This window comes from Mustela nivalis, assembly GCF_964662115.1.
Source record: "Mustela nivalis genome assembly, chromosome: 5".
Taxonomy (NCBI): domain Eukaryota; kingdom Metazoa; phylum Chordata; class Mammalia; order Carnivora; family Mustelidae; genus Mustela; species Mustela nivalis.
This window is the reverse complement of record NC_139024.1, coordinates 142,893,884-142,946,197: the sequence shown is the minus strand read 5'-3', so window position 1 is coordinate 142,946,197 and position 52,314 is coordinate 142,893,884. Positions and strand designations below refer to the sequence as shown.

The 52,314-nt window shown below is 40.3% G+C and overlaps 1 long non-coding RNA gene across 3 annotated transcripts; it reads right to left on the bottom strand.

Annotated features, from left to right (window-relative positions):
* Positions 1-385: 385 nt before the first annotated feature.
* LOC309864686 lies at positions 386-17,013 on the bottom strand. 3 transcript variants are annotated; one of them, XR_014311689.1, is made up of 4 exons: positions 16,458-17,013; positions 16,099-16,160; positions 14,014-14,052; positions 386-3,878 (listed from the first exon to the last, which is right to left on the bottom strand). It is a non-coding gene; the product is annotated as an uncharacterized lncRNA (long non-coding RNA). The 3 variants fall into 3 exon arrangements; XR_014311690.1 differs by lacking the exon at positions 16,458-17,013 and adding an exon at positions 16,364-16,442 and having other exon boundaries at positions 14,014-14,149; positions 16,099-16,192; XR_014311691.1 differs by lacking the exons at positions 386-3,878; positions 16,458-17,013 and adding an exon at positions 16,364-16,442 and having other exon boundaries at positions 13,837-14,052; positions 16,099-16,192.
* Between the last annotated feature and the right edge of the window lie 35,301 nt (positions 17,014-52,314).

The following is a 52,314-nucleotide window of genomic DNA, read 5'->3' as shown; positions in this document are numbered from 1 at the left end:
AAACAATGTTGCAAAATGACACTGTGGAAATTCACACCCTAAATATAGCCTAGCTACCACAATTAGAATCATTCCACTTTGCCTACCTTGGGAATTTAAAAAGTTGAAATTTCTGTGACCGGGAAATACAAAGCTGTGTCCTATTGTATCTCCCCAGTATGGCACACTTAGCATGCCAAGCTACCATTATGGAGCTGCCCAGAAAAGGAATAGTTTCTTCACATTGGCAGTGGGACGTCCATCCATAGTCATCAAGTGTCAAGGCCATGTTTGAGATGGGAGGACAGAGAGATAACCGCCAGGGCCTCCAGCTCCATTTTCCATCTCATTTTTGTGCCTTATCTCTGCCTGTGTATTCAAACCACCTTATTTATCATCCCAAGTCTTTTTTTTTTAAGATTTTATTTATTTATTTGACAGACAGAGATCACAAGTAGGCAGAGAGGCAGGCAGAGAGAGAGAGGAGGAAGCAGGCTCCCCGCTGAGCAGAGAGCCCGATGTGGGTCTTGATCCCAGGACCCTGGGATCATGACCTGAGCCAAAGGTAAGGCTTTAACCCACTGAGCCACCCAGGTGCCCTGATACATCCCAAGTCTTAAGAAGAGAGAATACATAATGATATTTGGACTCTAAAATTTCATATATTGAAGGCTAAATGCGAGCAGAAGAAGAAAAATACTGCTAAAATCACATGCACACAAAATCCTGCATTGGCAACATACAAGACTTAGTTTTCACCCATAACCAATGTTTACAAATTACCCTGCATCCACCCTGCTCATATTATAGGTAGAAGGCCAAATATAAAACATAAAATAGTCTGTTGACTGAACAGCACCTTTAGATTTGTAATACCTAATTCTCACTGCATTCAGTTCTTAAATTATTTCACTGTTGAGCTAAACATCAGCAAACATTATATGCCAAGAACAAAATCGTGAAAGTCATATTTCACTGTATCTTAATTAATGTTTTTCTGATCTTGAGTGAAGTTACACGTTTTTTCATGTGTATAGGAACATTTGGATTACCTTTTCTAGGAAATTTTACCATTTTTCCTTGGGATATTTTATCTTTTAAAAATAACATGTAGGACCTTTTAGATATTTAATAACACACCATTTGTGACATGCATTGCATTTATCATTTCCAAAACCTTTGTCCATTGCCTTTTAATTTTAATAAAATTCTTTTGTCATACAGAATGTCTGATATTTACATTATCAGGCTTTCCTTTTATGGTATCTGAGTCTTCAGCTGTGCTTTAGAAAGTCCTCCTTTCTCTCAGATTTGATTTTTAAAGTCTCTTCTATGTTTCCTGAATATTTTATGAGTGTTTTGGTTTATAACTTTGGTCTACTTGTAATTTTTTTAATGTAAGGAGTTTGGCAGAGATCCAATTTTTTTTAAGATGGCCACTCAGTTGTCTTAAAACATTTATTGAATAATCCATCATTTTCTCACCTAAATGCTTAAAATATCTAACCACCTAAAATACCAGCTACTTCATGTACAAAATTTTTTATATACTTGGATCTATTTTCAGGCTTTCATTTCTGTTCTATCTATCTATTCATATATCAGTATTACACTGTTTTAATTTTAACTGTAAAATATGCTTTAATATCTAAATTCTGTCTTGCTTATTCTTCATTTTCAATTTTTAAAAAATTAATTTTGAATGCATATTATTCCAGAGGAACTTTAAAATCAGCTTCTTAATTCTAAAAATACTACTGGTTATATTTTTAGTGGAGTCATGTTAAATTTATAAATAAGTTTAGGGGAAATGGAGAACTTTCCCCTTATTTTAAGAATTTTAATTTTGAAAAGTTATTAAAAATGTCTGTTTAATATCTGTAGATAAGACCATGTGATTCTTCCTTTGGTTCTCCACATACAGTGAATTGTATTAATACATTTCCTAATGCATTCTCTTTGAATTCTTATGATTAATGCTACTGGGTCATGATCTCTCATTCTTTTAATATGATAATTCTGCATCTTAATTTTTTATTAAATTTTTGCCATCGAGGGTGCCTGGGTGGCTCAATCAGTAGACCATGTGACTCTGGATTATGGCATGGTTAAGTTGAAGTCCCACACTGGGTGTAGCGATTACTTAAAATTAAAATCTTCTAAAAAAGAGGGGGTGACAGCCCCTATGTAGCTCGGTTGGATAAGCATCCGACCCTTGATTTTGACCCAGGTCATGATCTTAGGGTCATGATCTGGGCCCACATCTGGCTCTGCGCTGGGTGTGGAGCCAAGATTCTTTCCCTCTCCCTCTGCTCCTCAACACCCACTCCTGTGCTCTTTCTCTCCCCGTCTCTAAAAAATTAAAAAATAAAACACTTTAAAAATTGAACAAAAGGAATTGTGCCATTAATATTACAGGTGAGATTGATCTGCAGTTCTCTGTTTAAAAACATGTTTAATTTAGGGTTTTTTTTCTAATTTATTTCTATTGGCTTTATATAAAATAATTAGAAACTGTTCTTATTTGGGTTTCCTCGCTTCCTTAAAGGTTTGGAGGAATTCAACTGTTAAACTGCTGTTGATGCTTTGGGGAAGCGGTTCTTCATCAGCTTTTTCTATTTAATATTTTCCCCCCGGGGCAGTCAATCCATGTGGATATGTTTTTCTCTTTTTGAATCCTTTTTATAATTTTGTCCACCATTTTAAAAAATATTTTTTTTAAGGTTTTATTTATTTATTTGACAGAGAAAGGGAGATGCAGAGAGAGAGGGAACACAAGTAAGGGGAGTGAGAAAGGGAGAAGCAGGCTTCCCACTGAACAGAGAGCCTGATGTGGGGCTGGATCCCAGGACCCTGGGATCATGACCTGAGCTGAAGGCAGTTGCTTAACTGACTAAGCCCCCCTGGCACCCCTAAAAAATAATTTTCACTGTTAACCAATGCCTCTTTAAACTTTTCCAACACATTGCTTAGTTTGTGAATTTGCATATTCCCTCATTTTATCCTAATTATATTTGCTGATGATTTTATATTTCTCCCCATTAACTAGGTCTTAAGAGATACTTATCAGTTCTCCATATGTCTATATATCCATTCACTTATTCACTTTTATCATGATCAGTTTTCTTCTGCTTTCCTTTGTATCATTTTGATATTTTCTATTAGTTTTACTTTAGCTATTTGATTCATTTACTTTTGTTCTTCTTTCTGAATAAGTACATAAGTTTGAGTGTTCACTGAGTGGTACTTCTGTTCCAGAGCTTTTGAAGCATACTGTTCCATTAACATTTTCTATTATTACCTTCCAGAAATTCTGCCATTGTAGTTTTGGTTTCTACTTTTAAATTATTTCAAAGAGATAATTTAATTTTTGACTTTTGGGAGAGGAGGTTTTCTATGGATTAGCCACTCATCATGCAATTACATTCTAGCCAAAGAGTGTTATCTATACAATTTCTACTTGGGGAGATTTATTAACATTTCCTTTGTGGCCCAGTATATGGTTAACTTTGGTAAGTGAGAATACACGAAGAAAAAAATGTGTATTCTGTTTTTAGTAAATTGCCATATCCATGAAGATCTACCATTTTTACTTTGTTACCAACAATCTTCCAAATCTTACTTATTTTTACCTGATATATCTCCATAGGCTGTAAGTAAGGTTTCATCAGCCCAAGGTACACAACGCAGAAACTCAAAATTTCATTGGCTTAAACAACACATCTCATTTCTTACTTGTGGAGCATGAGGACTTTAGATCGGTTTTTGTTTTCCTGGTATCCGCTTGCTTGGGCTCAGTCCAGGTGTAGGTCTATTCACATCAGATACTGTCTGAAGGTTCATGCTGTCCTCATGGTCTAGGACTGGAAGTAGGGTCACAGCAAAGGCTTTGGCCTTGCCTGCAAATTTCAAGAGGACTCCAAAAACTCAGCAGTCGATATAAATAATGTTCTCATGCAATAGTTTCAAAATCAATATTAATACAAAAATCCACGATAATCACAATATCAAAAGTTTTAAATAAAAGCAGAATTTGATCCTGCACTTGCATAATCCTACCTTGCCCACCTCAACCCCAGTCCCAGTGCTGGCAGGAGCAAGGGAGGAGCGCCAAACTAAACTGGTGCATTTAAAGTTTACAAAAAGATATGATCCATGTCACATAGACTCACATTCTTTTGGCCAAAGCAGGTTACATGATTAGGACCAAAAGGGGGGGTACCTGGGTGGCTCAGTGGGTTCAGGTCATGATCCCAGGGTCCTGGATAGAGCCCCCCATCCAGCTCTCTGCTCAGCAGGGAGCCTGCTTCCTCCTCTCTCTGCCTGCCTCTCTGCCTACTTGTGATCTCTGTCTGTCAAATAATAAATAAAATCTTAAAAAAAAATAAAAGACCAAAGGGATAGGAAAAAGAAAGAAAAGAAGGAAGGAAGGGAAGCATGGGTGCATGGAGGCAACAAATAATTTGAATAAATAATACAGTCCAAAATAGGCTGAGTGAGGTCAGTCTCCTACAAATCATATATGTGTTAGGGTGGCGAGTGACGTGGGCAACAAAGACTGGCACCAAGAATAGAGCAACAAGCCTAGGAGAGCTTACTCATTCTCCAAGGGAAGAGAGGGGCCAGACATTAAGAGAGATGACAACCCCAAGTTTCTGTTAGGGAATTTAAGGATGTGAGAGGGTTGCAGTTGGTTGTAGCTGTGCCCATGGGGGAGGGTGTGTGGGGAAGAGGTCAACCCTTGGCCTGGTAGAGCAGGAGGTGAACAGGTTTCACAAAGGGCTCTGCCCAGGGCTTGTCCAGGGTTGTGGTCCAGCTTGAGAAGAATATGTTTGGTAGTTGTGGTCTGTTTTCTGAGAATGTGGAGCACCATGACCTAGAAAAACAAAAAGTTGACGCCAACTACAGACACCTGTGAGATTTGTCTGTAAGCTTGCCTGGGGAGAGGACTTTGAGTAGAACCCTTTCAATATGTCTGTCTATTTCTCCTATTTCTGTAGTTTGGGTTTTATGGATTTTGATATTTTTCAGTGAGTAGATTTTCTAGTATATTAGAGTTTAGTTATGACTGTTACTTTTGTGAAAACTAATAAAGGGAAACATTAAAAATGGAGTCCAGAGGTTGGGCGACAGGAGCTCTCGGGCCCTACCACCTGTTACCATTGCAAATCTGACAGGAAGAGACAGACCTAATTCATGGATACAACTTTACTGCCCCAGCAGGAGGAAGAAAAGGTTTTCCTTCTCTCCTAGCAACAGCCCAGCCAATGAGAGGTGGTCACACCTCAGCCAATGAAGGGCCACTATGCTTCTAACTCCCAGTTTACTCCAGTGGACTTTTGTTTGAATCAGCCTCCCAATTTCCCCCTCTCTTCTGTACAGAGCACTCCTCTGCTTTGTTCAGTGGACTTGCCTTTGGTTTTTGACTTAGTTTCTTTGTCCAGGATTGCAGTTCTCTGCTATTCCCAAATAAACACATTTTTGCCTGGTAAAATAACTGGTTTTATTTTTTAAGGTTAACGCCTTGCTATTTAAAATGTCTTCATTTGAGGCACCTGGGTGGCTCAGTTGGTTAAGTGTCTGCCTTCAGCTCAGGTCATGGTCCCAGGTCCTGGGATTGAGCCCCACATTGGACTCTCTGCTCAGCAGGGACTCTGCTTCTCCCTTCCTCTCTGTTTGCTGCTCTGCCTGCTTGTGCTCTCCTCTGTCAAATAAATAAAATCTTAAATAGTAATAATAATAATAATAAAATGTCTTCATTTGTATTATAGAGGCTTTCAAAATTTAATTTAATCTCATCTAATGTTAAGATCATGAATTTAAAGGAAATATTCTTTTTTGTATTTGCTAAGTATAATTTTGTCCATTCTTTTTCAACCTTTCTAAATAACTTTGTTCTAGCAGTTCTGTTGTTGAGATTGACTTTGTGACGCACCATTAGACTATTTTACAGAAAATTTGAAACCATTTCCATTTGCTGATATACTAGGTATGTGGTATTAGTTGTATCATAGTTATATTATTCTGTTTGTGTTTTTAAAAGAAGTATTTAATTAATGTGGTTTGTACATCCTTTATGCATTTCTTATCATTTAAAAGAGTAGATTCTGTTTTTATTTCTTATTATAATCTCTATCACCATCACTAATAGACATATCATCCTCTGTTTAGAGTGTGACTCCTGACCCACTCTAAGCAATCCTAAAATTACTTACTTCCACTATAAACATTTAATTAAAGCTAGCTTTTATTATTGTTTTATTTAAATATTATTATATTTTTATAAAAGTATATGGAAATGTCAACTTTCTGAACAATAGTTCTTCTAAAGAATATACAAAAAGGACTTGCAAGGAATAGTCTTGATGAGAAAGCATCTACTTCTATTTCTCCTCATTTCCTCTTTTTTTTTTTTTTTTTAAGATTTCATTTGTTTATTTGAGAAAGACTGCACACAATCTGGTCGAGGGGCAGAGGGACACGGGGAAGCAGACTCCCTGCGAAGCAGGGAGCCTAACATGGGGTTCGATCCCAGGACTTGAGGATCATGACCTGAGCTGAAAGCAGATCCTTAAGTGACTGACCCACCTGGGTGCCTCAACCCCTTTTTTAGACATAAAATATCCCCTTGGTTGAAAACTCTCACCAGGCAAATATGCTCAGTGAAAATCTTCTTCTACCCCTGGTCCCCAACCACTTGGTAGTCCTCAGGTATCCACTGGTGTTAACTTTTCTGCTGATTCGTTCTAAAGCTTAGCCACTTTAAATATCATTTCAATCCCAGCTAGAAAAGATTAGGAAATCCAGATGTTTAAACCTTCCCTTTACCCACTTCCCTCTCAACTTCTATAAGCTACACAATATTACTTCATCCTCGACACTAAGAAGTCTATGGAAAATACAATAAATTCCTTAAAATCTTTTGTTGTTGCTTTTGTTTCATGCTTAAATGAAAATTTGATTAAGCAAAAAATTATTAAGTCACAGTCTAGTTCAAGGTAAGATAGAATAAATGCTTCACTTGGCATCCTCTGTGGAGTGCAGCTATTACACTTAGACAGAAGACAGGAAGAACTTGAAAAGTAAAGAGTAGCAGATGGCTTGGAGAAGAAGATGAGAAGGACCACCAGACAGACCTTTAGTTTCCCATGTTTTGTTCCTCTGGTGTTCCCTGGCCCAGGCTCAGGACAACACAGAACCTAGACAGGGATGTAGGTACTCACAGAGAGAGCCCCAAGAGAAGTTTTCTTGTGGCTTGAAGAACAGGATAAGGGTCCCCTAACTGCCTCACCTGATTGGATGAGACCCACTCACATTAAAGAAGGCAGCCTATTTTACTTCGTCTACGAATTCAAACCTTAATCTCATCTAGAATACCGAGGACATTTGATCAAACATTCGGACACCTCATAGCCCAGTCAAGTTGACACATAAAATGAATCATCACAAGGGTAACCTAAGAAATCCAGGAGACTTGAAGACATTTGGGTTGGGGTACACGTAAAATGAATCATCACAAGGTTAACCTAAGAAATTCAGGAGATTTGAAGACATTTGGGTTGGGGTACCTGGATGGTTCAGTTGGTTAAGCTTCTGCCTTTGGCTCAGGTCATGATCCCAGGGTCCTGGGATGGAGTCACAAATTGGGGAGAGGGGTCCCTGTGCAGCTGGGAGTCTGCTCCTCCCTCTGCCCCTCCCCCACCCTTTCCCCTGCTTGTGCTTCCTCCTCTTGTTTCTAAAATAAATAAACTTGAAGACATCTAGGTTATACAATATATTCAACAGAAGGGATAGCCCTTATATTATTGAAAGAAACTCTGAAATGAAAGGTGGAACTCTTACAAACAGCTTAAAAGCTATCACTTGACTTTTCTATCTTCCACATGCTGAACTATGACCCTCAATGCTCTTTTAAGGTTCGGGTGTTATTCTACTTTTCCAATGAGTAAAGTGTAGCTCTGAGTCTCCAGTTACCTGCCAAAGTCACCAAGCATAGTACCATTTAACTTCAGACCCCCCAAACCTGTTACTCCCCCAAACTACCCCCTTCTTTTAGTAAGATTTCTGAGACTTGAAATTTATAGAAACTATAGAAGAAGACCTTCTTGTATGATATTTGTGGCAGAGATGTTAGCCGGTCACCAAATTCTCTTCTTCCCTTCCTCCCGGGCACACAGCGGGATATGTTCTCCAGCCTTCCTTGGAGTTAAAGACTAGCCAGGGAATGTGCCCAGATGCGCTGTGTGCCTTTTTCAGGCTGGTATGTAAAAACCTCTCATAACTGTTCCTTTACAGTCTCTCACTTTTCTGACCCACTGGGATGGCGATACCCAAGGAGCCTTGAAAGTCAGAACTTGAAGACGTCAAAGCAATCATCAGCTCAGGTTCTTAGGAGGGTGCATGGAACAGGGCATAGAGCACCCCTACTGACCTAGATAGAGCTAATTTGAACCCTCTCAGCACTGAGCTATTGTATTTTGGAGCTTTTGTTTCAGCAGTTTAGCTAACCTAATTAATGTTCCAATACTTTTCTGATAGGAATGAATTCTGTTGTACCTGATGGCTCACTAATTCTATTTCCTGGAATCTACTGATGAATTCAGTGTAATAATCCAATCTAGGTGATACAAATTTTCTATCAGACTCAAATAATTTGAGCAGATCTTGTTTATCACAAAATCTTTCTACCCAAGCAATACTTCTGTAGCTAGCTAGTGAAAGCATCTCCTGGATAACTCACCCAGACCAGCTTCCTTCCCCCATTCCAACAGCTTAATTTGTCATATCACATGCACAATGAACATTACCCCACCATTCCAGCCCATGTTAAATTTCTGTCCAATCATAGATTGAAGTCAACTAGAAATACATTGTCACCTATATAACCAATCATATGTTGATTGTATAACCAATCATAGATTTAAATCAACTAGAAATATATTGTAACATTAAAGTAAAACCCTGAACATAAATTTTTCAGTAGCCATTTTTTATGCCATCTTAGATAATATAACGTTTTCAAGCTCATATAGTAAACATCTGGGCCCATTGTTAGAGTACAACCTTGAACCCAAGTTAATAATTTCCATCATTTTTCCTTCCTTTTCCTAATCATATACGGTTTTTAAAAAGAAGTTGTTATTCCTACCCTTGAAGACCTCAGTATCGATTTAAGGGAGAACAGAACATACATTAGAAACGATAAAGAGGGGCGCCTGGGTGGCTCAGTGGGTTAAACCACTGCCTTCGGCTCAGGTCATGATCTCAGGGTCCTGGGATCGAGGCCCGCATCAGGCTCTCTGCTCAGCAGGGAGCCTGCTTCCCTTCCTCTCTCTGCCTGCCTCTCTGCCTACTTGTAATCTCTGTCTGTCAAATAAAAAAAAAAAAAAAAAAAAAAAAAACAATAAAGAAACAGGTAAAAAACAACTTGAGACCAAACATACACTAACATTATACATGAAAAATACATGTGTGACATGCATTATACATGTATATAACACACAATTAGATGATTTATGTATATATGTACATTATTAGATATGCATTGTATGTAATATGTATATTTAAAATATATATGTATTACTAATTATATAAATAATATACATTATATACTTTCCTATATTATATAGTGTGTACTCAGTAAATATGTTACATATATATATATATATATATATATATATATATATATATTACACAAAATCACGTGACACAATTCCAAATTTAAGGAAAGGTTGTATCAACTAGAGCACTCAGCTACCTTTCTTAATTTATCATTCCCAAAGACCAAAGGAATAGAAGACAATGTCTTAAAATCAAATTAACAGATACTGATTGAGCAAGGCACTGAGTTTGGACAATGGTTGAAGTGGCATCTCTCAGAATTAGGCCAACGGTGCTGTGTAACCAACAAGTTGCACAACAAAATGCAACTTCCTCTCTGCAACCAGGGAGCATTTCTTGCTTCTCAGAGTCTGGCTTCCAAGGGAACCTCCCCTTTAATTCAACCTTCTCGTATTTTGCCCTGGATTTCTAAACAAAGTGCAGTTTAGTGTTTTACTGTGAAATATGATACATAAAACACAGAAGGATGAATAAACATATTAATTTACTCCAGGGTGAGGATCAGCAATGAAAAATTTGTGGTCCATGTATCCTAAGGGGCCCGTTTAAAAAACATCACATTTTAAACAGAGTGACTATTTTGTAATATTTTTTTTTTAGGGAGGGGAATCTGGAAGCTCTGGGGAAGTTACTTGCAGTGGGCACAAATTAAAGACCATTTTTCCTTTCGTTTGTCCTTCTTCCTTTCTGAAAGTCTGAACATGATGTGAATAGATTATTAAGCATTTTGAAATCACTATTTATTCCTTACTAGTCTTTGTGAGCCTTGGAAAACAAGGCCATTTCCTTCTTATGCATACTGAGGCCCAAGAGATGAGAAAGAAAAAAATGCATGTATTTAAATTGGTCACTTACTTTGAAATTGCCGACTTGACCTCAATTGGAAATGCATCCTTGAAAATGTCATCATTGCTTCGGTAAGAGTAAGCAGTCAGGGCTAACTAAGTATCTGGAAACAGATTGTTCTATAATATATGCTTTTAAAAAGTTCTGTTAAACAGTTTTCCTGGTTTGAAGTCAAGCATTTATGCCAACAAAGTTGCTTTTCTATTTGAAATCCGAGTCTTTTCCTTGGACATGTGGACGTTTTAGGCTACGTTCAATAACTAGTTAGTACACTTTTTTTAAATGCCCTCAATGCTACTAATGCTTATCACTTGAGTGTGGATTTGTCATTTGGAAATAGTCAGAAGTTGCTTGGTATAATATGAGTTGAATTATCAGCCTGGGAAAATATTTCTTTTGATCAAAAATGAGGTGTAACCTTTTTCATGTGTCTGTTGGCCATCTCTATGTCTTCTTTGGAGAAATGTCTGTTCATGTCTTCTGCCCATTTCTTGATTGGCTTATTTTTCCTTGGCTGTTGATTTTGAGAAGTTCTTTATAGATTTTGGAGACTAGCCCTCACTCAGCCTTAGGGAAATATGAATCAAAACCACCATGAGACACCACCTCATACCAGTCAGAATGGCTGAAATTAACAAGTCAGAAAATGACAGAAGCTGGAGAGGACATGGAGAAAGTGGAACCTTCTTACACTCTTGGTGGAAATGCAAGCTAGTGTGGCAACTCTCAAAAACGGTATGGAGGTTCCTCAAAAAGTTAAAAATAGAGCTATTCTAGGACCCAGAAATTGCACTACTAAGTATTTATCTGGAGGATACAAATATAGTTATTCAAAGGGGCACATGACCCCAAAGTTTATAGCAGCAATGTCCACAATAGCCAAACTATGGAAAATGCCCAGATGTCCACTGGCAGATGAATGGATAAAGAAGATGTGGTGTATATAGTATACAATGGAATATTACTCAGCCATCAAAAAAACCTTTGCCACTTGCAATGATTTGGTAGAACTGAAGGGTATTATGTTAAGTGAAATAAGTCAGTTGGAAAAGACAATTATCATATGACTTCACTCATATGTGGAATTTAAGAAACAAAACAGATGATCATAGGGGAAGTGAGGGAAAAATAAAATAAGACAAAATCAGAGAGGGAGACAAACTATAAGAGACTCTTAACTATAGGAAACAAACTGAGGGTTGCTGGAGGGGAGTTGGGTGGGGGGATGGGTAACTGGGTGATGGGCATTAAGGAGGCATGGGATGTACTGAGCACTGCGTGTTATATAAGACTGGTGCATCACTGACTCTACCTCTGACATTAATAATACATTACATGTTAATTAATTGAATTGAGATTTTAAAAATGAGGTGTAACATAAGTGGTGAAACAGTTGTTTCCATAGTTCATAAATTGGTTTGAAAAAGAATTAAAAAGTGTTCAAAGTAATGGCAACATCATTAGAATAAGACTCTAACCTTCCAGAGTGTCTTCTCTGAAGGATAATATAATTAGTAAATCTCTAAAGCATGTAGCTTATAAGACATTACTGAAAGAAATTGAAGACACACATAAATGGGAAGATATTCCATGCTTATGGATTAAAGATTATTGTTGAACTATCCATACAACCCAAAGCAATACAAAGATACAAGGCAGTCCCTATCAAAATTTCAATGGCATTTTTCACAGGAATAGAACAAACCACCCTAAAATGTGCATGGAACCACAAAGGACTCTGAATAGCTGAAACAATCTTAAGAAAGAACCGAGCTCGAGAAAAAACAAAGCATCACTCTCCCTGATTTCAAACTATATTGCAAAGCTGTAATAATCCTACAGTATGGTACTGGCATACAGACCAACACATAGATCAGTGGAACAGAATACAGAGCCCAGAAATAAATCCACCCATCTCTGGTCGATTAATATATGACAAAAAAGCCAAGAGCATACAATGCAGAAAGGATAATCTCTTTAATAAATGGTGCTGGGAGAACTGGACAGCCTCATGCAAAGGAATGAAACCGAACCACTACATTTGCAACGACACTGCCCAGCCCACGTCTTCATTGCCTCATGGAAGAACGACTCCAGCAATGTCCTAGTTAGCTTGCCAGACTCCAGTCTCCAGCCTTCCGATGCATCTTTCATGACCTTTGCCAACTAATCTTCCCAACCCCAATTTTTATCCTGTTCTCTCTCTGCTCAGAAATTCCTAATTCTCCTTTGATTAAAGTCTTCTAACTTCTCTTTATCCACCATGTTCGCCCAGTATTGCTTCCCGTGGCTTCCAACATGCCCTTACGCTCTGGTAAGATTAACTGTTTCTCTGCAAAACTGAGGGTACACACGGCTCCACACTTTGGGTTATGTTGTCCGTGTAGCAACTTATCCTTTCAAATCCTGTCTCCTCCTTCTAGCCCCAAATCGAATCCCACGTCTCTCAGAAGTTCTCTCTGACCATTTTAGCTTCAGTTCATTTTAGGTAAGCCCCAGGAAAGGAAGGATGGGAAAATGATCAGAAATACAGATTGTAACTTTCTCTGCGTGGCCTCTGTAACTTAGCTTCTGCATCTACTTTTTCCATTTCTCTCTTTCCTGACTCAAAACTAAAAATTAGCATATGTAGTGTATCCCATCTCTTCCTGTCTACTTTTTTTTGAGATTTAAAAAAAAATTATTCATTTGAGAGAGAGAGAGAGACAAGGAAAGCACAAGCAGGGGGAGATGGAGAGGGGAATCAGACTCCCTGCTGAGCAGAGAGCCCAATGTGGGGCTCCATCCCAGGACCCAGAGATCATGACCTGAGCTGAAGGCAGAACCTTAACCATCTGAGCCACCCAGGAGCCCCTCCTCCAATCTACTTTACAAGACAAAGGATGACAAAGTCTACATCTCATGGGGAGTGGGGGTTCTATAACACATAACACCTGGCATAAGGCTATTTATTGATAAATAATTTTTGCTTGATTAATGTCTTTAGTAAAGTTTCACAATAGTTGGAGAGCTCAGAGAAACCCAAGTTTTGAAAACCTAATGTGTTCTACAAAAGTTTTCTAGGCTGAAAGTTTTTCACCCAAGGTAGACCGAGTCTGCAGCATGAATTACAAAGATAGTTTTCTAAATCATGTGAGGAAAAATCACCAGGACATTTTAGAGTTGTGCAAAATCTCCACTCTCATTGACTTTCTACACTAGCCAGTAAAAATTATACTGGTAAGGTGAGCCCAGGCTGTAAGAGGACCTCTTGGAAGCCAGTCTTCATGTGAGAGGTCTAATATCCTGAGTCTACAGCTTTGTGAGGAAACAACAAAAAGAAAAAAAAAAAAAATATATATATATATATATATATAGGGAATACTGGAAACATTTTTATTTAGCAAGGTGAGTGAATGTCATTTTTATTTTCTTTGCCTTAGTCAACTCAAAATATTGACATGTAAATCTATGCTTCACCCAAGGCAAAATTTCTGAAAACAGAACTTACTGACATTCAGAAGCCAAAAAACGAAGGTGCTTCATTGTCAAAGTGTTCGAATCATTGACGACGTCGGAAATACTTACCAGTTGTACTTCCTAGGCAAATGAAACTTGATTTCCTTTCTAGGAACAACACAAAGGGATTCAAATTAAAAGCTCATCTGAAGGAGTCACCGAATGTCAAATGCTGTACATTTTCTGACCACCTCCTCTGTCACCTCTGGAAAAGAAGAGCAGAGGTGATCTGGTGACTATACTCAGCATCTGAGTGAGAGAGCAGAGGGCACAGAAGTAATGTGGAAGTGGGGGGCAGGGCATGTAAGTAGTGAGCAGCAGGGGTCATATTAGTGGGTGGGGAGGCATCTAAGTGGTCAGAGGGGTGTATACATAATGAGTGAGCGCAGGGCATATAAGTAGTGAGTGGGGAGGGGAGGCATATAAATGGGGGGCGTGTAAGTAGTGAGTAGCAGGGGGCATATATGTACTGAGTGGGGAGCACTACAGTGAGTAGTGAGTGAGCATCAGGCCATATAAAGCTAACCTGGACCCTTAGATTGAGGAAATAGGGAATAGCCCTCTCCCATATACTAATCATGAATAGGGTTTACAGGAAAAAAACCTCCCGTAAGCCATATTTATTTTTGCATTATTGGGATCTGTTTAAGAGAAACTCAGTTTGACCAAAAAACAGAGAAGTTGGGACTTTGGTGTTGCGATGATGAGGGGTTTCACAGAACCCAAAGGCAGGAATGCAACTGGCCTTCTGGAAGGAAGTGAAACCAGCAACTGACAGCTGACAGAATCCAGGAAGTGCTCCTGGTCTGTATCTGCTTCTCCTTTGTCCATTTCCTCCTGCTTCCTTCTCTCTAAAGCCTGCTTTGTCTGGTCCTTCATTCCACAAAGCGGGTTCTATTGCAGACCACATGAAGAGGCAAACTCTACCCTGGGCTTCATTTTGAAATTCCTGGGTGAGAGCATAATTGGCCCATTTTGTTTAGGTTGCCAGAATTTTACAATCAACTGTGGTCTTGAAACAGATTACCTACTGTAACTTTGTTACAGAGACTGCTTCCGTGGTTTTTCTTGTAACAGGATATAAAATTCGATTTTGAAATGCTCAGTTTGTGACATCCCCTAAATGTCGTCAGGGACAAGAGAAGAACTAGACATCCGAAATGATGTTTAAATTTAAAATAAAATTTACTATAAAACGGGTTCCATGATCACTTCTCTGGGCAGTGCTTGTTTAGCAACAAAGTTACATTGTAGAGAGGGGATTGTGAAATGGGCCATTCCCACGGAAAAAGAGTCATTATGGGTTTGGCCTGTAGTCCAGAAATAGATGTCTATTGGAAGAGTAGTTGGGATCCAAAGTGCAGTTCAAATTTATGTCTTTAGAAAATGCAATCATAAATGTCATGAAAATATGTTGAAATGGAAGTTAGTACTATTACATTCCATGCAAACAAAAATAACAAACTTTTAAAGAGTCTTGAAAAGGAGAAAATCACAAGCAAAGCAATGTTAGGTTAAAAATACATTATATAAATTTTATGACATCATATATAGAAGATTAGAAAGGAAGCAGGCTCCCCATAGGGCAGAAAGCCCGATGCATGGCTTGATCCCAGGACCCTGGGATCATGACCTGAGCCGAAGGCAGAAGCTTTAAACCACTGAGCCACCCAGGCGCCCCCAGATATTTTGCAGATAAAGTTATCTGCAAAACTTCTCTTAGGTATTTTTATTTTTTTTTTTTAAGTACTTGAAGCTCTGGTTTAAATGTGTAGCTTGATATGTGCCTACCATTAAATGAAGATCATATTTTTATTTCAAGATTTTCATTACGCGAAGTTATTTGACCTCTGTTAGGTTGAAGTATTTTTTTAGATATGCTTAAGATGTTTTCAGCTAATCTCATAGCTCTCATTCTCAAACTTCATCAAGGAAGAATATACACTACTTTTTTCTAAAGGTTTTATTTTTTTAAAAAGGATATTTTTATGAACAATGATGATGTTTAAAACAACATCTATTAATGCACTATAAAGAACAAAGTTTCAACCCGCTATGAAGTTATTCAATCTAACATTTATAGCATTGTTTATATCATCCAAACGTAAAACAAGTATTTGCCGGAGTACCCCCAAAATTTCAAAAGCCTCATACCTGCCTATCTGTTGAGAATGGTGAACTTCCTTCAGTTCATTTGCCTTTTTTCCTTTATCGTCCTGGAGAAGGACAGAAATCCCATCACTTAGTTCTAAAGCAATCGTGATCGATTTAAAAAAAAAAAAAAAGAACATATTTAATTGCTCCCAAAGCCACAGATATTCCCACCACAAACACTTCCTTTGATTATTTAGGTATTTAAGGGGAAGGAAGACTAAAGCGCGTGGATATGCTGGGGTTATTTCTCTAAGGATCAAGTTACCATGATGTGCACTGGGGGAGAGAGTCCACCAGATGGAATCTAAGCCAACGCACACCAGCGCTCCAGGTTAGTTCCCCACTTCTCAGTTACCAACCATAGCGTGAAGTTTCGCAGTCAAAATGTCTACATCAGCTCCCGAAAGTAGAACACCCGTGTTCCTCTCTGTGGTGTTGAGATTCATGCATGAACTTTACCAGTACTGGTTGATTACTCCTTCCTGCTATGTCTACCATGTCCATGACAGTGCAAAAGACGTGTTTCGTCTTTCCTTGTGGGGCTCTTGTTCATCTCCAGCACCTGCTTCTACTGCCTTTTCCAGGGGATCAACTGTTGTCTGCTACTGTCTCAAAGCGCTTTCCCAGAGCTGCTTCTCCAGGATAGCCTCCCCTCCAGCAGCGCTAGCCGTCATCAGAAGAGATCTTGGAGATTTTGTCAGCTTCCTGTGAATCCACACATGTGTTTTATAAGAATCCAAACTCCAAATACAGATTTTCAATAATCTTTGTTTTCATTTTCTGCCAGATTTAGGGATAAAAGGTCTTCATCCTGCTCCTTGCCTTCTTCCCCTGCTTCGGAGCTCTGAGTTTCACTGTCGTCTCCTTTTATGATGTGTTTGCTCCTGTTCAGAAGTTTCCTTTTTTAAATTTTTCTTTTTTTTTTCCTGCTTCTGTTCTGAATCCATCGTTATTTATTGAGATGGTTATAATAGTTCCAGGACTTCCCCTTCATTTTGCAGCTGTGTCGTCTCCCCAAACTCCGTACTCTGGCTCACCTTAGCCAGTAAGCCTGTGGATTTCTATTAGAATTTACCGCATGGCAAGCTGTAGCCAGGGCCTAACCTCAAACAAAAAGCTATTTAAAAATAAGAAAATTACCCTGTGCCATTTACTTCTTTCAAGTGTAGATGTCCTTCCAGTTTCTTTTAGTTCTTCTGGAATGCCTTTAGAATATTGTATGTTATATTTCAAATAGAGTTGATGGTTGTTATTTGAGAGCAGGTTGACTTGATAGAAGCAATTTCTCCATTACTGGAAGCCTATTTGCATTAGCTTTTCATTTGTAAAGAAATCGCAGTTGATTAATGTTTCCCCAGTACTTATATGTAGCAGTTGCCTGGTATTTGTGGTAAGTATATTTTCCCCTACTCTGCCACTGTAAAATATTTTATTTATTCATTGACTGATTGATTGATTTCCTACAGATGAAGTGAGGATCTCCCATGTTCTAGATAGTGGACATATAAAAATGAATGAAGATATAGTCTACCCTTACAGACCTTAGAATCTAGTGCTACAGAGTCCATCACAGTAGTTACTAGAACATATGTAGAACAATTCCATTGTCTAAAAACTTCTAGCAAACTGTGTTTGGGCAATGGGGAAAAAATATCTACTTATCGCTAAAATATAAAATCATAAAATATAAGAATAAAGTTATATACAAAGTATGAAAGTTGACTAGAAGTGATGCTACTTAATTGATATTACAAAGATCCAAAAGGGAACAGATTTTTCAAGTTGAATTTTTAGTGAGCAGAAAAATTTGACCAGTCATTTGATCTGGTCAAAAATTTGATCAGGTAGGGGGTATAAATAGTATATCAATAAGCTATGAAGATTTGAAAGTGATAAGGGAACTACAAGAAAACTGCTGACTGATACAGGGACCATGGATAGAATGAAATTAACATGGAAATAATGAGTTTGGTAAAGGCTCTATTGAATTTGAGATGCCTCTAGGACATTCAAGGAAGTTGGATGCATAGTTATTGAGTTTACAGAAAGGCAATTTGAGTTGGAAACACAGATTTGACACAGAATATGTTTGAGATGGTTGTTAAATTTGTTAGCGTGCTTTGTTGCCCCAGAGAGCAGAGAAGGAAAAGGGAAAGGAACTAGCACAATGGGATTATTTAATATTCATCAGAAATTGTGATATTCTTTCCATATATTTGGGATAAACAACAATTATCAATGTATTTGGCATTGGAGACATCTAGATTTGAAATGTCGCTCTACCATTTTATGAAGTGTATGACCTTGAGCAAGTTACCGAGTTTCTCTAAACTCTGGTTTTCTCAACTTCCAAAAGTGTAATACTAACCTTGATGGGGTTTTGTGAGGATTAAATGAAAAATGGACAGGAGTGCCTAGTGCATGATAAGCTCCCCCCAAATGTAATCTACTAACATCAGCATTGTGATCATTGTCTGTAGCCTTCATAGTAACCTTATGAAGTGGCTTTATTGTCACATATCTGAAAGTATTATGACTTAAATAAGATTTCAAGTTGATAAATGGATGATTCATAGCCGGAATCCAACTGTTCTGACATCTTCCAGGTTTCCCATCACAAAACTATTCTGCCATAATTTCTTATGGGAATTAGAAATATGTACTTAGATAATTATATTCAAGAGTATATATTTTGTCTGTTTGGTTTTGTTTTTGTTTTGTTTTTTTAAGAAAAAGAGCAGCTCCAGACATGATTCTGAAGCAACTGCATAATCAAATTTCAACTCGTGTAGCCTCTCCCTTTGCCAAGACAGTGGTATTATAGTAATATCTGTCTGTCAACAAATTTGATTACCCACTGCTTTTAGACAACTGAAAATGATAAATCTTGGGTGTCAGAATATCAACCAGGAACTACAAAAATGTTCTTCTCCATTAAGTTTTGGACAGGTAACCTGTATTTACCTTTAAATATCTTGCTAAAACTGAAGGTCTTAATAATATAAATAGAGTGGCAGTGATTTCATACCACCCACCAATTTCAAAGACTAGATGAACGCTTAAAAGAATATTATGGTTTTGTAAAGAGTTATAAGAACCTAACGAATTGTTAGCATTCCAACTGTTGCCTTTTTCCTCCCACTCTTATGTCTTGACAATTCTTATCATAACCTCCTTAGCTGGTGATTTAATAGAAATAGTAAGCAGACCTTAACTTGAAAATTATACAACCCCCTTACTGAAAGCTGCAGGCTCTTTGTTGCAATGACATTTTACATATTCACTTGTATGCTAGACATTGTTTGAGACTAGGTACTCAAAAATGACGAGGCATGGTCTCTTTCTTTAATGAACTCATAGTCTACTGAAAATAATCTACAGAGAAATAATTGCAGTAAGTTCTGTAATAGAAGAATGTTTGAGTGGTATGTGGAGGCTAACCTAGGTGGTCTTCAAAGAAAAGGTTAAATTTTAGGGTGATATTAGAAGTAGGTACATTTTTGAAGCTCACTAAATTGAACAATTAAGGTTTATGTATTTTAACATGTGTAAATTTTACCTAAAAGTCTGTAAAGAGATGCTGAGCTCCCATAAGTAAGACTGCTTTCTACAGAGGTAGGGGTTGGCAATTCTGAGAAGGCTTTCTGTGTGTTCTAGGCTTAATAAAAATATCTATATATCTATCTTATGATATCTATATATAAAGATAGGTGGAAATATAACTATGTTAATTATATAATGAGAGCCATGTTTCTCATCATTGAGAAGTAGTTCCATATGGAAATGGGTAAAATGGCAGTGTACATTGTGGTGTTTGATTGCAGTTGAAAATACCAGTATAAAGGGGTAGATATAAAAATAACTATTGTGGTGCCTGGGTGGTCCAGTGAGTTAAGTCTCTGTCTTTAGCTTAGGTCATGATCTCAGGGTCCTGGGGTCGAGCCCTGCATCGGGGGTCTCTGCTCAGCAGGGAGCCTGCTCCCCCCCCCTCTGCCTGCCTCTCTGCCTGCTTGTGATCTCTCTCAATAAATCTCTCCCAAATAAATAAATAAAATCTTTTAAAAAAATTAAAAAATAAAATAAAAATTTGGCTTTAGTCTTCAAATATGTCAAGCTCAAGAAAGATGGAGAAACTCTTCCAGATTAAAAGAAACTGAAGTAGTGTGTGACAACGAAGTGTGTGATTAGATCCTGGACCAAACAATAAATAACTAAATAAGAAGGTTATTGGGAAGACGGAAATATGGGGCACCTGGGTGGCTCAGTTGGTTGTGTGACTGCCTTTGGCTCGGGTCATGGTCCTGGAGTCCCCAGATCAAGTCCCAAATTGGGCTCCCCACTAAGCAGGGAGTCTGCTTCTCCCTTTGACCCTCCCCCATCTCATGCTCTCTCTCTCTCATTCTCTTTCAAATAAATAAGTAAAATCTTAAAAAAAAAATGACTAAAAAAATTTAGATATAGAATATGTTGACATACACTCTTTTTTTTTAAATTTCTTTTCAGCATAATAGTATTCATTGTTTTTGCACCACACCCAGTGCTCCATGCAATCTGTGCCCTCTCTAATACCCACCACCTGGTTCCCCCAACCTTCCACCCCCCTGTCCCTTCAAAACCCTCAGATTGTTTTTCAGAGTCCATAGTCTCTCATGGTTCACCTCCCCTTCCAATTTCCCTCAACTCCCTTCTCCTCTCCATCTCCCCTTGTCCTCCATGCTATTTGTTATGCTCCACAAATTAGTGAAACCATATGATAATTGACTCTCTCTGCTTGACTTATTTCACTCAGCATAATCTCTTCCAGTCCTGTCCATGTTGCTACAAAAGTTGGGTATTCATCCTTTCTTTTTTTTTTTTTTTTAAAGATTTTATTTATTTATTTGACAGAGATCTCAAGGAGGCAGAGAGGCAGGCAGAGAGAGAGGCGAGGAAGCAGGCTCCCTGCTGAGCAGAAAGCCTGATGCAGGGCTTGATCCCAGAACCCTGAGATCATGACCTGAGCCGAAGGCAGAGGCTTAACCCACTGAACCACCCAGGTGCCCCAGGTATTCGTCCTTTCTGATGGAGGCGTAATACTCCATAGTGTATATGGACCACATCTTTCTTATCCATTCATCTGTTGAAGGGCATCTTGGTTCTTTCCACAGTTTGGTGACCGTGGTCATTGCTGCTATAAACATTGGGGTACAGATGGCCCTTCTTTTCACTACATCTGTATCTTTGGGGTAAATACCCAGTAGTGCAATTGTAGGGTCATAGGGAGGCTCTATTTTTAATTTCTTGAGGAATCTCCACACTGTTCTCCAAAGTGGCTGCACCAACTTGCATTCCCACCAACAGTGTAAGAGGGTTCCCCTTTCTCCACATCCTCTCCAACACATGTTGTTTCCTGTCTTGTTAATTTTGGCCATTCTAACTGGTGTAAGGTGTTATCTCAATGTGGTTTTAATTTGAATCTCCCTGATGGCTAGTGATGATGAACATTTTTTCATGTTTCTGATAGCCATTTGTATGTCTTCATTGGAGAAGTGTCTGTTCATATTTTGACATACACTCTTAATATTAAGCTTCCTATTTTAATAAATATACTATTGTTACGTGGAAAAGTCCTCACAAAAACAATCACTAAAATATTTAAGGTAAAAGATAAAATGATCCCAACCAATTCTCAAATAATTCATAAGATATATAAATATTGATGTAGAGATATGTAGGTATAAAAGAGAGAAAGGCAGAAAGACAGAGAGGATTAGAAAGCAAATATAAACTTATGAATCTGGGTAAAGGTTATAAAAGGTCATTTTTTTCCAACTTTTATCTACATGTTAAATTATAGCAAAATAAAAAATGACTGTAAGTTCCATTGATCCTTAAGATTTAGAAAACTAGAAAGAAAACATAACTTCCACAGTAATGAAAGAAAATGCCAGATAATCCTTAAGATTACAACTCTTTTTGAATCCATCAGAGAAGCAAGGTTGCAGAACAGGCAAGAAGTCTGACATTTAAAGAAAGACAGACCTTCCTAAGAATACAAGCACTATGACCCCTGTGGCAAGGTATGAGGGGAAGAGTAATCAGATGCCATCCAAGGTAAAGAAGAGAGACAGCAGACAAAGTACTTGTAGAGATAACAAAAGTAATGAAAGACTCTAATATGCATATCCAAATTGTACAGGAAGGCCCATACAGCATGTGTGAGAAAAAAGAATCCACCTAGATAAATAATATTCAAGTACTGGAATCAGGCAGTCCAAACAATTACAGCATATTTCTCATTAGCATCTACTCAAGCCAGAAGACAATGAAGTACCAAAAGAAAAATAACCTATCCACCCAGAATTCTGTATCTTTCAAAAATGAAGTCAAATATTTTGAACAAACAAAAGCTCAGAGAATTCATTTCCAGCACATCTGTGCTAAAAGACAAGTGAAAGAAGTACTTTAGCAGAATGTCTATAATATAGGAAATGTAGTTGTACACAAAGAATGAAGATTACCAAAATACTGAAGAATGAGGAGTGATGGTTAATTTTATGAATTAAACTGACTGAGCCAAAGGGTGTCAGATTCAGCATTATTTCTCAGTGTATATATGGAGGGTGTTTCTGGATGAGATTAGCATTTGAACCAGAGGACTCAGCAGATTGCTCTCCCCAGGGTGAGTGGTCAGCATTCAATTGTTTGAGGGCCTAAACTGGACAAAAGTCTGAGGAAGAGGAAATGCTCCCCTTTTTTTATTCTGCTTTTATACTTAAGGTAGGACATCAGTCTTCTCCTGCCCTTGAACTGGGATGTGTACCACTGGCCCCCTGGTTCTCTGGCCTTCAGATTACACCAAGGGCTTTCTTGGGTACCCATCTTGCATACAGCAGATTATGGGACTTCTCACCAAGTGACCCAATTCCTCATAATAAATCCTCCAACCTCTCTCTCTTTCCCCCACCCCCAGATTCTCTGTGACTTACAATGGGATTATGTCCCAATAAATGCATCACAAATTGAAAGTATCATAAGTTGAAAATGTTATTTGATGTACCAAATGTTATTTGATCCCTAGCTCTGCCTAGCTGACCTTAAACACGCTCAGAACACTTACACGAGCCTAGAGGTGGGCGAAATCATCTAACACAAAGCCTACATGGTAATAAAGTGCTGAGAGTCACATGTAATTGATTGAACACTGTACTGAAAGTGAAAAATAGCCTGGTTGTTTGGGTAGAGAATGGTTGTCAGTGTATTGCTTGAGCTGTGGCCACTACCCACCATCATGGGAGAGGATGCTCCCAGGTAACCCAGGAAAAGATCAAACTTCAAAAGATGGCTTCCACTGAATGCATATCAATTTCACACCATTATAAAGTTGAAAAATCCTAAGTCAAACTCTCATAAGTTGAAGACTAAGATGTGCATATATATGCATATATGTATCTGCACATATATAGAATAGATGTAGCTATCCTAAAGGTTTTGTTTCCCAAGGGGGTAAAAAGAGAAAGTAAATATAAAGAACACTTTTAAATTGATAATTGTTCTAAAAGAGAATTCAATGACTAAAACAAAAAAAAGTAATCAGGTGTGTGCTTATAGAATATTTAAAATATACAAAAACAAGTGCACAAAGGATAGGAAAGGCAACTGGTGAATACATGTTGTAGGTTGTGAGACCCTTAAGCTGGTCTGGAAACACTGTCTTATTTGAAGGTAGAATGTGACTAACCACGTTGGAAACCCTGAGCCAACCTGAAAATGGTCTGGCCATGCTGGAGAATACTCCCAGAGGGGCTACACAGAGACAGGGAGACATGCAGGGCGTTCTCACCCCAGCTCTTCCAGTATAACTAGTTCAGCCACCAGACATGTGAGCAAACAAGGCTCTGCGATGCCACCGCCATCAGAATTACCCCGCTGAGCTGTTCCTGAATTCCTGGCTCACAGAAACCCACTGCAGGTAATAAACGATTCATGTTTTAAGCCACAGAAATCGACAACGAAGGCAACTATACACAGCCCTTAGCACAACGCCTGGCTTGTAGGAAGGGCATGACTGTAGTTTTGATATTTTTGCAGTTTCAATATTTTAATGAATGTCTCATTAGTAACCGGCATTTAATTAGTAGTGGTACTCCCATTTCTGTGCACTAGAGGGCACTCCCATCTGCAGGCAGCTGGTGTCATTTTCCAACCACAGCACCAGGCGGAGCCAGCCCCTAATTTTTCGCTGTCCTCTGCAGAAGGTGAATTTGGCGCAAAAAAAAAAAAAAAAAAAAGGAGGGTGGCAGAGAGAAGGCTTCAGAACCAGTAAACTAGCTAGCATGCATAAGGAAGCTGAGTTACAGGACAATCTGCAAACACATTCTAAAAAACAAGGAAGCTTCTTTGGCTGTGCAACCCTGTGCCTGGGGCTGCCTGTACAAACAAAAGACCAGAAAATCCCGCCCCCCCCCCCCCCCCCCGCCTCCACTTTAAATGTAGCAGAGCAGGTTATATTCGCTTTAATCTCCTAAAAAGAGAGGGGATCTGCAAATGTATGCTTTCTAAACAATGCTGTACCTAATCTCTACCATATCTAGAAACAGAAAAGCAGTCTCTACGCTGCAGTTAACTTCTGTTCACGCTGTCCCAAATCACATTTGTACCACCACTGTAACTTAAAATTGGTCAAGTTTCCCCTTTTTATAGTTCTTTATTTTGTAAACACAGGATTTGAGAGTCTAGTGACTGTGAAAATGGGCCATGATTATGATTGCAGGAAATTTGGCACCAAATCCCTTAGAACGAATTGTCTGAGCCAAATACATTTTAAGTCTCCCCTTTTTCCAACATTCAAAGCATACTTTCCCCATAATCATTCCTAGTAACATGAGAGGGCTGGCAGCCTGCATTTACTATGACAGACTGCCAGTCTCGATGTCACTCCTGAAGGCTAGTCCTTACCCCAAGGTGGCTCATGGACAGCTGTGCTCGAATGGAGCCGTGGTCTTGAGAATAAAGAAGGTTTTGTGGTCAGCTTATCTGATTAGAGCGTTACACTGAGGTCAGGACCCTGCAGCCTGGTAGCGTATAAATCAGAAGGGTCCGGGCTGTGGGGGAATGAAGTTCTCAAGAGTGGGGACTCTCTGAGAGTCTCCCATAACCCCGCCTTCAGCTGACCTTCCATCTTGCTGATCAATCACAAGGAGAACTGAGGGAGAAAGGAATATGGGACCATCGCAAACCCCGTCTTGTGCTGGAGATAAAAACTGAACCAAACCAAACCAAACACCACATATGGTCAAGTCAGGAGAATAACTATTCGTCCTGTGCTTAGAAATGATGAGACTGATGGAGAGGTATAGTTCATGGTGATGTCTCACCATTTGGGGCTCCCGGGATGTATATGGGGCTTGCTTTTCTCTGACACACGGGTAACAGCAAACTCTATCCTCTTGGACTTGACCACAAATTGCAGGCTACAGCAGTCTCAGAGGATCTCTGCTCCCTCCCAGCCAGCTCTGGAAATTCCCAGGGAGTTTCATACACATGCTCCTAAGAAACCCTCTTGGCTCCTGTGTTCCCACAGTTGTGGCCCTCCATGCCTGGGCTATGTCCTAGGGCTCATCTTCAAGGTTCTTTTCAATTCTTTGAGACGTTTACCCAGCCTCTGGAGGCATGAGCACGTCCTCCTGCCTCCCAAACCCTCCAAAAATGATGAAAGACCATATTCTGTGGCCAACATCCATGTGCCTCTCTCTGAGATGACTTTCTTCTCACAAACCATTTTCTCCTCAAGCTTGAGCCCCACCCCGTGAATGGGCCCAGATCCACCAAACTCCACATGGGCGAGAGCACGTGGGCACCTTGTCTCTGCACCTTTTCTTTTTTGTAATAGTTGAGTCTGGAATGGAGTAGGATAGGGCTCAGAATCTTGAACAGGGTAGGGCTTTCTCAAGGGAGCCTGTTTCCAAGGGATGGAGTCCTTGGGTTCCGTTTTCCAGTATGATGGCCCTTCTGGGGTGGAGGGAACTCTATGTTTATGTCCATACACCAGTCTCATCATTTATAGGCACAGGATGGGTGGGAACAAACCAGCTCAGGGGTCTGCCCCTTTCTATAAGAAAATAACATGTTCCACAGCCTTCTTCCACCACCCACAGATATCAGAATGTCCTCAAGATCAGGCCAACCTCATCTCTGTCCGCACATCTTGACTTCCCCTCACCTCCCTGAGCTATGCTCTTTTCCTGTAATTTTGCAGCATGGGGTCCTGCAACATTGTTCCATCGTATATGGAATTTTTTGGCACAACAGTAGGTGTTAATGACCGGGCTCCATCCCTGACCACTTAGAGGTAAATAGTTTCTCCCAGGACACTGCTCTCCTCTTTTCCTTGTTGGACCCTCCCCTCACATTCTTTTCCTTTTTGCTTTACAACCCTAACCCCATTATCTTCCCTGTGGTTTGGTGAGGCTGGGCCTATGTCTTTCACTTTTTGCTGGACCTGCCCAAAGAGACCTTTGGAATTCTACTGGTGTGCGGAGATCGGCTCTGGTGGGGGTTGGGGGAGTGGTGGTGGATAAGTTTGGTGTTTCCCCCTGCTGCTTCTGACTTTAAACAGGTGCAGCCGCAGAAGGCGGGAAAGCTAAATAATTATGAAGAGGTGTTGGGGGAGGTTTGCTAGACCACGTGTGTGATGCTGACCAAGTGAATAAAGACTCTATCAAAAACACAGAAATTCAAGTGATTTTATTTATAACCTGAGAACCTGTGTATTTCATGGGTTATCCCAACGGGAACCGTCTCCATGTCTTTATACCAACATGGCCATAAAAGGATAGAACAGAGTGAGAACTTCCGCTCACACCAGCACCCCTGACTCTCTCTGCTTCCTGCTAAAAGACGCATATTAACAGTCACCACCCTGAGAGAAGGCTCCTTTCTTGGTTCCTTATTCAGGAAACTCAGCAGGTAAAATCCCAGGCAGGAATCACCCCAACTATGGGATGGCAAAGAGTATTTGGAGATGGCGTGTTCCAGGGTCTCTCAAATTATTCTGGGTTGATCGTTTTCACATTTCCGATACTTCGTGCCGAACTATGCCCAGTATTACTTCACCATTTTGGGGGGAAGTCTATGAGGTCTCAATCTTATGTCCACCCTGCCTTCCCCTTCCCAAACCTGGGACCCACTGATGCCTGCACCAGCAGGTTGAGCTCATGCTGGTTCCCATGGGATTGTCTAAGCAATTATAAACCTAGAAACCCCCAACCTACAAATCTAGTGAGTAATTCGAGATTTGGTGAGTGAGAGATAGCCCAGATTCCTGTGACCTCCTTAAAGCCCTGACTGCAAATGTGGCCTGGGACATGGGCAGCACGGAGCCATCTTCAGACCGCCCATGCGTAGTACTAGTGCCCTCCCCAGGGACTCACGACCTGGTCACCCCTTTCATCCTCACACACCCCTTGAGGTGGGCACTTTTACCAGCTTCGTCTTAAAGTGGAGGATTCTGAGCCCTAAAAGAGGTGGTTCTCCCCAAGTGAGCATCAGGCTGGGACTAGAGGGACGAGCACTCCGGAAACTCGAGTCTACGGGTTATGATTCTATCACGTGGTTCACACATGGAGTCACATCTGTGTGACTTTGACACTTTGACACCTGCCCATCTGTCTTGTCCCACCTCTCAACAGGCTCCTTTTGGGAGACTGAATTAGCCCGGTGGCTGGGACCCAGGACACCACCTTGCCTGGCCTTTTACACGTCGTTCTTCTTGTTGCAATCTTGCCCTCGTCTTGGGGGACACCTGACTGTGGACAGTGGGCCCCTGACATCAGCTATGAGCCTTCTGCCACTCGACATGCACTTGGACATGGAAGAGAGCCGCCTCATAGGGTTTCGGGTTTTCCTCCTGAAACCCCTGCTGTCAGCAGCCCTGCCCCTATGTGCCCCGCCCTCCTGGGCGAGCTTGGGACTAGTCTCCGACCCCTGCTTTCTCTCATCTTCCTCAAAAATCGCAGCCGTGCCTCCCGTGTCTGAAGATCTGGTTAGCGGCATCAGTCGTCCTGGAAGCTGGGTTTCCGTCAAAATGGAAAGAGAAGGGACAGAATGAATTCATGGAAGAGGACAGAATTGGAAGAGGGAGACTGAAAGTTCATTCTGGTTGTTTAAATGTTTAATTTGCAGAAATGGCAAATGACAGCAGGAGGGTCAGGGCCATGCCCCCTGTTTGCTCCTCTGGCTCTCAACAGCGTGCGAGAAGCCGGCTCTGCGAGCGCCGCTGACACAGAAGCTCTGCACCCGGCATGGGTTCTGGAGTCAGGGGCGAAGGAGACCTTAGGCACCAGGGCGCCTGCATTGTGGCGACCCCGCCGTGGGGGTCAGGGTGGTGCAGGAGGTCAGGCTGCCCCCAGCCATGCTCCAGGGATGCAACACGTGCCGTTCTTGATGTGAGCATACACATGCATCACACACACCACCTCCCACATACACACAGAAACACACCACACACACAATCACATACACACATGCACCACATCCCACATACATGCACACACATAAACACATCACAGAGAGCCACATACACTCCAGACACACACTATATACACACATACCACATCTCACATACATATACACTATACATACAAACACATCACACATACACTACATACAATATACCACATACATACACCACACACAGATGCCACATCGTACATACATAGACACACATCATACACAAACACATCACACATATACACATACCACAGCCCACATACACACACACACACATAACACACAAACATACCACAAAAACAGCCACATATACTACACACGCACACACACAAACACACATTCCTCCTAGGTTCTCGACTCTTACATGGTTCCATTACACCTCTTGACTGACACAGAAGATGGACCCTGCCCTGTCGCTGATGAAATCAGGGTTAAAGGCAAGTATCACAGGTGTTCCTCTGTGCATTCCTCTCCAGATACAATCTCCTTTGCCCAGGGAAGCTTCTGAAGCAATCCCAGAGCTCCTTCACAGTTTGTTTTAGCAAATTCCCATGCTTACACAATATTTAGTCCATAAGTACTAATGTGAAAGCCAACAGAAACCCCCCAATTATCTGTCTGTTCAGAGATTATCTGGGTTAAGAGTGAGTGACCTCAGGTATCCAAACCATCAGATTCTGCTAAGAATTCTTCTGTGGTGCCTAATACCCTTGGGATAATGTTTTCATTCACTGAACAACCCTTTATCAATGACCTGTGTTAGGTGACTGAGAGAGGCAGCCAAAACTGACTCCGATGATGTCACCCACCTTCCAGTTTGTGGGTGTGATAGTAGACACAGCTGGTGGCCTGCCTACACCACCTCAGCAACCACTACTATACAAGAGAGATTTCCTACTGAGAGCGTCACAGCTCTCTGCTTGAGGAAATTTTCTTTTCCGGTCAAGTGTATTTGGCCTGAATGTCGGACAAGCTGGATATGCCCAAGAATTATTTTCTCTGGAAGCAACCCTCAAATAAAAAATGGAAGGGACGTTGGTGAATAAACACTCCAACCTCTGACTTAGAGTGGTTTGTTGACATGGTCTCCCCCATGGGACCAAGATCCACTTGCCAACAGTAGTATCTGAATTGCTAATGCGTTCTTTATTGATTTGCTTCTCCCCTACTGGTGATTTGTGGTATTTCCTTTCAACTAAACTACTGAATCCTTGCCTCAGAATCAGCTTCTGGAAGAAGCCCTATGAACTCAAGGACTGACGGGTATGCAGAGATAATTAAAATTCTAGGAGAAATGGTAAAAAGGGACAGTAGAGGGCATCATTTAATATCCTATGAGAGTTCCCAGGAAGAGCAAATTGCTTTGAGTTGGGGAACTTGCAAGGACTTCATGGAGGAGAGTCTCTAAGTGGGGAGTAGGATTTGAGCATAGAGTGATTGAGTGAAGGAGACCTATGGGACTGGGTAAGCTGGACCATGAAGACCGGAAGTGAGCATGTATGCTTAGTAATGGTTCAGTCCAATAGAAGCATTACATGGAGGAAAACAGCAGCAAGCTGGTTTAGAAAGGATAGATTTAAGTGCTACGTCAAGGTCAGCTGTTTTTATTTAGCAATCTGGACGAATTCTGTCCAAAAGAAATGTCTGCAAGAATGGAAATGTTCCAATTATGAGCTGTGCAAAATGGCGGCCACTACTAGGTATATAGCCTTATGATGTATGGCTGGTACAACTGAGGAACTACATTTTAATTTAATTTAAATCAATTTAAATAGTCAACTTTTGGCTGATGGCTACCAAATCTAGTACTGCATTTCTGGGTGATAGAAAACAGCATGAGCAGAAGTGTGCTTTGTTGGAAATAATCTGAAAGCTGACTATACAGTAGATTATTAGAGAGATACTATAAAGATAGGCCAATTATGTGACAAAATCAATATGTGGGCCAGTGGGTTTTTTTCTAAATAGCATAGAAAACACTTCCTTCAAATATAAAAAGAAAAAAAATGCACAAAACATAAAAATAGAACAGACTTTCTTAAAATTGAGGAGGAAGGAATGGACCTCAAGAGGAGACATGCTGCTTTCTTATTTCCCACCTGCAGAAGTACCTGGGGGTCCCTGAGATTTCCAAGCTGCTCAGAACTGTTTGTTAACCACTAAACTAGGTCAACAGTAGTGGGGGATTCTGCCAGGATATTAGAGATGAAGAGGAATAAATGTGGGAGACATTACAGGGGTGGAATCAGTCGATCTTGGTATCTAATTGACCATGAGAAGTAAGGTTTGATGATTTTCACATTTATTTTCTCATTTATCTAAATCCAATCCCTGGTGTTATCTGGAATTTTCCCCATTAAACAATGGTCGCAAATACAACAGAGTTCACATGCACAACACTAAGTAGATGTTGAATAGTGCGGAAAATCTGGATTCATATCCAGGTCCGTTGACTCCAAGACTTTCCCCACAGCTTGCTGTCCACCTCCCACCCCTGAATAATACAGTCAGAGAGACAAGGTACCTGGCTTTGCTGGTGGAGGTACTCAATCAATGGTTGTAAATGCAGCAGCAAGTCTGAGGAGAAAATGATACATGGATATTGAATTGAGAGGTAATTTCAATTACAGTTAAAAGATAGAAGATGAGCTCAGAAGTCATAGGATTTCAGGTATTAGGATCATAGGGAATGAAGGTAATTTCAGGTATGAGGATAATAGGGAATGAAGGTAAGACAGTAAAAGTCAGGAAGACAAACTACTCTGTAGCTTTTGACCAAGAGTCAATGAGCAAGAGTCAATGGAAGGGAAGAGGTGAGATATACTGGGAATGCTTACTGAGCTGCCTACTGAATCTATTTCCTACTTTTGTGAAATCTTAAAGTACTCAGAACACCCAATGGCCTTCCAAAGGAAGTCCTTGGCCACTGGTCACCTTACTTAGACCCATGTGGCTTTTCATCAGGTTGATAGGACAAGAGATAGACCGCTGACAGTAGTCAGCCATGACTAGGTTAACCAAAGGCCAGTGTGGGGGATCCCACAGCAAAGCCCCCACAGAGACAGTGTGTTCTGCCTACTGGCTGGCCATTCCACTCCCCCTCTATCAAGGAGGTATTGCAGTCCATCGCCTGAAAGGAAGGGATGATCTCACAGCATCTTATGAACTCCAACGACTGTCAGACTACCTTAGTGATGACTTTTTGTTATTTTGCATTTGTATTCCCATTCCTCGCTTTGTTCCTAATTGGGAAAAACGATTGGTTGTGGACATTCAGCATGATTTTTAAATATGAGAAACCACGTTGGACCAAGAGGACAAATTTAACAAGGAGACCTGATTCTTTCCTTAGTGTTTACAATTCTGATTTGTTGACTGTCTTCCAAGATCTCCTCCTTTGACGAGAATCTGGGACAGCTGGGAGATTCGTGGTGAGGGAGTTGAAGTGATTTGTAATTACATTTTATTTTAGTTTTAGTTCCTGTTGGTTTTTTCTGAGCATGTGTACCTTTAAGGTTTTTTTCCCCCCTTTTTCTTGTAACACTAGCACCTCAGAATGCCAAACTAATTTTCTTTCTCCATCCCCTGTTGGTTTCAGATGACAAGCTTTTAAAAGCTCAGCCCTGTTAGTTTTAGAGTCTTAAGACTCATTGTCTTGTAGCCTTCCTGTCCCCTGTTCCCTTCTTGTTGTTGTCATCTACCAGGGTGTTCCAAATCTCTGATTTCCCTCTTTGAGTGGTGTCTCCCCTTTAGTTTATTGAGAGATAAGTTGAAGCTTTTGAATCTGAACAAGGCCTAGCTAGCTGAGCTTAGTCTGTTGGGCAGTATCTCTGCATAATCCCACCTTCAAAAAAGAAAGGGTGAATGCCTGGAGGCTGTGTCTCAGAAACCCCATTGCTTAGTCCACAGTTTTATAAAGGAAATTCAAGCTTCTGGACTTGTCTCCACTGACTGGCATGATTGACACAGTGCCAGGCACTGTGCTGTGGACCTGGTGGCTTGTGGCCTCGACTGTCTATCACGAAGACCACATAGGCAGCTGAGACCACCAACCAGGTCTACACAGACTCTCTGTAATTATTCTACTGGACATGCTGCAGATCTGCACTCTGGTGGCCTTGTAGACTTTGCCTTACCTTCGCTTCCAGCAAATGGAGAAGGAGAAAAACCAGGCCTCATTCATAAGGACCACTACATAACACGAAAGGTAGTGAGCATTTACTTAAAAGAAGGATCCCAAACAAAACATTCTAATCAAGGCTTTTATGTTGGCACCATAAAATAGTTATACTGCCAAAAAGGATGCATTTTAGAATAGAATACTATTTTTAATTGGTGCCTTTTTTTTTTTTAAAGAAAATTTTACAGCCCATTTTTATTTCCATTCTGGCCCTTGACAAGTTTTCTTGATTATGTGGTCACCACCCAATAATATGTGACTTAATTGATAGTAAATCCTTCAAATTAGCTTTTTAACAATGATAAACAAATGCATCTTGTAACAATTTAAAATGGGAATTCTTCATACTAAATTTCTTTTATATTAACTGTAACCAGATGCAGAAACAATCCCTTCCACTTAATTCCTAATTAATCTACTGCTTTTCCTCCCACCCCAAAATAGAGTGAAGTTATAAATTAAAAGAAGAAACAGCCTTCCCTGGGTTTTATTCAACACAGTCCTTTCGGGGAAGGCCCACAGAGTTCTCGCTGCTTCTATTTGCTCTCACTTAAACCCCTTTGGAGACGTTTCTCCAATGTGTGGCTCAACTTTTTGGAACTCTGGAGAACATTCAGGAAAAGAGAGCGTGAGTGATAAATAGTTTGGAAATGAAGATCAAAAAGAAAGCATTAGGAGAACTGGTAATGTTTAGTCTAGAGAAGAGAAGAGTAAGTAGAGGCATACTTTTCCCAACTGTCATAAACAGGACGAGTGCAATTCTTCTTTTTCACCAAAGAGTAGAACTGAGTTTAGGCAGAAGCAAGAATTTGACTTTAACTAACATCATTTCTTTGAGGGTTTTTTTTTTTTTCATAATAATGAAAACACGTAGACATGCAGCAAATTATCCTAAAATAGTTTCAGAATGCTACTCACAGGGCAACCTGGGGATTAAGAACAAAGCAATATCCATCAAGGGGAGTGAAAAATTAATGTTGTGTACATGACGCAGAGTCAGTAACACTTTCCATTGATAATTGAAATAATAATGGTGTTTACTTCTAATGGGGATCTAACATTCATCACACCTTGATCAACTATTTATTCAGCCCCAGGGACCAAAGAATTCATGATACCCAACCCAGAGTGCTGTCCATATGGGCAATGTTCTAAGTGCTTGACACACAGGAATGGATTTCATCCTTACAACAGTCCTATGAAGTTGGCACTGTTCTTTCTCTATTTTCGTAACGAGGAAACAGAGGCAAGAAATAAAAAGCATTTGGCCAAAGTCACACCTTGAGGTTATAAATATGAACCAGGATTTAAACCTGTATCCATTTGCATCCTCGGGGGAGTAACCACCAAGGTGAGATTAGATGTGCATGAGGTTCGTTGGAGATACATCCGTGAAGGAGAAAGGGGGAAGAAGCAGGAGGAGTGAGCAGGAAAGGCTCCAGCCCAAGACGCCAGGGTGATATCTGTGGAAGAAGGGAAGGAAGGAGGTACTGGGTAGGAAAAACCTCTGACCACTGACAAAGTCTCAAACAGGCCAATGAATGAGGAGTCTTGTGTCATAGTTGGAAGAGTCCCTCATCGAGCATGAATGGCCTACTGCAGTAGTCCCAGCAGATGTTGGGAGCTCTACTGACTGTTGTAGACTCTTTTAAGAGGGATCTCAGTGGGAGTACTGGAGAACCCAGGTTGTCAGCACCAGAGTCTATGCTCTTAAGCAGTCTGCTACCCCATCTTCCTCATACTTTCAGGGTGTGTAGTGAAAGACATAACCTGGTCTTAATGAAAGGCCTGAGTAGGAAAAGAGGATACTTCATTTCAAAGATCTAGGAGTTCTACTCCTGGAAAGCCCAATGTCAGCAGTACCCATGGCCATGTAAAACAATGACTCCGGTGGAAAGGGTTACATTACAACCTTCTGATCCAAAATACCCTATAAGTTTTGTTCTGGGACAGACATTTTCATCTCTTATAATCTCATAAAACTTTTCAGCCAGTGTATAGGTATTTACTCAACACTTACAAGAATTTGACAAGGCACTGTGTTAAGTGCAATGGGGAATACTAAGCTCTAAAAGCCTTAACTCTCCTATCCGGTGTTTTACCCAATAAGGAAGACATCACTAATACAGATAACTGTATGCACACGAGGACAAGTAAAAAATGCCACATAAGGCACAGACACGGCACTATGGAAATTTAGGGAAGAGAGGCACTACTTCCCGTTGGAAAGATTGGGAAAGATACCATGAAGGGAAAGTCATGTTAATGATTCCTCAAAAGCAAATATGGTGGCTGAGAGGACCTAAATATTCACGCCACTGGGAGAAAGTAACAAAACCCGTTACAGAAGTAGCAAGCATTAAATGATAATATATCATGCTTTTCCCAAGATACAAGAAATAACTAAAGTCCAGATCCCAAGGGAGCTAGAAACACATTAGTCTTTTTTATGAGAAGAAGAAATAGAGATGTACTTTCTCTCTGTGTTAGTTTTCTAGAGTTGTTGTAACAAAGCACACGGCCTGGGTGGCTTAAAACAATAGAAATTCATTGTCACCCTGTTCTTGAGGATAGAAGTCCAACATCAAGGGTAACATCAGGGTAACGCTTCCTGCAAAACCTCTGAGGAAGGATCCTTTCTTGTTTCTTCAGCTTCTGGTCACCCCAGGCATTCCTTGGTTTGTAGATGGGTCACTGTAAGCTCCGCCTCCACATGACATTCCCCCATTACATCTGTTCTTCACATGGCCATGCTTCTGTGTCTCTGCCCTTTTATAATAACACCAGTCGTACTGGGGCCACCCTATTACTGTATGGCCTCATTTCTTTTTTTTTTTAAGATTTTATTTATTTATTTGACACAGAGAGATCACAAGTAGACAGAGAGGCAGGCAGAGAGAGAGAGGGGGAAGCAGGCTCCCCGCTGAGCAGAGAGCCCGATGCGGGCCTCGATCCCAGTCCCCTGAGATCATGACCTGAGCCGAAGGCAGCGGGGCGCCTGGGTGGTTCAGTGGGAGTATGGCCTCATTTTAACTAATTATGACTGCAATGCCCCTATTTCCAAAAAGGATCCCATTCTAAGGTCCTAGGGGAAAGATTTCAACACATCTCTTTGGAGGGGACACTATTCAACCCATAACATTATCCTCTTAATTAAATGTGATACGATTCTTTGCCATATTCTGAAATTTAATCTTACATGAGTAAAAATTTGTACCTCAGATTTCCTAAGAACTGTGTAAAAAAAAAGTCCTAATTATTTATATCATTAAGTTAGTATATATTTTATACATCAAAATACAGCATTGAGATCTCTGAATAAAGCCCTAAAAATATTCTGAAACATTTGATGGAAGTATTAGTTTTCATCACAGCTTCTTGGTTTTCCTGAATTGGTGTACTTTAATATCCAGGCAATCTGTTAAAATTCACTATAATTTCAGAAGACTATTTTCACATAGAAAATTCAAAGATGAAGGTAAAGTGCTAGCTCCAGATTCAGTCTACTTCAATGAGAAGAATTTGTCCTTTTGTCCCTGAGAAACAGGAACAATGAAACATCTTTTACTATACTAGACAGAGAAGAGTAAAGCCATCTAGATGCAGTTGGAACAAGCCCATTAACTAGTTCAAATATGGATTGCCCATGTTTGCAGATTGTACTTTTCCAAGATGGCCGCAAAAAATATATATCTCATCCCACATGCTCTCCTTAGAATGTGACATGGACACTGCTCCACTGAGAGGTGAAGGATATGGACAGGGTTTAGTGACTGGTTGCTAATGAACAAAATGCCTTGGAAGCCAAGTTGAGTGACTTCCTAGACAAGATCATAAGGACATATGGCTTCTGCCTTGGCTTTCTCTGTCCCTCCCCTCTCACTTTCCCTTCCTCTCTTTCTATCTTTCCCTTTTTTTTTTTTTTTTTTTCTGTCTCTGTTTGTCTTTTTTCTCTGTCTTTCTCTCTCTTCTTCTCCTTCCTGTCCCCTTTTTCTGAGGACACTCGCCTTTGGAACCCCGCCGCCATGTTGGAAACCATGTTTTGGAACTCGGGCCAAATGGAGAGGCCACATGTGGGTGTTTGAACCAACTGCTCCAGCTACATCCATGGCCACCAGCCAGCATCAACCTCCAGGCAAGCTGCATGAACAAGCCTTCAGATTCTTCCAGCTGAAGCCCAGACATCGTGAAGCAGAGGCAATCTGTCCCTACTGTTCTCTGGACACCTTCCTGCCCAACAGAATTCATGAGCATAGTAAATGATGGCTTGGTGCCACCACATTTGGGGGCAACTTACTACACAGCCATAGTTACTGGCATGCCACACATCCAGCAAACTAACCAGTTGTAAAACGAGATTCTTAAGTGACATATTTGTTCATGTTGCTGGAACTTTATCCTGGCCTCTGAGAGAGGTGATCTTTCAGAAGCGAAGAGGAAGAAATACTAAGGCTGGAAGGCCCTCAGAATCCAAGGAGTTTGAGGCCGCCAGTACGGAAAACATTTAAGTACAGATGCCTCTCCCTTTCAGGGACTTGTGGCCCGGCCACCGCTTATTACTCTGTGGTTGACCAGCCAAACACTGAGTGTCCTTGAAGCTAAGGTGGCAAAGTTATGTATTTGTTTTATCTCAGGTAAACTCCTGGTGAATATTGGCTGATAATTTTTATAAAGAGCGACTTGCTAAAGGGACCTGTAATTTGGGGATTTTAGATTTGTTGGGACAACTAATATATTCTATATAACTGATGAGAAAAGGCTTCCTCCTACTTTCTTTCCTTCTCCCTTCCTTCTTCCTCCCTCTCTTCTTCCTTCTCATCCTTCCTTCTCTCCTTTATTTGTTTTGCAGTGACGTCCATCTGTGTATGAATGGCAAAAAAAACAAAAAACAAAAAACAAAAAACAAAAACAACCAAGAGTAAAGAAATAAGCTCATTTAAAAAAATTCAAATTAGTATTAGTGGTGTTGTCCTGTTTAAAAATAAATTATATGTGAGTCTTAGAATTTGTCTTCTTTCCTACCTAGGCATTATTGAACTTTTCAGTTGAAACAACAAATTAATTCTAAAGCTCCTATTTAAAATGTCTGAAACCTCCTAATTAAAGGCAATGATGCATTAACATGGAATTCAACTGTTCATTTTATGTTACTTTTTTAAGGTTTTTATTTAAGTTCCAGTGAGTGAACATATAATGTAATATTAGTCTCAGGAGTACAAATAGTGATTCAACACTTCCATACATGACCCAGTGCTCATCACCACAAGTGCCCTCCTTCCTCCCCACCACCCATTTAACCCATTCAACTGTTCATTTTAAATCAATGACCTTGACAGCTATAAGGTCACTGCTGAAAAATCGTAGAATGATGAATCTTTAAAAATGGGTACGAATGCAGAGGTTATTTATGTAGCTCAAGGTGAAGTTGCTTGCCCAAGATAAGAAATTTGAAACTTTCTTTAAAATCTGCATTAAAAAAAAAAATTAAAAAAATAAAATCTGCATTTAACCCACCATCCTCCTACGCTGGTCTTTGGGAACTTGCTCCTCAAATGCCTTAGGCTCGCAAATGGGGTTCGGATCCCAGTTTTAAGAAGAGGGATATTCTGGTGGTGGTGGAAAGATAGAGAGATCAGAGGTAGACATGGAAACAATAGTGTCCTTACTGATCCATTGTTTTCACTTGTTCATTTTTAATAACCACAATGTAGTCCATCCAATTTTGTAACAGTGTCTTATTTTCAAGTCCATTTCAACCTGCTAGTTATGCTTCAAGAGAATGTCCAGTTTCCTACTCACTGTAACTAAATTGCAGCAGAAATGTACAATTTTCTGGGTACCCTTTGGTCCCCATACGATACATTTCCTTTTATGTATTGTCCTAATGACCTGATGGGACCTTTCTTAATCTAAGTCTCCCTCTTATTTGCATGACGGAATCATGCTGTTTAAACTACATTTTTAATTTGTCAGGAGTTTTTCCAATAATTGTTCTAAACACATATTCCTTCTTCCTTTCATTTTATTGACCTTTTCTTTTTAGGATGTCTGTTTCCTCTGCTAAGGAAGTTCATCTGAAATCACTCTCTAAACTGAGCCCCACTTCCCCTGTGAAAATAAAGTTGTTTTACTTTCAGACATTCCGCAAGGTGGGAGAGGGTCCGGGGTAAGAAATGTGTTTCCACCCTTAAGCTGGATTAAGCTTTGAAAATTCTTTAACGAGTTTTAGATTCCTGCCTGATTAAGAGTGGCTCCAAGTAATAAGTAGAGAAACAGAAAATGAAGCCACACAGTTGTGAGTACGAGTGTTAGAGATGTTTCTTTATATCCCTACTCTGTGATTTTAGGGATTACAGAAAACAAATTGTTTCTTTCTGTATTCTGTTTATGTATGTCTTCCTAATGCCGTTCTATTCAGATTTTATATTTTATTGCAGAAGACAAAAGATTTGTCTTTGAATACAAGTATCAAGTCTGAACCTTTCCGGGAGTTCGGCCCTCCTGAGGGCCAGCCCGACTTCTGTAATCATCATCAGACTTGAGGCCCTACTGGACCCTTCCCTTCAGCACATCTGTCACATTGCTGTCCCCCCGCTTAACACGAAACAAGACAAAGGAGCTCCTTCTTTGACCCCATGTCCTTTCCCAGCCTCTGTCTTATCTCTCTCCCCTCCTTTTACAGGCAAAATTCTCTACAGAGCCCCCTTCCTGATGTCCACATCTTTATTCACCCCCCGCTTGGAGTCTTTCTGAGCAACTGCCATGTTGCCAAATCCAAGACTCTTCCCTGGGTGCTCCTCTCAAGGAAGCCTCGCTCAGTAGCTTTTAAGGAGGCTGTTTCACTTCACTGGAAGCTTCCACTTCTCTGAGTCTCTATTCACCAGGTTCTCCTCATACCTCCCTGGCATTCTTTATGTCTTCTCTGGTAAATTCTTCTTTCAGCTTGATCTCAGACATGTGCGACAGCCCCCAGAGGATAGTTCTAAGTCCTCTTCTCTACCTACATAGTGTCTCTAAAGAAATTGTCTTGTCCTATGTTTTGTGACGGCCGAGATGCCGTGATTCCCAGATCCTCCTTCTCGTCCTAAACTCTCTCCTGAGCTCCAGACCAGATATCCGACTTGGTATTTATTATCTCCATCTGGCTCTCTAATAGGTATCTCAAATATCAACTGAAATTTCTTCTACCCTCCAAATTGTGCCCCCACCCTGCGAGACCTCCCAATCTTAGGTAATGGCATCTCTCCCCAGCCAAGAGCTCAAGCTTTGATTTTTCTTTTCTACTCCACCAGCGAGTCTGGGAGCTCTATCTTCAATGTATATCTCAAATCCATCTCCCTCATTCCATCTTCATTGCTGTCATGTTAACGCAAACCACCATCACCACTTACTCGGAGGATTACAATCGCCTCTGACTGTCTCTCTCCTTCCATTCCCCTGCCACAATCCATTACCACACAGCAACCAGAAAGACATTTAAAAAATATAAATCAGATCATGTCATTTCCATGCTTAAAACCATCCAGGTATCCCCTTTCCAAAAGCACTTAGAATAAAATGAACCTCTCTCCCCAATTTACAAGATTCCGGTTGATTTAGCCCCTACCTAACTCCTTGTCACCTTATACCATTTCTCCCTCATATTCTATCCAAGCCCTCTTGGCTGTCTTCTTGCCAATATGCCATTAATGCTTTCCACCCCAGGATCCTTGTACATACTTTCTCTTTTATCCCTTCACATAGCTGGTTCCTTCTTATTTGTCAGCTCTTAATTTATAGGTTACTCTTAGCCCCTTAGATCAAACCTCCCTGATGACTTTGTTCAAAGGAAGTGTTCCCTGCAATCACCACACCCAGTTCTTGCCTAGGAAAGCCCTCACTACAAGTTGTAATTACGGGCTCATTTGTGTTCTCATTTGTTGTCATTCATCTCCCGCAAGAATGAGTGCCCTAAGAGTAGGGCTTGCTCAACGACTGCATCACTACTGCCTAGAACAATGCCTTCCTACCATAGACGTTCAATAAGTATTTGTTGAATGAATGAATGAGTTTTTAGAGTATTCAAGACTTTTTTTTTTCCTGATTGCCTGCCAATCTACTCCTTGATAAAATATCTGGCAGGGGAGTAAAGAACACCTTTCATTTTCCAAGTTATGTTCAAAGAGGGTGGGAGGGAGCTCCTAGCTTTTATGTCTTAGCCTTTAAGCAGTATATCCCTTCATGACGGTGAATAACATATTTTGAGTTATGAGCGCAAACTTTCACTAGCAAAATTTAATCTTTTCTATTTTCTGTCCCTTTCATGAATTTTATTGCACCTGAATTTAGACAATGGACATAGCTATGGGAACTTTGTAGGAATTTTCAACTATTGAAATTCTAGAACTGCTACAAAATTAACCTTTTTGTTTCTTTTCAGATACCTCCTCCCAAGACTGTGACTTGCTAACTCTTTCTATTCCAAGAATTACAAAATAAAAATGCTGACTTGGAACTCATTGCAACAATACCTGAAGATACAAAATGGTATCTATAAAACACTGATGGAATGCTATGAGCTCATAATGGAAATGGATACTAAACCATCTGTGTTTTGTGGCACACTGCAACTTTCTCATGTGTGTAATTCTAAAGTAAAAAATAAAACAAAGTTGCAACTAACAGGTGTGTTGTTTCAAGCACAAGACTCTGAAACCGCCTGCAAAAACTGCTGGTCAGGTTGAAATATCACATTCAGCATTCTAGAAAAAAGCAAAGAAGTTCCTCTCAAACACTTTAGGGAAAATATGATAAATTGAATATAAAACCTGGCAGGTCAAGATAAAAAATCCAACGCAAAACAATTTTTTTTTTTTTATTGGAAGAAAAGAAAAACAAAAGTAGGGCAAGAAAAAGAAAACACAGGGCTTGTTGACAAGGCGCCAAATCTGAGCCAGCTTGACCATTGGAACACGGTCTCTTGGGTTGTGTGCCATCAAGAAAATAATGGTTTGTATGTATTTACCATTTGTTCTGGGTTTCCGTATGTTGCAGTGTGTTTCAGCCCTAAAAATTGTTCAGTCATCGTTAGGACAACATGGGCAATCACAGCTCAGAAAGGCCAATGGTCTGTGGCCCAGAGAAGCTGGGAATCACTTTACAGAAGGGATTGAACTTCTGTTAAGTCTTCTTTTAAATCAGGATTTTGATGAAGGAAGAGGAACACAGAGGAGAGAGCATGAAGAGAGACAAATACCCAGAAGTAAGCAAACAAAAGAGGGAAAAGTAAGTTAGACTTCCCCATACCCAGGGAAAATCTTCAAAGAGTACCCCAGTTGAAGCACAGGGATATTTCGTGTAGTCCAAAGAAATGAATGCAATAAGGCTGTAGGGTTTTGTACTCCAGGAGCAGCGTGATTGAGCAAGAAGAAGCTCTTGGAAACCTCAGCAAGGGTGTCGTAAGGAAAGTGTATTTTAGGAAGGGACACTCTTGGTGGCATCAGGCAAGTTGGGTTCCAAGAAGGTAAGCTGAGAGTCATACCATGATGCTGTTTCTACACTAAGCTTATGAGATGTCATCAGTCAAAGATCTTTTGACAGTGGTAATTTTAATAGAGATAAAGAAGAAACTCCAAGAGGCAGTTAGAAAGGAATGGCAACAGACATTTACCGAGTATCCTGTGTTCTATGCTCTACATACATAATTCTTATACCAACCCTTCCCAATAGGTACTATAAATTTAGCAATAATCAAGTCTCAGGGACTTTTTAAATGACTTAGTCAAGGTCAGATGGCGGTACTGGGATTTAAAACCAGCAGATGAAGAATCAACAATTAGAATTAGGTTGAATCCAAGTATTTTCGCTTGTTTATTTTAGAAAGCTGTATTTCTACTTTTCTTTTATTTTATTTTCTCCTAGTCTGGGAACCTCACAATGGTTTGTGTGTGCTTGTATTTCAAAGACAATGGCTCAGTAGGTAATGCCCAAAGCAGAAAGGGATGGCCAGTTTCATTCCCATTTTTTTTTTCTTTCTGCTTAAAACTGTGCATTGGTTTTAAATAAATGAAAAATGAGTTCCTGGTAATAAACAACAGTCTAAGATTAATAATGCGTGGTTACCGGCTGGTTAAGGCAAACACTCTTCACAAATTTGCTCTTGGTGAGTTCCTTTGGGTCACCGTGACCTGGGCTGGGGAGGAATCACACACCAAGAGCCTCCCGAGCAAAGGCAGGTCAGCCCGTGCGTGTTCCAGACAATATCCCGGCGGAACCTGAGTAAGCCACTCGTGGCAATTTAGAAGAGGCGCAGAATAAATTTGCAGCAGCAGGGTCAAAGGATAAGATGGGCTTCGAGTCAAGGCTACAGCTCAAGTTTTCGATTCAGATTTGAGAACCTCTTTATAAAGAAAAACAGAAGCTCACTGGCCTGTTTCATTACCCACCAGTGCTTCTGAGCCATGAACTTTCCCCCACTTCGGAAACTTCTCTGGAAAATTCATTTCATGCTTGTCTACTCCAGTAAAACCCTTGACTGAACCGCTACAAAACAAAAGACTTGGCCAAGGGAGTCGGAGAAATCACCCGATATGGTAAAGCCAGTTGGCCTCCTCCGGGACCATGGGTCTGTGACCTTCGCTTTACCTGTAATCTTGGACCATGACCTTCTGCCAGCAGAGGGGGTGTTTTGATTGTTCCTGTGCCAGGTGATGGGGGAGGGGCAGTCACGGCTCATGCATCCCTGACTTTGACACACTGAAGAATATCTCTCAGGGGGAGGGTGGGCTACAGGCTCCCTGGTTTCCGGCTCTGCGCTCACTAGTGCCTGAGAGGTGTCTTAGGAAACTTGCTTGCTAACTCACATCTCTTTGAAAGCCTCCACTCGGATTGTTTTTTTCTTACAAGGGTGTGCCAGCATCATTTACCTTATTGCTGCTAAAGCTGCGCTTAAAGTCAGGGAATAAAACATCCCAGTCTCCTCTGTGCAGGGTTTTACCTCACAATTTATTGAACACCTGCTATGAAGTAGGAATTGTGCAGAATTTTAGGAAGACAAGATAGATCAGGCATGATCTCTGTCCTGGATGGGCTTAGAGGGGGCTAGAGGGAGGTACACAGGAGCAGGGAGCACAGTCGAACCATGTAGGTGAATAAGTGAACAGATGTATAGGGCAAAGGGAACGTGGCCAGTAGGGGTGGGGAGCAGTGGTGGTGGTGGGGGGTGTTATTTCTACTCGGAAAGGGAGGAAATCTTCACAACAACCATCTGAGATGAAATTCCTAAATTCTCTTACCTCAGCTTCGAAAATCATCAATAGCTGTAGAGAATTCTTACCAGTGTTCTCCCTGCCTTAGAAGAGATATCGACTCATTTCCAAGGCTAACCCTTCACATGGCTAATAAACTTCATCTTCCAATATAGTTGTAAGGTAAAAGAATTAAAAAAAAAATATATATATATATATATATATTGTAAAACAGCAACGCAAAAATATCAAGAAAGAAAAAGTATCTCCCTTAACCCAGCCAACTTCTTAACATCGTTACTTGTGTATTTTCATCTCTTTCCTTTTCCTATGTGTGTTTCAATGATTGTGACCACAACCTTTTGTGTTCACACCCATCCTCCGGCCCTTGCTCTGGGACCTGTCTCCTTTCAATTCTGTCTCTTGACTGTGTTTCCCATTGGAAAGCCCCATTCACTTCCCTGCTCATGTAAATCTCGCCCACCCGGCAACACAGGACATTGAAGCATGTCCTTAGCTGAGCTAGAAGGTTCTTCAGGGCCCTTCAATGACCCACTAAAGAGGTCAACTCACTTTCCTTTTTGATGCTCTCCTTCTTTCTTTAGCTTTTCTCCCCTGATTGCGCTGGCTGCCTATTTCTAAAATTTTCTTTTGTTCCCTACATCTCTGATAATTCTTTCCTCTCTCTTTTTCTTTTATGAGCTCCTCCTCCTCTGCTCGTGGTTCCAGAAATCTCAGCCACTGCCAACTTACTCAAAACTCTCCTTGGGCCCCTCTTAGTCACCATTTACTTCCAAGACAGCATCCCCGAATGGACTTTTAGCCTGACCTCCAGCCCGATTCACTACGGGTCATTTTACTCTAGACACTTCCAACTCAACACTCGCCAGCTGGGTTCTTCTCCTTAATCCCTAGCTTGCACAATACAATACCACCCACTTAGTCTACCGAGCTAGAAGAATGGGCACCATCTTCATTTCCTCTTTCTTTCTTAGTCCAGCAAATTCTTTCTGCAGAATGTATCTCAAACCCATGACTTATTCTCATTGCCACTTTTAAAAATCAGACTCTGTTTCTGATCTCGTCTACTAGATAGCCTCCCAATGAAGGCACTGCTTTCTTTTTCTTTTTACGGTGCTTTTTCAGCCATGCATTTTCACAAATTATATTTCTAAAATACAGATATCTTAAAAAAAAATACTTCCTCATTTACAAAGTGTTAATGATTTTCTACTGCCTGCACCAGAATTCAAATTTCTCACACAGTACAGGCAGGGTGTGTGATTTGCTCCCAATCTATTTTTCCACCTTCATTTCTTTCCTACCCATGCCCCATCCCCCCTTCAGTGTAGCCTCAGGAGCGCAATGTAGCCTTAGCACATGCTACTCTGTTGCTCTGAACATGCCACGAATTCTTATACCTCTTAGGACACTGTGCTTTTCCCTCTGCCTAGAAATGTCTTGTGCACTGTCAAAATCACGATCATGGTTTGAAGTCCAGCTTAAAGCTACCCTCTCTGTGAAGTCTTCCCAGACCTGTTTTTTTTTTGTTTGTTTGTTTGTTTTGTTTTTTTTTTTCCTGCTACCCCCACCCCCAAGGGAAATCTCCTCTGTGTTCCTCTACTGGCCTGGTTCCTAGAATCAACAAGATGCTGATGCCTGGGCTTTGCCTCATGCCACTCAGACCAGAAAATTCGAGGGTCAGCTTCCTGCGTTAGCAGTTTTGACATTCAGATCCCAGGGGCACAGAATTTGATAAGTTCAAATCTTCACTCACGATTCATCGCACACTATCAACACTGTCCATGCGTGTCCCTCTTTTAATTGAATTTTAATAATGTAACGAATACCTGTGAACCTACCACCTGATTTAAGAGCGAGAGCATTATGAGTAGGTTATCATATATGCGCTCCTCATCTATTCAAGCATTTGCCTGCACCGGAGGTAACCACACCTTGAAGGTTTATGCCTTTGCTTTAAAAGTATTATATATGTATATATAAATATAATGTTTTATGTATATTATGTGTATAGATATATATGTGTGTGTATATATATAAATATATATATTTATAAATAAATAAACAAATAACAAGTGGCTCACCTCTGTGAGCCCGTCGACTGGCCTTTTCTTTGCCTCTCTCTGGCTGGTCAGGTCCTGGGCTCTTCTTTAGGTCTTAAATCACGCTGCTGGGCTCTTTCTCTGACTCTGAGCTTTGGGTCTGTCATTCTCTCCCCTGCCTCTGACCTCTTTACAGTTTGCTCTTTTGTCATTTTCCCACACCCAGGGCATTAGCTCTCAACATTAGTGAAGGAAAGCCAGTAAATTTGCAAAGACTGGTATATGAAAAACCATGAAGAGAGAAAAAGAAAATGAAAAATGTTTCCTGTGTCTTTAGCTTCTAGTGACTGGGAAGGCAGACTGAGGTTTAGTAAAGCCACAATTGTATATAAATGGGCACTGGGGGACGCCTGGGTGGCTCAGTCTGTTGGGCGTCTGCCTTCGGCTCAAGTCATGATCCTGGGGTCCAGGATTGAGTCCCACACCAGGCTCCCTGCCAGCCTCCCCCTGCTCATGCTCTCTCTCTCTCTCTCTCATTCTCTGAAAAATAAATAAATATCTTAAAAAAAAAAAAAAGAGGAAAGAAAGAAAGAAATGGGTACTGGGTTGCTCCTTAATATGTGAACCAGTGGGATATCTCCCTGGGAGAAATCAGCTCCATCTCTGAACACAAATCATCAGCCCCCTGCCGCCAAATTGCTTCACTTAATCATTAAAAATTAACTGTGTGTGCCATGTCAGTTACATGCCATGTATTGAAACAGGTTATAAATAGTCAACAGGGACATTAAGACTCACTCTATTCTGGGTTAGCCTCGTTCTGGGACAAGTAAATCATTTCTTGATTAGTTTGATTGTCTCCAGGGTCTCTCTCTGTCCATGTCCCCAGGAAGTTGAGGTTCTTCAAATGACCAAAGAAGACAACAGATGGTGTGACCTGTGGTGTGTGTGTCCCGGGAAAATCACGAGGATACTTTGGAATCCTTACAGTTGGGACATCCTAACCATAATGGCCTTTTTTACTGATAAGATGGGTAAACCAGTGAGGTTTCTAGAGCACCTGAGCCTTATTCTGAACATTTTTCTCATGCCAAAGAAGCAGAGTAATGCAGGGATGGAGGATTTTTTTTTTTCTTTCTCAGCCATTGATAGAAATCAGCCGGATAACATATAAAGGTGTTAAAAAAACAAACAAACAAAAAAACCCTTAGATTTTCCTTTTGTTCCTTCTAATAAGAAATAAAACATTTAATTTTCCCTTTCCTCCTTCCCTTCCTCCCTTCCTTCCTTCTTTTGAAATAGAATTGTGTTTTAATGCTATCTTGTAACATTAAAAATCCCTCTCTCCCAGGCAGGTGTATATGCCAGGATCTTTCCAGTTCTGACAATTACCAACTTACACATAGCAGATTAAACAAGTTGAAAAGAAGTATTCACCGCACTGCTACATTGGGGTCTGACGGTACGTCCGCTGAACAAATAGAAAGGATGGTGTAATATTTATAATTGAAACAGTCCCAGGACTCACATAGAATTTTTTTTAATGGCTTTAATGAAGATATATTGTAAGAGCTTACAGTTTGTCTCAGAAAACCAAAGAGGGTCTCCTTTGAGAACCACTGCAATACATTTGCTATTCTTGGGGTACACTGGAAATCAACAAGTTAATAAAAACTGTTATCTGGAAGCTTGAGTTAATAAATAACACTTAAACATAATTTCTAGGAGTTGGTAAGTTCTATAATTCTTCCTGTGTCCCTAACCCAACTGTCAAGCTGATCCTCAGGAATCTTAAAGACTAAAGCACTAGAATGCTTCGGGTAGTGTCAGAGTGTACATGTGCCCTTGGCAGAGATGGGCACACGCCACACCTGTGTGTGCAGGGATGTATGCCTATGCCCACAACAGTGGGCTGGTTCACACCCTGGGTCTAAGAGAAACTCTGACTTTTAAGGGGGCCATTTTCCTTTTCCTTTTAATCATGATCTTAATGTTGACCCTGAACCCCAAACAGACATGATTTCGGGGAGCAACACAACAAGGCACTTTCAGGGGATTAGATTTCTTTAAATTAAAAAAAAATGTAAAAACAGGAGGACTTTTTAATCAACATTTTATAATCTGAGTCATGCTCATGCTTTTGCACCTTTCCTTTGAAAAATATTGTCCGAGTTGACCTAAAATCTGCATAGCAGAGCATGACCCAGTTGGAAAGAAGCATGCAAACACTAGATACCACTAATGAAAAGCATTGTCCTCTTGCCCTTTGGATCCATGCCAGGGCTGAAAGCTCTGACTCTGTCGAGAATCATCAATTCTTTACTTATAGAAAAACATTTAAATAAGAACAATGTATTCAATAATATATTTTTTAAAAGGTTTTTTTTAACAACTCCCATCCATGATAAAAACTCTCCACAAAGTCGGTTTAGAGGCAACATACTTCAACGTAATAAAGGCCATCTGCTAGAAACTCACAGCTAATACCAGGTACTCAATGGAGAAAAACTGAGAGCTTTCCCTCTAAGATCAGGAATAAGACAAGGATGTCCCTTCTCAACACTTTTATGCAACATGGTACTGGAATCCTTGCCACGGTTATCAGACAAGAAAAAGAAGTAAGAGGCATCCAAATTGGTAAAGGAGTAAAGCCTTCACTGCTTGAAGATGACATGACACTGTATTTAGAAAACCCTAAAGACTCCATCAAAATCTACATGAATGGATAAATGAATTTAGTAAAGTTACAGGATACAAAAGCAATATATGGAAATCACTGCATTTCTGTGTACTAATAATAAAGTACAGAAAGAGAAACGAGGGGTAAAATCCCATTCACAATCTCCAACTTAACAAAAAAATAAAATATCTAGGAATAAACTTGACTAAAACTAATAATAAAGGTTTATTTTAAAGTTAATTATTCTGAACCAAAAAAACGGAAAATACACACACATAGACCTGCCACCAACCCCCTACTGGTAAAACTGTCTCTTAACCATTTGACATTCAATTTAATACAGTGGTCCTCAAGATGTGGTCCTCAAGCCAGCAGCATTAGCACCACTCTGAAAGTGGTTAGAAAAGCAAATTCTTGGGTTCCACTCCAGATCTGCTGAATCAGACACTCTGAAGGGGGGACCCAGAAACGGACGGTTTAGTAAACTCTGCAGGTGATTGCAATGCAGGTTGAAGCTTGAGGACCACTGGTTTATACACTTAACTATCTGAAAGACCACCAGGTGTCTGAACATAAGCCAACCATATGACATTGCTCACTGATAAGGCAGATAAACCAAGAGGGTTTCTGGAGCGTCTGACCCTTATTCTTAACATTCTCCTTATGCTGAAGAAAGGGGAGTAATTCAGGATGAAGATTTTTTTTTCTTTTCTTTTCTTTCTTTCTTTCTTTCTTTCTTTCTTTCTTTCTTTCTTTCTTTCTTTCTTTTTTTTTTTTACAGTCAAGATCCATTGATGTAAGAGGCAGAAAACCAACTGGGTCCCACAGAAAGGCAAAAAAAAAAAAAAAAAAAAAAAAAAAGAAACAACACACAAAACAAAACAAAAAACCATTTAGATGATATTTTTTGTTCCTTACAATAAAAAATATATTCAGCTTGCTTTTTTCAGTTGACTAGGGAGAACAATAAGACAAAACCAGGAAAAATAACTTGGTTTTCTATTACAGTTAATTAAGGGAGACATGCTAGATTTTATAGAGAAGCTAATTTTCTTGTTAGGCAAAGGATTTCATTATATTCTCGAAGTACCATAGCCCATTCCTCAATCTAAAGTAGCTGCATAATAAATAGTCACTAACATTAAGGGAAAAGGTACAAATAAAATAAAAAAAGTAAAAGGAGAAGCATTGAAAATTCTCCCAGGGAGAAATACAGACATAAGATACAGAGGATAAAAACAGACGTGTACACAGAGAGAAGGAAGACAACCAAGTGGAAAATAGAGCAAAAGAGAGATCAAAGGCAAAAGGATGATACAAACGAGGAACTAAACTGATCTATAAATTATAGGAGTAAGGCTCATGAGCTTCAAGTTCAGTGATCCAGCTGCGAAAGTATATATTTTCTCTTTTATTTATTTATTTATTTATTTATTTAAAGATTTTATTTATTTATTTGACAGCGGCTTAACCCACTGAGCCACCCAGGCGCCCAATATTTTCTCTTTTAAAAATTATTTCTAAAAATCCTTGTCCAGAGTGCTTGCCAAGTTTCAAGGGTCAAGAAGTAGACCCTTAGGCATGCAGGGTTCCACCTAACTGAGGATGCCTTTGACCAAGACAAGTGCTTGGGTCTGAGTAGTGTGGCTTGTGGCAGTGAGCAACCTGTCACAGGGCACTCAAGCCAAGAAGGAAAGGCGGCTGTGAGGAATGTGGCAGACGCTCTGTTAAAAGAAGAGGGGGGGAGGGAGAGGTTGGTTGTTTTATTTATTTTTTTTTTAATCTTCAATTTTGCTGAGAAAACTTCTCAAGAGTTTCAATTTCTAGCAGCTGTTTCACAGATATGTAAGCATGGGAAACATGGCTCAATGAGCCAAGGCCTGTGAATTCTCACCTTGAACCAAAATTCATTTTAGCTTCTTAACCAGTTACCACCCTATTTCATGCTTGGTTTCATCTCAGCAAGGAGACCATGCTCTAATCTCATTCAGTGTGGTAACGGAATAGTTTAATAGTTCAATAGCTCAGTTGTAAGCAGAGCTGGACTAAGGGGAAAATGTAATCTACCATGTGTTGGTGAGAGACCTACCACCCATCCCCAAGGAGGATCCTACTTGTTCAAGAAAAGACATCAGAAAGCATAAACCACGGCAACACAACATAGCACACACACAACAGAGCTGGTAGCCACATCTTGAAAGTCGGAAGAGTTGATCCAACCTACTCTACAAAATGGTAGTCTTTCCAGCTAACTCTTGCATCTAGGAAGCCACTAGCCCTCCATGCAGCTTAACTGGGTGCCAGAGCAGCACTTTGTCTCCTGAGGCAATAAACCCGAAGAGAGCAGCGAGGGGAAACAACCCACATTTCATTGTCGCTATACATCATATATTCACATGCCCTTTGTCCAAACCCAAAGAATGTGCACCACCAAAGGTCCACTATGGACTCCAGGTGAGGATGTGTCCATAGAGATTCATCAGTTGTAACAAATGGAGCACGTCGTGGGGGATGGTGATAATGGGGGAGGCTGTGCACGTGTGGGGTACCTCTGTACCTTCCTCTCAATTGTTCAGTGAACCTTAAACGGTCCTAAAATAATAGTCTTTAAAAAGCCCCCACATTTCCATTCCTGCATTTTGAACCCAATCAAATGTTCTTCTCTACCAGTAGGCTGGAACCTCCAGCAAGGTAGATGACATTTAGTGCACAAGTGTTGGAATTGAATCTCTCTTACAGCTGCCAAACTTCTTAAACTTATTTAAACTTGTCATTCATTTGGTATTGGACTTAACGGCAATCAGTCCTTGATAATCATACAATGAAAACATATTGCTCAAAGGAGACCATTACAAGGAAAAGAAAGAGGATAATGAGAAACAATGTAAACTCTGTATTTGTTTTAAATACATATGTAAAGATATTAAATACATTTGTCTGCATAGAGACATATGCTGTTTTTCAGTCTCTATGAAGAAACTCCTTTGCTGTCAGGAAAGTCTTTATTTTGAGAGTTGGCAGACCTGGATTTGTGTACATCTCTCATTGGTCCCCTTGGTGCCTTACTGTGTATATCTTCAAAGCAGAGTATTGGGCAATGAGAGGAAATCTTTCTTGCACAACAAAATTCTATGACGGGTCATCATTCTTGAACCAACTGAGCTCAGGTAAGTCATTTTTCAAACAATCCAACTTAGTAGACAAATAATATATAAGATTCCATGTGAGTCATTTTTATCAGTAAAATAGAGAATTTATCATCCTTTCTATTATTCAAATTGTTACACCGTTTCAAACATTCAATCAAGGGAAGAGGCAAAATTGACTATGTCACTGTCAAGACATGATTGCACAACAATGGCCTTGAGTCAAGACTGGGAGGCAGCATTTCCTGCACTGGCATGAAAGGCTGATTTATGACAAATGTCCAAAGTGGTGGTATTTGGAGCTCCTTCCCCACTTGAAGTAAAAACAGAGTGATTTTATCAGGAACTACGATTCACTTTCAATGTGGCAAGCCTTTTATATTTCTGATTAGACTCTTAACAGAATGCGACAGAGAGAGGAGGCAATGTAATT